This window comes from Panicum hallii, unplaced genomic scaffold (assembly GCF_002211085.1).
Source record: "Panicum hallii strain FIL2 unplaced genomic scaffold, PHallii_v3.1 scaffold_28, whole genome shotgun sequence".
Classification (NCBI taxonomy): Eukaryota; Viridiplantae; Streptophyta; class Magnoliopsida; order Poales; family Poaceae; genus Panicum; species Panicum hallii.
In genome coordinates, this window is record NW_020356171.1 from 122,181 (window position 1) to 194,269 (window position 72,089).

The window sequence follows — 72,089 nt, forward strand, 5'->3', positions numbered from 1 at the left end:
GTGCCCTCATTGAGCACGATGTTGGTAAAGCTAAAAGATGCCATCGAGTTCTCTAGTGGATGCTCGATGAACAACCCCACCTAGCGCGCCAGCTGTCAGTGTTTTACCGCCATGCCCACCGAGGGATACTCCCAAGGTGGTGAGTTTGTAGGTAGGGTGTCGCAGAGATCAGGAACTCGAAGGTGTAAGGAACACAAAGTTTAGACAGGTTTGGGCTGCCGAGAGCATAATACCCTACGTCCTGTGTGGTTTGTATTGCCTTAGGTGTTGATCGGGGTGATCTCCTGTTCGGAGGGGGTTCCTGCCCACCCTTATATAGTTTGGAGGGATAGGGTTATATGAAAATCCTAGTCGGATACGAGCCCAGGAGTCCTACCCGAGTACTTTTCGGGTAGTTTTCTACTGTCTCCAACTAGTTTTACTATTGTATGAGTAGTTCTACTATGCTACAATTAGTTACAACTGGTGTAGGGCGTGGGCCATATCCCACCCCTTATCCTGTAAGATGTAGGCCATGTGCGCAGTCCCGTGGGCTCGGGACTGACAGCATGGCCTTCCTCCTAGCGTTCCACCATGATTGTCGTGTTGATGATGTGAGTAGTCGCGGCGATGTAGAGTAGCAGGCTCTCACCTCGTTGTGGAACTATGAGGATGAGGGGCAACTACAGATGATGCTTGAGGTCTTCCAGCGCCTGCACCGCCTTCTTGGTCCACTGGAACTTGTCCTGTCATTTAGCAACTTGAAAAAGGGTAATCCTTGTTCTCCAAGGTTCGAGATGTATCTGTTCAGGGCTGTCATACAGCCTGTGAGCTTCTGGACATCCTTGATCATCCGTGAAGCCCCCATGTCTGTGTTGGCGGTGATCTTCTTCGAGTTCGCTTCAATTCCTCAGTGACTGACGATGAAACCTAGTAGTTTCCCTTGTGGTACGCCGAAGATGCACTTAGTCGGGTTGAGCTTCCAACAGAACTTGCGCAAGCTGTTGAAGGTTTCTTCAAGGTCAGAGATGAAGTCGTCGTGGGTTCTGGTCTTGATGACCACGTCGTCCATGTAGGCTTCAACATTACGATGTAGCTGGTTAGCAAGCATAATTGGATAGCTCGCTGATAGGTGGCTCCTATGTTCTTTAGCCCAAAGGATATAGTTGTGTAGGCATATGCACTAAACGGGGTGATGAACGCTATCTTGATCTAATCTTCTTCCTTGAGGGAAATCTAATGGTAGCCTGAGTAGCAATCGAGGAAAGAGAGTAGGACACAACCAGCCATGGAGTCAATGACTTGGTCGATGCGTGGGAGCGCGAACGGGTCCTTCGGGCAGTGTCTGTTGAGATTAGTGTAATCCACACACATCCTCCATTCATTATTATTTTTTTCAAGACTAGTACAGGGTTAGCTAGCCACGCTGGGTGGTAAACTTCTTTAATAAAGCCAGCGGCGAGTAGTTTTGCTAACTCCTTCTTGATGGCCTCCCTCTTGTCTGGAGCTAAGCATCGTAGTCCTTGCTTCTTTGGAGTGGCTTTGGGGTTGACTTTTAGGCAGTGCTCAATCAGCTCCTTGGGCATGCCTGGCATATCTGCCGGTTTCTACGCAAATATGTCACGATTGGCCATAAAAAAATTGATGAGCGTGCTTTCCTATTTGTCACTGAAGCCGCCTCCGATCAAAGCTGTCTTGGATGGGTTGCCTTCTCGCAGCTTGATGGTCTTGATGCCAACGTCGCTGGGATTGGGTTTTACCTGGACTGGCTAGGCCTCTGATTGGAGACTTGCATCTCTGTGTCAGCGAGCTTTTGTGCAGCTGCGAAGACTTCTGTAGAAGTTTCTGGTACGCGTGATGTCATGGTGTACTCGATCACCTCTTGGTCACAGTCATATGACTTCTTCAAGTCGCTGGGGAATGTGAGTACCCCTATCTTGCCTGGCATCTTAAGTAGCAAGTAGACGTAATGAGGTATGGCCATGAACTTGGCCAGAGCCGATCTGCCAAGGATGGCGTGGTATGACGACTCGAAGTCGGCCACCTCAAACTTGATGTACTCCGTGAGGTAGTTGTCTTTGGTCCCAAAGGTAACTAGCAGGACCACCGAACCGAGTGGTGTAGCTGCGTTACCTGGGATGATACCGTAGAACGGAGCCTTGCTGGGGGTGAGCATCTTGGTGATGTTCAGCCCCATCTTCTTCAGTGTACTCATGAAGAGCAGGTTGAGGCCGCTCCCGCCTTTGATGAGTACTCTGGTCAACTGTGAGCCTACCACAACAGGATCTAGGACAAGCGGGAATTTCCCCGGCTCGGAGAAGCTGGTCCACTGGTCCTCCCTAGAGAAGGAGATTGGGACCTCGCTGTATCTCAGAGGTTTCTGTATGGCTGGCTCGATAGAGAGGATCTCACATAGAGTTAGCTTCTGCGCACGCTTCGAGGGGAAGCTGCTGAAACAAACCGGGTTCCCAAATCGAGGAATTTGACTCCCTATATCATTGTGATAGTCCCTGGATAAAGTGCTATCACATGCAGAACTCATTCCAGGCATAATATGTTAGTCATACTCCGCTTAAGGTCAATCATGGGTTTAATTATTACATAAATCCATAGGATTTGTAGTACGGAATTTATTACAGGCTTCTCGGCTAGAGCGATTCAAGCAGAATACGTAAAGCTGTAGCTAATCTTCGGGCCTGGAATTTATTACAGGCTTCTGGAACCTCATCCACAGGCAACTCGAGCGTAGCACGGGCTTCAGTCGTACCAACCGTCATCGTTAGGGTCGAACTCCGGATCGGATCCTACATCATACCAGGCTATCCCCAAGGTATGGGATAGGTTCACGTCACCATCCGAATGCAAGCTTTATAGTGGACTATAGTAAGGGTATACAAAGTTCAAGGAATAAAGCTGGGTTTCCTATGGATGCAACAACATATAAATATATAAGTATACATATCTTCTTCCAATCTCGACTCGGGCCCTTCCGGCATTCCGGACTCCCGGTCAACGCACACCTTCCAAACCACCAAGTCGATGCGAGAACTCCCTCTCCTCGCATCTCAACTGCCCCCTGGCAGGAGGTCATTCTAGAGGGAGGTAGAAATCATGAGTAACACTAACTAATAAGGGCAACAAAAGAGTAGGGATGTCCATGACCGAGGACGCGGCTATACGTATAGTTTTTACCCTGCAGGGGTTGTACACCTGGACCCATTAGAATCGACACTAGTCGGAGATCAGCCGACTAATAGACGAAACACCAGTCTACTGAAACACGACTAGGAGCCACGGCACCATCCGGCTTTCTCAGGTCTTGGGCGCATCCTCCCACAAGAGGTCGCCCTGGGACTGTGAAGCCTCCCATATGTCTCGGGGAACGTGAGGTCAGCACCTCCTTCCCTTGCACCGATACTCGATCCTCCTACCGGCTTGGCCTCGCACTTGCTAGCCCCGGGTCGAGCCCACCCTCACAATGGGTAAGTGGTGTGCACGCTTAACAAATTCCCACAAGTCATAGTTACTCTCACCCGGTCCTTAACTACTGAAGTGGGCATCTTCATCATATGCATCCCCACCACGGTGGTCCACAATTGCACCCTTGATGGGTGTCCCCAACACCTCAACCAGATAACCAATAAGTTGTACCCGCCACAGGTACTCCGTAAGGTATGCCAAGATACACACCCCAAGCCCTCGATCCATGATCGAGTTAAGTTAGCCCACTCCTGGCTAAAAGCCCTAAACACCAACTCCTGAGTAGTGTATCTCCACTCATGCCAAGAATATCCATCCATTCCCACACATACACATTCGAGATACAGCAAGGCATTTCATATATTAATCAAAAGTAATAGGGTTGCTAGGAGTACGGGTAAATAAAATAGGCTATGCAGGTTCATCTCGATAGAATTACACAGGTAGCGGTAGCATATCTAGCAAGCAATGCCTAATAGGTATTCAGATCGTAGATGGGTGTGAACCTGGCGTCTCTTTGAAGTCCTCCTGGGCTTCCGGGTAGTCCTGGCCATCGGTCAACTCCTCGTAGTCGGGTCCTATTCATAAATACAAGTAAGAGCAAGGACCAAAGTGCAAAAATGCACAAAACTCTCCAAATAGATCCAAACCACCACAAAACCTAATGTAACGGGTAGTTCATGATTTTAGCGGAATTATGGAACTGGTTTCATAATTTTCGGAGGTCCAGTTGATTTATTATGAATTTTATAAGGAAAAACCTATTTCTAAAATTAATAAAAGAATTTCGGAAAAGAAAACATTCAGCAGTGACACGTGGCAGTACCAGAGCATGCCACCTGGCATGCTGACGTCAGCATGACGTCATTGGTGGGGTCAGTGTCTGCTGACATCAGCAGTGGGCCCTGCTGACGTCAGCGTTGACCGGTCAACGCTGACCGGTCAATGGTCAAGAGGGTTAGTGGGTCCCACGGGTCAGCCTTACCCGAGGCTGATAGGTGGGGCCCTCGTTCAGGCTGGGTAAAAGGAAAAAGAAAAGGACCCGACTCGGCTCAAGGCCCAACCAGGCTCGGCTCGGCTCCATGGGTCAGCTCGGCCTGCGGCTTAGCAGGCCGGCTCGGGTCCTGGGTTGGCTACGCGTGTGGGCCGGCTTGGCCTAACAGGCCGGCCCGCGTTCCGCCTCCCCCCTCTCTCTCTACCAAGCGGGCCCAGGGGGCAGTGCCCCGCGCTTCCCTCAACAGGCGGGGCCCGCTTGTCGGTCTCACTCCGGATCTGGTGTGGCTGCCAGATCCGGTGTGGCAGGCAGTGGTGTGTGTGCGTGTGTCTAGATGTTGTGCATGTGCGTTCGAGGGAATGACCGAAGGGGAATGACCGAGAGGGAATGACCGAGTGCCAGTGTGTGTTGGAGGGAATGACTGAGGGGCTTGGCCGCGACGTGAACGCGACGTCGCGGCCGCGTCGCATGGTCGCCGCGCACGGCAAGGTCGTGGCGGGGTCATGGCGCGGCACAGCGAGGCTGGGGCTCGGCTTGGCATCGCGGCATGGGTCTTGGCCTCCCAGGGCCGCGGCGTTGCCATGCCGTGTGCGGGGCACCGGCATCCTGGGCCCGCGACACGACGCGGCAGCGGAGGGCGACGGTGGCTGCGGGATGAGCTGGGGCACGATGGGTCCCTGCATAAAAAGCGGCACGGCAGCCGGATGGGAGAAAGGGGGTCCTAAGGCCGGCTACAGAGGGATCATCGGCGGCCCGTGGCTCACACCGGCAGCAAGGGACAGGGAGATGGCTCACCGGGGGCTCGCTGGTGGAAGACCTGACGCGGTGGCGAGCAGGTGTAGGTGGGTCAGGGCTGTGCAGGGTGCGCCGCCTCGTCGTAGTCGTCGTACGGGTGCTGGCATGGTGAAGGCGCTCCAGCGGTGACATTCTCCTCCTCCTCGCGCTCCTCTTCTCCTCCACTCCCTCCCTCTTCTCCTCTTCTGGTGCGGCGTCGGTGGAAGGGGAAAAAGTAGGGGTGGCTAGGGTTTGGGGAGCGGCTAGGGCTCTTATACTCGGCGCTAGGGTTTGGTGAGCGGCTACGGCCGAGGGTTCTCGACGTCCGGGCCGGGACGCGTGGCGGCATCGCGACGGTGTGGCGCGTGTGACACTCAGGTAATTAGAATTGACACACACTAGATTTTAGTATGAAGTTGTGTGCAAAATATTGTGAAAGTGTGTTTAAAAATTTAAATGATAAGGGAAAAGGGGTATCTATATAATTATAATTTAATAAAGGTCCTTTTGTGCAAATGAGCAAGAATGGGAGGTAAAGCCATGTTTTGCTTGGGTTGTTTTGAAAAAGTGCAAGAACTTGCTTTTAAACCGTAGATAGAAGTGAAACTACCTCTAGGATTCATTTTGAGTGTGGTAGTTAAAAGAGTTATTTTTGAAATTTAACTTTTGCCCAACTTTTAACTTATTTTCAAACCCTTAACTCTTTTGAAATTGAACCTTAAAGCAAAATTGTAGATCTTTTTGATCTCTACACTTTTGGTTTACCAAGACATTACAGTGAGGTCCCTGCACTTTTGGAAAATCACAGGTCAGTCCTCATCTTCCTCCTCCAGCCCCGGCTCCTCTGTTTCTTCTCTGCGCCATCCCCGCCGCCCTCGCCGGCCGTTCTCCCGAGGCTCTGCTGCCCCAGCGCCGCTCCCTCTCGTGCGACGTGTCGCCTGGCTGCTCCTCCCACCGCCCGCGCCGCCTCTGCTGGCTCCCCCTCGCCCTGCCACGTCGAGCCGCTGGTGCCCAGCGGCCGCCACGCATGCCCAAAGAGCACATCGGCGCCGCCCGTCGACCTGAGCCCGGCCGTGCGTCTGCTCTTTCTCTCCCTCTCTTCTACAGAGTGATGCTCCCCTAAAAAGTCCGACCCGAGCCCTTTCCTTCCCGCTGTTTACCCTTTCTTCTTCCTCGCGACCACTAAGCTGACCACCGAGCGCTCGCTGAAATTCTCCGCGGCCGCTCCACCCCGCCCAAATCCCAGCGCCCAGGAGCTTCCTCTCCTCCCCCGCTAGCCTTCTGACCCGCCCTGGTCGAGCCTCTGACTTCCCGTGGCCGGAATCGATGCGATCCCGCGCCACTGCTCGCCGGAGGAGCCCGCGGTCCACCTCACCGTCGACAACCCCCTTCTGCCCCATCTCCGACCAAATTGGGTACTGGAATCGCACCCCCACACTTCCACGATGCTCATGCATGCCCCCTCCGTCCATGATCGCCGGCCCCTCGCCGGGAACGTGAGCATGCCACCACAGCTACCGCCACCCCTCGCCGCCGGCCATGCTCCACCACTGTTTTTTGTGCACATCACCCACCCTTGTGATTAGCAGGTCCTGTAGGTCATGTAGGGCCTGTTCCTCCCCGTCCGAGACCTCGCCGCCGGTGTGAACATGCCGGATAGCCCGCCCGGCCACCGTCGTGGACTGGCGAGGACCCCTTTGCAATTTACTTTCCTGTTTTAGGGACCTTTAGACAAAAACCCGAGGACCTCTCTGTGAACTCCTTTGTCATTTCTTGTTTGCAAAGCAGCCAACTTGCAAAATTGATAGGAAATTGTAGAAGACTCCACAAATTGTCAAACTAGTTTTGTTGGGAACTAGAAATCAAATTCTACAACTTCTATTAATAGAGTTTGGTTTGAAACCCAATGTTTTCAAAGTTATTTAAAAGTATAGAAAAGAGTTTCTTGGGCATAAATTTTGCATATAAGCTTATTTTCTTGTGATTTTTGGTTTATAGCCTGTTTAGGTCATGAGTAAGCTTGTGTAAAAATTTCATGCTTAGCACTGCTTTGTAGTTTAAGTTCTTTTAAACTTTTGCAAATCAAATTGGAAGTGGTTTAAATTTATTTAAGCATGTTCCTAAGGCTTTTATTTTTAGATCTTTTTACTATAACCTAATTTGTTGATAATTAGTTCATAATTAAATTTTCAAGAATTTATAGTTCTGTTTACTCAAGATTTGAATTTAAACTTGAAATTTGAATTCAAATTCAAATGCTTTAGTTTCTATTTCAGAAAATTTATGAAAAATTCATAATAAGCTTATTTGTTGAAAATAAGCTTATCCACAAAAATTCAAGATCAGAACCTTTATGGTTTTTCAAATAAAAATCAAACTTGTCAAATTACTTCAAAGTAATTCCATTAATATAACCATAAATAGTAGCTTTGGATCCAAACCCCTTGTTTCATGAGTTTATGTTGTTAATTTGTTAGATTGCAACTTTATTGTGAAGCAAAATCCTTAACTGAAGAACCATCTCACTTAAATCATTGCATATCATGTAGAGTCAGCAACACTCGACGACGGAATCTACGAGTTAGTTCAGGAACCCGAGCTTGGATTTTCTGAAGATCCTGCGAGCATCGCCGAGATATTAACTGAAGCCCCGAACCAAAGTTCGAAAGTCTCTGACACCATTGACCCTAGCCCAGCTCAAGAAGGCAAGCCCCGGTGCATAACCCAGTATTTAATTTATGACAATTTTATACTTATATATTATATCTTGCATTAAGTCTAAGAGTTGAAATGAAACTCTAGATGCATGAATCCTAGGAACCTATGTGTTGTGCCTGAGTCCTTATCGCATAGATGCTCTGCTAATAGGACCGGTAGAAGTCAGGTGATTTCCTGTCACTCACGCGATAAAGGAGTTGAATGCTTACTATTCTGCAATCACTATAAGGATGATGGACGGGGTCATGTACAGTATCATGACTCAGAAGGTTACCCCATCTGTGTTGATAAAAGTTGATAAGGTCGCAGTGTGTGGTAGTGGTGGCTAAGCATTTGAAAGTACTAGCCACATGCCGCGAAATATGGTAAAGCGGTAAACCTAGTAACCAATCGGCCCGAGGAGTGGACATACCTCCCATCACTCGTAATTTGGTTTTTCTCATGCACCGACATGCGGGAGTACGTTCCGCGCAGCGGACAGGAGTATGGTCATGTAGTCGCACTACAGGCGTATGTCCTGCACAATTGGTGTGCGTACGGTCCTGCAGTCGCTTGTGGTGGCCCTGTTCCACGAGTCGGAATGAAAGGCAAACGGTTGCTTCGGAACTATTGTTGGATGTTCCAAGCGTGTGAGTTAGGTTTACCCTTGCAAGGTTTGGAAATTCGATTCAGAATCGTCCGTTTCTCGCGGAGATTGAGACTGCTTATTCCTTTTGCCACATAGAGTAAGAACAGTAACCATTATGAAATAATTTGGCTGGATGTTAATCTCTACCTTGTTTGTCTAGAATAGGTGCTTACCTAGAATGGTTAATGAATCTAGAATCTGAAAGCTAAAATATGAAAGTTAGTTCATACTCTTTGTTGCTTTTCAGCTGAAATTAAACCCAGAACCATTTCAAGCTTTCATAAGTCTAGTTATGGGCAAAGTATAACCCAATTCTAGGTAAGCCTTGTTAAGTATTAGTATACTCAGTCTTGCTAGTGAATTTTTGAGGTATAACCCTTGAGAACCCCACGGATAGGTCAGCATGGCCAACTTCTGTTCCATTTGGCTGGTCCGTGGAGTGGGATCCATCCCCGGCTGGCAGTGACCCTCCTGAATGACGCCATACTTCGGGCTGAGTGTGGTGTCAACCTTCGCGACGTGTGTAGTCGCGTGTTAATTTTCTTCCGTTGTGAACCTGGGCAAGCTGTTTAGTTTGTCGTTTTAAACAATATTTGTTTATTACTTTAAGTTTGAACCGGTTTGTAATAATGTTTAATACTTCATGAATTAAAAGTTGATGAGCTGTTGTGTGATTGTAGACTCACCTTCGTGTGAGGTAAACCTGCTTCGATCCTGTTGAACCGTGGCTGCATCGGGCGGAGATCCGACAGACCAATGGGTTGTTCCGTTTGAAGTCCGTTGAGTTAGTATCGGCTGTATAGCGATGACTAGCGCACTTGAACCGGGATAATTCAGGTGGTTCTGCCACAGCTGGTATCAGAGCTGTAGGTTTATGCTTACACATTGCAGTAGCTCTTAAAAATGTTTTCAGGATAAAAATTTGCTTAACAAAAGAGTTTACAAAGTGCATTGGATCCATTAAGGTTGGTGTGTAGATCATAAAGCCCTAGGGACTTATATGGGAATGATTAGGTGGCTATTGGCATATATATATGTATAGGATATAATTCTAACTTGCAGCACTACTTTCGGTCAAAACTTAAATTCATGCATAACCCAACTTTACTACTTGTAATGACACCATCGATGTTGAGGTAAGGAGGTAAGGATCCTTAGCCAACTGAGGGAGCTTGGCCTTCCCGTCGGTGATGCGAACCGAACGCTGTTTCTCAAGCAGTGGCTTACTTGAGATGCTACTAATATATCAACTTAGGTTGAGTATATTGGGAGTATATGGTTCGGCGCAGGGTATGGCGATCGCTGTTCATACCCCCGCATTTTTGCGGTACCCCCGTGAATACGTTGTTTTAACGACGTATGTTAACGTTGTCCGTACGGCGGTAATGGTACGGATGCTGTTTCTATAGTGAGCAGTACTGTTTGGGGACGCTTTCATGTCGTGCTGCCATGAAAGGTTCATGTTATATATATGTGGTCTTTTGTAGGTACACTAACCACGATTAAGAGGTTAAGACGGATAGGACTTATCGAATAGTTATTAGAGAGAGACGTATGTGTTATGCCACCAAAATTAACTGCGTAAGTCCGAAGATATTCGGCAGTTGTTTTGGTTGTGAGGTCGAATAGTACGTGCATGCATAATCCATTAATAAACAAAATGAATGCTTGAATGTGTTGTTCCTTTAAGGACGGGCAAGGTGTTGTTTATCTTTAGTGTGGTTTCAATAGAAATCTTGGGGTAGCCATAGTTGAGTACCTTAAGCATTCATCTGATTTCCAGCCTTTGCTGTTATCAGAATAGATTGTCCCGCTCCATTTACCTTGTGAGTTCTCAGCAGGGTAAATATATCTCACCATTTGCATTCTTGTTGCAGATGGCGGCCCCTTCCAACGTCTTTTGGGATCACGCGAGGCATCTTCACACTAATGCCTTGCACTGGAAGGGTTTTCCCCGTCTTTTATGGGAATCTCTAAGTTTGTTTTTCTACACCGAGCCCCCACAGTACGACGGAGTGGAATATCGGGAAGAAGGTGTTCCTCGATGCTAAGTCAAGATGACTATCCCTCAACATCCTTTCCGCTCCCAGTGGCAGCCCATTGAGGTCGATGTGGTGGGCTATCGTTTAGTTGACACTATTGAGACTGTAGATTTGGAAGCCATCCAGCTCTTTTGTAACCAGCATCCCATGGAAGTTGCAGGGTATCCTATCGGCCTATTCCCTGCAATAGATTCTGGTGATCTTGAGTGGAATTTCAGGATAGGCCATTCTGGCCACTTGTTGGGAGATTCAGCTGAAGAAACGCTCTGTGCTCTTATCCGGTTCATGAATGTTCAGCACCACTATCAGATTCTGCTACGCCGTGGTGTGGGTCAATTGATTGGCATAGCTCAAGGTCACTATCGAAATGCTGATCGACAGGTCACCCAGATAGTGGAGCTTCAAGCCTTGGTCACAGAGAAGGAGGAGATTATCACAGCATGGGAAGAGGCTATTCTTCACCGGGAGGATCAGATCAATGAGAGTGATGCCATAATCACTCAACGCAACACGATCATTGAGTTCCTCCAGGAGCAAATCCACGACCTTATCCTTGAGGTCGATGATGCACATGCTCATATCGACGAACTCCAACAGCAGCTAGTACCTCCTACTGTACTTGTAGCCCCTGAAGGTTGAAAAGAAGACCCGGAGGAAATCGAAGGAGTTTTTTATCTCGATTCTGAGCATGGAGACCCAGAGCCCAATCCTCAGCCAGATCATTCCTCTTCCAGCAACCAGTCCTCCGTACGCAACCTCGATGATTTTTAGTCCATCTAAATCGTCGATCCTTCAGATGTACTTAATGTAGAATACTGTGATATAGGTCGTGAGTAGATTACCTAGACTTAGAGCCACTTGTTGGAGTATATGTGGTGTGTGTACATATAGCTTAACTCATAGCAGTTGAACCACCCTGATGTATGATGTTAAGAACACCCAGTATCTGCGCTGTAATCTAATCCCTGAGTTCTGCCATCTTGTTCAATACCTTTGCATCTGAAATGAGTGGGTCGAATGGCACATGTGAACTACATATCTGTAACACCCTAATGTAATTTTCCCTAATTTTAATGAATTTAGTTGGGCTCAAATGAATTTTCCAGGGTTTTCTTTAATTTTTGTGGCATTTAAAGTAATTAAAAACACAAGAAAATAAAATTTATTATAGGATCAACTTGTTTGTGCATTCATGCTGGAGCATTGTTTTAATTGTGTTGAGTTTATAGGGTTTGAATTCAAATTTATTTGAATTCAAATAGATTTGTTTGAATGGTTTGAGTGTAGAAAAGAAAAAGAAAAGAAGGAGAAAGGAAAAGGGCCAGCAGCCGGCCTGCTCTCTCTCCCTTGGCCTAGCCCAAACCCCCTCTCAGCCCAGCCCTTTCCCCGGCAGCCCATTTCCTTTCCCTCTCCCCCTCCTTCCCGCGTGGGCCGGCTTGGTTCAGCAGCCCGCCCAGCTTCTCCCGAGCGCCCTTTCCCTTTCTTCCTCTGCCACCCGGGCCCCACGTGTCGGCGCCGTATCCCTCCCCGCCGCACGCCGCTTACTCCCTTCTCTCCCTCTGACCCGCTGTCCCCACGCGTCAGTGCCTTCTTCCCCTTTCTTCCTTCCTCCCCGGCGCGCAACGGCCCCCGAAACCACCGGCGAGCTGCTCTCCCTGGGCCCGCACGCCAGGGTAGCCTCGCCGCCCTACAAAAGGGATCTCGTGAGCCCCAGAGCCCTAACCCTAGCCCTGCGTCGCCCCGAGGACCTCCAGCTCCGCCACCCCTTGCTCCGCCGTGTCTCCCTCTCTGCCTCGCCATCGGGCCGCTGCTCCGGAGTGCCACCGACCCCGACAACCCCCGCACTCGCCTCACCTCACCACCTGGAAACTTCCTGAGCCCAGCACTTGAGCCCCGAGCCTCTGCATCACCGGGATTTCGCGAAGAAACCGCCACCGGTGAGCTGTGCCGCCGCCCCAATTACCTCGATGCCGGCCGGTCTTGGGCTGCCCTAACCCTTGTTACCTCCGCAGGGACTTCCTCGACCGATCCGCGCGTCAAAGGGACCTCGAGCCCCTCTGCTGCAGCTTGTCCGCGAGCGCCGCCGTTCTTCCTCCGCCCGGCCATCGTCGACGTGTATCCTGCACGGCAGCTTCGGCCACCACAAGCCCCTGGTGAGCATCACGTTCCCTCCCCGATGCTTAAGCGTTAGTTGTCGTGGCTTTTGGCTGGCCGTAGCATCCGGAACGCGTGCACGCCGGCATTGTCTGCCACCCCGAGCCGCCCTCGCCGTCGTGAGCCCTGGCCGTGCCTTAATCCATCACCACAAGTGCTCAGTTGTGTTTGTCGTACCAATCCCTAGCTCCCGGGCTTGATCTCATTCAAATCCGAGCCCGGACGGCTGAGATCAGCCATCTCTAGCGAGCCGCCGCCACGGAAGTGCGCTCCGGCGAGCCAACGCCGCCGCCGGACCTCCCAATTCCCCGGAACCGTTCGATCCGAAGTGGGCGTCCGTGATTAGATCCAGATCAGGACGGATCCGAGCCATCAGATCTCGATCTGACGGCTGATAGTCAAAGATACCGGTTCAGCCTTGCCATTTTGCTAAAGAGTCCCCGGCTTTTCCTGGAATCAACCCGCGCTCCGGTGTAGTTCAAAGATATTTGCGGATAAGTCCTGTTTTATTCGTTTAGACCCCTAGCCTCTCTGGAAATTCAACCCGCCGTCCAGCCCTAAGGTTTTAGCGTGTTAGACCCTGAGTCTATGCTTTAATTATGTTTAGGTCCCTAGTTTTTTGCCCAGAACCCCCTGGTTTTCCTATTTTCTTACAGAAAAGCCCCTGGGCCTTGTTTTAGCCCTAGATTTCGCGTCTTAGCTTCGGTTTAGGTGATTCTTGCGCTCACGCGATCGTTGTAACGCGTAGAATAGCTTTAGAATAGTTTTGTGTGCTATTTCTATGTAATGTTGTATTGTTTCTTATAGTTTGCTATTGTTGGTGCATGTGTGTATGTCTGGACCATGCTTGATGATCGTGAGTAGACGCGGAGCCTTTGGACCAGTACCAGGAGGCCATGTTCTGAGCAGTTTGAGCTGCAGCAGGAGAGTTTTGAGGAAGGCAAGTATAACATGAACCTCCTATCACTTTTTAATACAATTTCATACTGCATTTTAATTCTGTATGCCTATAAGGACTTTCCTAGCCACTTTATATCCTATATATATATCCTTTGGGTTGCATTTTGGTTAGTTGTGCTAGGTTGCTGCGCTATAACACACTTGGTCCTTTTTAATTAATTTGTTAATGATCTTATGCAACTTAATTCTGAGAGTGGCCCTCTGTGCTGTGTGCTTGAGCGGCTCACGTCTCGATAAAAGATGTTTTGTTAGAAACTTGGTTTAGGGGGCCAGCACGGTGCTTAGTGCTTGGTTGGCCACTCTCCATAAGGACCGGTTCATAGAGCGACAACCTAGGACAACCGCGCAACCACAAGACTAGAATGGGACGGTCTTGACTTACTAATTAGGTCATGTTGGTTCGGAAGTAACTTACCTGCGTGGGCAAGAGGGGTGGTAAGCTTCAATGGTCCCTGCTCCTCCGGCTTGGTCTGTGCTGTGTGTCTTGTACCCCCGGAGGTGGGCCCCATCGTCGCTGATCCAGAATCCTTAGCGGTTACACCTTACCAACGTGATCCTTTGTAACGGTCTCGTAGTGTGCTTGCTAGCCATCACACCTAAGGAAGTGTGACGAACAACTAGCGCAGCTCACGACTTGTGAGTAAAGTTGTGCAACCTCTCGAGAGTGTAAAACTGATATATCAGCTGTGCTCACAGTCATGAGCGGCCCATATCCTCCTTTTGATTAGTGGGGTTATCAACCTTTGATTAGGGAGATTCCCCGGGTGGTTTTGGTTTGGATGGTTTCTCAGTAGTTCTTAATTAATATTGATTAATTTCCTATGCAATATGGGTTTATGGTAATTCATCCACTTGTAGTAAATAGTTTTAATAAAATTCTGCCAAGTCTAAAAGCTAATGCAGTTGAGTCAGCTAGCCTAGAGCCTCATAGTTTATGTTATACTTGTTGAGTTCTAGTTTGTACTCACACTTGCCTCTCTACTCTTCTGTTCTATTTTGGACATCTTCGACTGCTGCTTAGTGCCTGGCAACGTGGAGGACTACGTCAGCGGCTTCGACGACTTCTAGGCGTTTGTCTCCCAGTCGACGTCCCTGTGGCGCCCAGCTCTTCATGTACTTTATTTTAGGCTTCCGCAACTCTTGAACCGATTCTTGATTTGGTTGTAATAAAATAATTCATTTACGATTTATATTAATGTTTTACGTGATATGTGTTATGATATCTTGATGATTCTGTTGTATATATGCGTGACTTGATCCTGGCGCATATATGATTGCTCGATTTATGTTCTTTACAAATCGGGTGTGACAATATCTGCTAGCAGTATATCATCTGAAAATAGGAGTAAGAATATGGTTGATAATGGATATCTCCTTTATTTTAGATGGTTGGAGCTACTCGTGGAACCCCGGAGGGTTTCCGGCCAGACCAGGCTAGCGGTTCTCAGCATCCGCCACCAGCCCCGCCAAATCTAGCAGAAGTCATGGCCTGACAGATAGAACTCCTCAACCAGTTAGTGCAGGCTCAGATGGGCCAATTTCATCACCAATCCCGAGGTCGTGATGAACCCCCATCGGCCAGTTATCAAGATTTCCTCAGCACCCAGCCTCCACTGTTCCATAAAACAGACGAGCCCCTCGATGCTGACGCCTAGCTCCGTACCATAGAGTCTAAGTTCGCATTGCTATCTGCACCATGCTCAGATGAGAACAAGGCTCTCTTCGCAGCCCAACAACTTCGCGACACTGCCCGGATATGGTGGGACCATTACCATGCCATGCAGCTGGCTGGTCATGTTGTCATCTGGGATGAATTCCGGACCACTTTTAGAGCGCACCACATTACCGAAGGACTCATTGAGCGAAAGCTCAATAAATTTATGAATCTGACTCAGGGAACCCGCACCGTCATGCAATATGCACAGGTCTTCAATCACTTGTGCCAGTACGCGGGTTATCATGCTGACACTGATGCCCATAAGCGAGATCGTTTTCATCAAGGCCTGAACACCAAGCTTAAGGAACGACTGAATTTGGTAAGGGCCGACAACTTCAATGAATTGGTCAATATGGCCATTACCCAGGAGAATTGCATCTCAGCCCACCGGGCAGAAAAGAAATGGAAGACACCCACTAGACCCTCAACGGTGAAACCGCCAAAGTACCGGTTGGTCCAGAACACTACTACCCAAGCACCGCCCCGAAATAATCTGCCAGGCAGATGGGTAGCCAGACCACCCCAGCAGGTTCGATTCAATCGACCACCGACACCACAACCTCAGCAGCAGCAACAAGGCCCGCTGCCGAGCTTTCCGCCGTCCAACCAGGGAAACAACAACTATCATTGTTTCAATTGCGTCAGCCCATCCCACTTTATCAAGGATTGCCCTCAACCTAGAAGATCCTTCCAAGGGCAAACTTTCAACCCGAACAGCAAGGGCAAGGGCAAGAAGCAAGTGGTCCAAGTCCGCCAGGGAAGGGTGAACCTCACCACTCTCTCCGAACTCCCCGAGGGGACACCAATAATGACGGGTACTTTCTCTATCAATCACCAACCCGTGATTGTTCTTTTTGACTCGGGTGCCACCCATAGTTTTATCAGTGCAAAATGTGGGACTAAAATAGGCTTGGATATCTATCCTACTAATGGAGCCTATAAGATAACAACTCCTGGCAGAAAAATCTCATCTAATCAAATCTGTAGGAAGGTGCCAATCCAGCTGGGTAGCCATTTGATAAAGACAGACTTACTATTACTAGACCTAAAAGGAATGGATGTTCTTTTAGGTATGAATTGGATGACCTAACACCAAGTGTCATTAGATATTTCTTCCCGTACCGTGGAGATAGATTCACCCGAGCATGAACCTACCATTCTTTATCTTCCACAACGGGAGTGCATCAATTCTTGCACCTAAGCTGCAACAGGATCAAGTTAAAAGATATCCCTATCATTTGTGAGTATCCAGACGTCTTTCCAGATGATTTGCTTGGAATACCCCCGGACCGGGATATTGAATTTGTTATAGAAATCCAACCCGGCACAGCCCCCATATCTAAGAGGCCCTATCGTATGCCACCCAATGAATAGGCCGAGTTAAAGATTCAACTCCAGGACCTCCTTGATAAGGGTTACATTCGTCCAAGTGCTTCACCATAGGGTTGTCCAGCCCTATTCGTGAAGAAGAAAGACAATAGCTTAAGGCTATGTGTAGATTATCATCCCCTCAATACGGTAACCATCAAAAACAAGTATCCTCTGCCCCGCATTGATATTCTATTCGATCAGTTAGCCAAGCCAAGGTATTCTCTAAGATTGATCTTCGTTCCGGCTATCATCAAATCAAAATCAGGTCAAGTGACATCCCAAAAACAGCCTTTTCTACCAGATATGGACTCTACGAATATCTGGTTATGTCATTTGGTCTCACCAATGCTCCAGCATATTTTATGTATCTCATGAACTCTGTCTTTATGCAAGAACTCGATAAATTTGTTGTGGTCTTCATTGATGACATTCTGATCTACTCCAAGAATCTAGAAGATCATGCGAAACATCTCCATGTTGTTCTTCAAAAATTGAGAGACCACCATTTATACGCCAAATTCTCTAAATGTGAGTTTTGGCTAGATACCGTGAAATTTCTGGGCCATAGCATTTCCAGTGATGGTATATCCGTTGACCCCAGTAAAGTACAAGAAGTGATGGATTGGAAACCTCCAACATCAGTCCATCAAATCCGAAGTTTTCTTGGTCTCGCTGGCTATTATCGTCGTTTCATTCCTAACTTCTCAAAAATAGCCAAGCCTATGACTGAAAGATTGAAGAAAGGAGTTAAATTCTCCTGGGATCCGAAATACGAAGATGCATTTCATACTCTCAGAGCACATCTTACCACTGCCCTAGTTTTAGCTCAACCCGATGTCTCAAAACCTTTCGACATCTATTGTGATGCTTCGGGAATCAGACTTGGTTGTGTGCTTATGCAGGACAATCGGGTGATTGCTTATGCATCACGAGCACTCAGGACTTATGAACAGAACTACCCTACCCATGATCTTGAGCTCGCAACTATCATCCATGCACTCAAAATTTGGAGACATCATCTGATGGGTACAAAGTGCCATATCTATACTGATCACAAAAGCCTCAAGTACATCTTTACACAAGCAGATCTAAATATGAGGCAAAGACGCTGGCTAGAGCTTATCAAAGATTATGCCCTAGAGGTACACTATTATCCAGGCTAGGCCAACGTTGTTGCGGATGCACTTAGTCGCAAGGCACATTGCTCTTGCTTATCAATAGAGGCTTTCAATGAGACGCTTTGTTGGGAGATGAGAAAACTCAACCTTGAGATTATTCCTCAAGGCAGCCTAAATCATCTCTCAATTGAAACTACACTTTGGGATAACATTATTCTGGCATAACAGCATAACAAAGGGATCAGAATTATTAAGCAGAAGTTGACACAAGGAGAAGGAAAGTACAAGTGCTTTCGAGTAGATCATGAAGGAGTTTTATGGTTCAACAAACGTATCATTGTACCCAAGGACCATAAGCTTCGTAAACAGATATTGGACGAGGCTCATCTTTCCAAATTCTCTTTGCACCTTGGCAGTACCAAGATGTACCAGGACCTAAAACAGAACTTTTGGTGGACTCGTATGAAGCGAGAAATTGCAAAGTATGTCTCAGAGTGTGACATATGCCAAAGAGTTAAAGCCAGTCATCTCAAAACTGCTGGTATTCTTCAACCTCTACCCATTCCCTCTTGGAAATGGGAGGATATCAGTATGGACTTTATCATTGGCTTACCCAACACCTCTCAAAGACATGACTCCATTTGGTTAATCGTTGATCGATTAACCAAGACTGCCTATTTCCTTCCCGTGCATACTACATATAATGCCAAAAAGTATGCTGAGATCTATCTGGATCAAATCGTTCATCTTCATGGAGTGCCTAAGACGATCATTTTTGATCGTGGAGCATAATTCATCGCTCGATTCTGGGAGCAACTTCAATATGCTCTGGGAACTAAGTTAATCCGAGGCTCCGCATATCACCCTCAGACAGACGGACAAACTGAAAGGGTAAATCAAATTCCGGAAGATATGCTTAGAACCTGCGTACTTCAGTATGACAAGAACTGGGACAAATGCTTGTCGTTGGCAGAACTCTCCTACAACAATAGTTATCAGGCAAGCATTAAGATGGCCCCGTTCGAAGCATTATACGGTCGCCGATGCCGAACTCCTTTGAGTTGGTCACAAACCGGTGAACGTAAGATCTTTGGACCCGACCTGGTCATTGAAGCAGAGGATAAGGTGAAGACTATACAAACTAATCTAAAGGCAGCCCAATGTCGACAGAAGAGCTATGCTGACATCCGAAGAAGACCGATACAGTTCCAAATCGGTGACCTCGTCTATCTTCGAGTATCCCCTACCCGAGGTGTTCAAAGGTTCGGCGTAAAAGGGAAACTTGCTCCTCGTTATGTCGGACCCTTTGAAATTACCGAAATCTGCAGACCCGTAGATTATCGTCTCCAACTTCCTCCTCAACTAGCGGCCATCCATGATGTCTTCCATGTATCTCAGCTTAGGAAATGCATCAAAATTCCTACTGAGATCATAGAGTCTCAAACCATTGACATCAAACCCGATCTATCCTATGTCGAACATCTAATCAAAGTCCTAGACGCCAAAAAAAGAAGTACTAGGAGGGAAACCATCAAAATGTACAAGATTCAGTGGAACCATCACACGGAAGAAGAAGCAACATGGGAAACCGAATCGTATCTTCAGCATAATTTCCCATACTTCCTTCAAGCCAACCTCCAAACTTGATCATCCAATTCCATCTTGTTCCAGAATCTCAGGACGAGATTCTTTTTAGGGGGGAAGGCTGTGACATTCAGGTAATTAGTATTGACGCACACTAGATTTTAGTATGAAGTTGTGTGCAAAATATTGTGAAAGTGTGTTTAAAAATTTAAATGATAAGGGAAAAGGGGTATCTATATAATTATAATTTAATAAAGGTCCTTTTGTGCAAATGAGCAAGAATGGGAGGTAAAGCCATGTTTTGCTTGGGTTGTTTTGAAAAAGTGCAAGAACTTGCTTTTAAACCGTAGATAGAAGTGAAACTACCTCTAGGATCCATTTTGAGTGTGGTAGTTAAAAGAGTTATTTTTGAAATTTAACTTTTGCCCAACTTTTAACTTATTTTCAAACCCTTAACTCTTTTGAAATTGAACCTTAAAGCAAAATTGTAGATCTTGTTGAACTCTACACTTTTTGTTTTGGGCCCATTTTCATTTGAGCTATGGTTTGAAAGTTACCAAGACATTACAGTGAGGTCCCTGCACTTTTGGAAAATCACAGGTCAGTCCTCGTCTTCCTCCTCCAGCCCCGGCTCCTCTGTTTCTTCTCTGCGCCATCCCCGCCGCCCTCGCCGGCCGTTCTCTCGAGGCTCTGCTACCCCAGCACCGCTCCCTCTAGTGCGACGTGTCGCCTGGCTGCTCCTCCCACCGCCCGCACCGCCTCTACTGGCTCCCCCTCGCAGTGCCGCGTCGAGCCGCCGGTGCCCAGCGGCCGCCACGCATGCCCGAGGAGCACATCGGCGCCGCCCGTGGACCTGAGCCCAGCCGTGTGTCTGCTCTTTCTCTCCCTCTCTTCTACAGAGCGATGCTCCCCTATAAAGCCCGACCCGAGCCCTTTCCTTCCCACTGTTTACCCTTTCTTCTTCCTCGCGACCACTAAGCCGACCACCGAGTGCTCGCCGAAATTCTCCGCGGCCGCTCCACCCCGCCCAAATCCCAGCGCCCAGGAGCTTCCTCTCCTCCCCCGCCAGCCTTCCAACCCACCCTGGTCGAGCCTCTGACTTCCCCTGGCCGGAATCGACGCGATCCCGCGCCACTGCTCGCCGGAGGAGCCCGAGGTCAACCTCACCTTCGACAACCCCCTTCCGCCCCATCTCCGACCAAATTGGGTACTGGAATCGCACCCCCATACTTCCACGATGCTCATGCGCGCCCCCTTCGTCCATGATCGCTGGCCCCTCGCTGGGAACGTGAGCACGCCGCCACGGCCGCCGCCACCCCTCGCTGCCAGCCATGCTCCACCACTGTTTCTTGTGCACATCACCCACCCTTGTGATCAGCAGGTCCTGTAGGTCATGTAGGGTCTGTTCCTCCCCATCCAAGACCTCGCCGCCGGCGTGAACATGCCGGATAGCCCGGCCGGCCACCGTCATGGGCTGGCGAGGACCCCTTTGCAATTTACTTTCCTGTTTTAGGGACCTTTAGACAAAAACCCGAGGACCTCTCTGTGAACTCCTTTGTCATTTCTTGTTTGCAAAGTAGCCAACTTGCAAAAGTGGTAGGAAATTGTAGAAGACTCCAAAAATTTTCAAACTAGTTTTGTTGGAAACTAGAAATCAAATTCTACAACTTCTATTAATAGAGATTGGTTTGAAACCCAATGTTTTCAAAGTTATTTAAAAGTTTAAAAAAAGAGTATCTTGGGCATAACTTTTGCATATAAGCTTATTTTCTTGTGATTTTTGGTTTGTAGCCTGTTTAGGTCATGAGTAAGCTTGTGTAAAAATTACAAGCTTAGCACTGCTTTGTAGTTTAAGGTCTTTTAAACTTTTGCAAATCAAATTGGAAGTGGTTTAAATTTATTTAAGCTTGTTTCTGAGGCTTTTCTATTTATATATTTTTACTATAACCTAATTTGTTGATAATTAGTTCATAATTAAATTTTCAAGAATTTATAGTTCTGTTTACTCAGGATTTGAATTTAAACTTGAAATTTGAATTCAAATTCAAATGCTTTAATTTCTGTTTCAGAAAAATTATGAAAAATTCACAATAAGCTTATTTGTTGAAAATAAGCTTATCCACAAAAATTCAAGATCAGAACCTTTATGGTTTTTAAAATAAAAATCAAACTTGTCAAATTACTTCAAAGTAATTCCATTAATATAACCATAAATTAAGTGTAAATAGTAGCTTTGGATCCAAACCCCCTTGTTTCATGAGTTTATGTTAATTTGTTGGATTGCAACTTTATTGTGAAGCAAAATCCTTAACTCAAGAACCATCTCACTTAAATCATTGCATATCATGTAGAGTCAGCAACACTAGACGACGGAATCTACGAGCTGGTTCAGGAACCCGAGCTTGGATTTTTTGAAGATCCTGCGAGCGTCGCCGAGATATTAACTGAAGCCCGAACCAAAGTTTGGAAGTCTATGAAACCACTGACCCTGGCCCAGCTCAAGAAGGCAAGCCCCGGTGCATAACCCAGTATTTAATTTATGACAATTTTATACTTATATATTATATCTTGCATTAAGTCTAGGAGTTGAAATGAAACCCTAGATGCATGAATCCTAGGAACCTATGTATTGTTCCTGAGTCCTTATCGCATAGATGCTCTGCTAATAGGACCGGTAGAAGTCGGGTGATTTCCTGTCACTCGCGCGATAAAGGAGTTGAATGCTTACTATTCTGCAATCACTATAAGGATGATGGACGGGGTCATGTACAGTATCATGACTCGGAAGGTTACCCCGTCTGTGTTGATAAAAGTTGATAAGGTCGCAGTGTGTGGTAGTGGTGGCTAAGCATTTGAAAGTACTAGCCACATGTCGCAAAATATGGTAAAGCAGTAAACCTAGTAACCAATCGGCCCGAGGAGTGGACATACCTCCCACCACTCGTAATTTTGTTTTTCTCACGCACCGACATGCGGGAGTACGTTCCGCGCAGCGGACAGGAGTACGGTCATGTAGTCGCGCTACAGGCGTATGTCCTGCACAATTGGTGTGCGAACGGTCCTACAGTCGCTTGTGGTGGCCCTGTTCCATGAGTCGGAATGAAAGGCAAACGGTTGCTTCGGAACTATCGTTGGATGTTCCAAGCGTGTGAGTTAGGTCTACCCTTGCAAGGTTTGGAAATTCGATTCAGAATCGTCCGTTTCTCGCGGAGATTGAGACTGCTTATTCCTTCTGCCACATAGAGTAAGAACAGTAACCATTATGAAATAATTTGGCTGGATGTTAATCTCTACCTTGTTTGTCTAGAATAGGTGCCTACCTAGAATGGTTAATGAAACTAGAATCTGAAAGCTAAAATATGAAAGTTAGCTCATACTCTTTGTTGCTTTTCAGCTGAAATTAAACCCAGAACCATTTCAAGCTTTCATAAGTCTAGTTATGGGCAAAGTATAACCCAATTCCGGGTAAGCCTTGCTGAGTATTAGTATACTCAGTCTTGCTAGTGAATTTTTCAGGTATAACCCTTGAGAACCCCACGGATAGTTCTGCATGGCCAACTTCTGTTCCGTTTGGCTGGTCCGTGGAGTGGGATCCATCCCCGGCTGGCAGTGACCCTCCTGAATGATGCCATACTTCAGGCTGAGTGTGGTGTCAACCTTCGCGACGTGTGTAGTTGCGTGTTAATTTTCTTCCGCTGTGAACCTGGGCAAGCTGTTTAGCTTGTCATTTTAAACAATATTTGTTTATTACTTTAAGTTTGAACCGGTTTATAATAATGTTTAATACTTCATGAATTAAAAGTTGATGAGCTGTTGTGTGATTGTAAACTCGCCTTCGTGCGAGGTAAACCTGCTTCGATCCTGTTGAACCGTGGTTGCATCGGGCGGAGACCCGACAGACCAATGGGTTGTTCCATTTGAAGTGCGTTGAGTTAGTATCGGCTGTATAGCGATGGCTAGCGCACTTGAACCGGGATAATTCGGGCGGTTCTGCCACAGCGCGGCTCGGTGGTCGACACGGGAGGAGCGGCGGTTTTGCTCCCGTGTCACGGAGCGGGGACAAGCGGGGCGCGGCGCAGCGCAGGCCGGTGACGCGAGCGAGCAGGGGCCATGGCAGAAGGGAAAAGAGAAAAGAGAAAAGGGGGCGCGGCCATTAGGCACCTCTGTCGCGGAGCAAAGTGAGGGAGGGCGAGCGGAGCCAGGGCAGAGCGGAGTGGGATGAGGTGGAGCGCTGCAGGCGAGCGGAGGAAGGGGAAAGCTGACAAGCGAGCCCCGTGTCACACCCGCTTTTTAAGAACAAAACCGAATGCATAACTATATATATGCCAGGACCAAGTTCCATACATATAGTGACCTCATCAGTGAAAAATCAGCAACAATATCACAAAAAGAGAATTAAAAGACTATAAAGATTATTAGAGTTATACAGCTTATCCTAGAAACGAAGACTCCAAACTTCACAGGCAATCGACTGGGGGTTCGCAAGCCTAGAACTCAGCATCATCTTCAAAAGACTTCACATTACTTTCTCCTCTAAGCAGCAATTATAACAAGCGTGAGTACACTTATGGTTGGTACTCAGTAAGTGTTGGGAATCATATGACATGAAGGCCAGAAGCAAGGAAAGGCTGATTGGCTTACTGCGATAAGCAATTTTAGTTGGTCAAGTTTTATTAGCACCTGATTACTAAGGTATAAGTTCATACCAAAACCCACATTAGAAGAGATAGGAGAGATACAGCATAACCATAACTATAAACATGGTCCACGATAACCATAACCATAAACATGGTCCACGATTTAATTCATCTTCAAGTTCAATTAATCATGTGAGGATCCAAGCCGCTCTTAACCGTGAGCACGGCTGATATATCAGTTTTCTCCCAATTTGCCCGAGGTAGCTAGCCTCTTAAACACTTCCGAGGTGAGTGGCAAGGGATTCACTACGAGGCCTTTACAAAGATTCCCTAACTTAAGACAATCCGCTAAGGTTTCTAGCCGCAGTGGTCATAACCCTCCCTAATGAGGAAGACGCCTTCACCAGGAACATATCTACGCCTCAAGAGGACCAGGCTATACCCCATCAACGCACTCCCCTCTTGCCCTTTCGGTAAGATCATCACAAGTTACAGTTTCTAATTAATTAGCCAAGACCAGAGCCATATAGTATTGTGGTTGCACTATTTTCCTGGGTGGTTCTCTATGTTCCGATTAAACATATAATCTTGTGATTAACATCACCAAGAGCATGAACATGGATAAAACAGGTGTAGCATTTTCATTGTTATCATCATAGTTATATATTATTCCCGAACCGGAACCAGTTATAGCAACTAAGCAATAGCTACCCAACATAAAGATTAAACCTAGGTTGACAAGGAATGATCATAAAGACTAGGTATATCCTTAATTAGGATCCATCAAAATTAGGACACATGCATGCATATAAAGAAAAAGTTATATTTATTATGATTATTAGGATAAAAGCATGATCAAGGAAACACTTGCCTTTCTTTTAGAGATTAGCTGCTCAGAGTCTTCAATTCTTGTTCTTGAAACTCTAATTCTTCAAAGCTCTTCGATCACGTTCCTTCTAACGTCACACAAGCATCGGGCCCAAGCATACAAACAAGCAAGCAAACAAGAACGACTAAGAACAAATACACCAAACAAAAAGGAAAGCTTTAAAAGCGCATACTAAAGAATAGGGCTCGTTGCTATGGTCATGAGAAAGAAAGAAACACGGAAAACGGAGCTAGGGTTCAAAAGATACAGCTATTGGAAGATTTATATTATAAAAGAAATAAAAGAACTATAGGATTTTATTTATTTTAATTTAGAAAACTAATGTAAAAGGTATAAAAGAGAAATATCCCTAATTATAATTAACTCATATTATATTTGCATTTATAAAGATGAGGTACAACTTAATCAAAATTTTATATTAATTGTCTATGTACGAATTATCCGAATTAACCAATTAATTAGAAAGAAACCGGTGAGAGCATCTAAACGTCAAACTTTTATGATTCGAGTTGAACTAAACAAAATAAATTACAAACATATTTAAGTTGATATTAATCAAATTAACATTAATTATGAAAACAGGAGTAAAGACTTAATTGGATTTTATTTTGGAAAATTAGATGAGAGGATATTATTCAAGTTAAATTGATATCTAATCTTAAAAACAGGAATTATGGTACAACAACACTACTAAATGATAGCTTAGGATTTTAGAAGAACAACGCAAAAAGAACGGATCGAAACGGATCTAAAACGCGGAAACTATGCATAAAACAGTGCTGCAGGGACTTGTACGTAATTAACTATAGACTTCGGGGGTTAGCAGGAAAGAATTACTAGACTCAAAAAATAGTATTTGCAAAATAGAAAAAGTTTAGGGTTAGATCTGAAAAATTCTATGGTGGGGCTGGATTGAGAAGATGTAATAGATCTAGGGGGTTTTCTACAAAATTTGCAAGACACAGGAAATTACACGATAATTACAGAATCTTCCAGAGACTAAATTTTAAAAAGCTTGAAACAGCACAACCATGGTGGTGGCGGGTACTGTACCTCAAATTCCCGTCGTTCTAGGGCACGAGAGGTCGCAAGGAGTGGGGCAAATGAAAGAGGATGACGAGGGGATTCCATTCCATACCTAACTTACCGCGGAAATGCGCCGTGGTGATCGAATTTCGCGGAGGAAGATGCGACTGCTGTTCTATTTAGAGTCCTGTTCCTGGCGGCTGTCCTGTCCTCTGTTCTGTGCCACGGCGCTGGGCAGGGGGTGGCACAGGGGGTGATGCAGAGGCGGGGGCACGGCGCCCTGGTGGTCGGTGGCACTTCTGGCGATGCGGGCGGGTGCAGGAGGAGGAACGCAAGAGGCAGGAGCGATACGCAGGGGCGCAAGCGCACAGGAGCTCACGGCAGAGGGAGGGGGTGGTGGCGTTCTGGTGGGGGACGAGGTGAGGCGCGACGTGGGGACTTGTGCACTCCGGGGCGGCAGCAGCTGTGCTGGGCACACGGCGGGCAGGAGGACGAAGAGCGATGTACAAGGGGCTAGGGTTACGTGAGGATTTATAGGGCACGCAGGAGGTTTAGCGAGCAGGGAAAATGGTGCGAGGCTGAGGGGCTCGGTCGTGGGCTAAAACAGTTTCATCCATGGGCCGAGAGCTAAACCTGGGCTGGCCGAGCAGATTCGTTTGGTGCGGGCCTGGAACACTGAACCGGGCCGCGGAAAGAAGAAAGTGTCACACCCGGTTTTAAGAACAAAACCGAAAGCATAACTATATGTATGCCAGGATCAAGTTCCATACATATAGTGACTTCATCAGTGAATAATCAGCAACAGTATCACGAAAAGAGAATTAAAAGACTATAAAGATTATCAGAGTTATACAGCTTATCCTGGAAACGAAGACTCCACACTTCACAGGCAATCGACCGGGGGTTCCGCAGGCCTAGAACTCAGCATCATCTTCAAAAGACTTCACATCACTTTCTCCTCTGAGCAGCAATTATAACAAGCGTGAGTACACTTATGGTTGGTACTCAGCAAGTGTTGGGAATTATATGACATGAAGGCTAAAATCAAGGAAAGGCTGACTGGCTTACTGCGATAAGCAATTTTAGTTGGTCAAGTTTTAATAGCACCTGATTACTAAGATATAAATTTATACCAAAAACCCACATTAAAAGAGAGAAGAGATACAGCATAAGCATAACCACAACCATAAACATGGTCCACGATAACCATAACAATAACAATGGTCCTCGATTTAATTCATCTTCAAGTTCAATTATCATGTGAGGGTCCAAGCCGCTCGTAACCGTGAGCACGGCTGATATATCAGTTTTCACTCTGCAGAGGTTGTACACTTTACCCACAATTCGTGTCTCCCGATTTGCCCGAGGTAGCTAGCCTCTTAAACACTTCCGAGGTGAGTGGCAAGGGATTCACTACGAGGCCTTTACAAAGATTCCCTAACTTATGATAATCCGCTAAGGTTTCAAGTCAAAGCGGTCATAACTCTCCCTAATGAGGTAGACGCCTTACCCAGGACCATATCATACCCTCAAGAGGACCGAGCTATACCCCGACGATGCAACCCCTTTTGCCCTTTCGGTAAGATCATCATAAGCTAGAGTTTCTAATTAGTTAGCCAAGACCAGAGCCATATAGTATTGTGGTTGCACTGTTTTCTTGGGTGGTTCTCCATGTTCCGATTAAACATATAATCTTGTGATTAACAACACAAAGAGCATGAACATGGATAAAACATGTGTAACATCATCATTGTTGTCATCATGGTTATATATTATTCCCCAAACCATAACCAGTTGAAGCAACTAAGCAATAGCTACCCAACAATAAAGGTAAAACCCAGGTTGACAAGGAATGACCATAAAGACTAGGCATATCCTTAATTAGGATCCATCAAAATTAGGACACGTGCATGCATATAAAGAAAATGTTGTATTTATTGTGATTATTAGGACAAAAGCATGATCAAGGAAACATTTGCCTTTCTTTTAGAGAATAGCTGCTCAGAGTCTTCAACTCTTGTTCTTGAAACTCTATATCTTCAAAGCTCTTGGATCACGCTCCTTCTAACGTCACACAAGCAACGGGCCCAAAACATACAAGCAAGCAAACAAACAAGAATGACTAAGAACAGATACAACAAACAAAGGAAAGCTTTAAAAGAGCAAACTAAAGGATAAGGCTCGTTGCTACGATCACGAGAAAGAAAGAAACGCGGAAAACGGAGCTAGGGTTGAAAAGATACAGCTATCGGGAGATTTATGTTATAAAAGAAATAAAAGAACTATAGGCTTTTACTTATTTTAATTTAGAAAACTAATGTAAAAGATATTCAAAAGAGAATATCCCTATTTATGATTAACTCATATTATATTTGCATTTATAAAGATGAAATAGAACTTAGTCAAATTTTATATACAATTCTCTATGTATAAATTACACTAATTAAATAATTAATTAGAAAAGAAAACTTGTGAGAACATCTAAACGCATAACTTTATGATTCGAGTTGAACTAAACAAATTAAATTACAAACACATTTGAGTTGATATTAATCAAATTAACATTAATTATGAAAACCGGAGAAAAGACTTAATTGGATTTTATTTCGGAAAACTAGATGAGAGGATATTATTCAAATTAAATTGATATTTATTTTAAAAACAGGAATTACGGCACAACAACGCTACTAAACGATAGCTTAGGGTTTTAGAAGACTAACGCAAAAAGAACGGATCGAAAAGGATATAAAACGCGGAAACTACGCATAAAACAGCACTGCAAGGACCTATACGAAATTAACTATAGACTTTAGGGGTTAGCAGAAAAGAAATACAAGACACAGAAAATAGTGCTTGCAAAACAGGAAAAGATTAGGGTTAGATCTGAAAAATCCCATGGTGGGGCTGGATTGAGAAGATGGAATAGATCTAGGGGGTTTTCTGCAATTTTTACAAGACACAGGAAAGAACAGGAAAATTACATCTTTCTCCAGGGACTGGATTGCAAGATCTCGAGTTCCTCCATGGCTGCTGCACGGGAGCTTGCTGCCGGACAAAATTGGAGCGATTTAGACCATGGGAGAGCACGGGAAGTGGGGGAAAAGAAAGAGGAGAGGGAGGGGGTTCGATTCCATGTCTTACCCGCAGCGGAGATGCATCGAGGCGATCGAATTTCGCGAGAGAAAACAGCAATGTCAGGTCTGTTCTGTTCATCTGTTTCTGGGCGATTCTGTGCGTGCAGCTTGCAGGGGATGACAGCGGGGCTGTAGGGCAGCGTGGTGCAGGGGGGGAAGTGCAGGGCGCGCAGCGCAGCACGGGTACAGGGCGACGCCGGGGGCTAGGCGACGGCGGCGCTGGCAGCAGCAGCAGGGGCGCGAGCAGCAGGGGCCAGGGGTGACGGTGATGGTGATGCAGGGGCCGTGCAGGAGGACGGGGGAAAGGGAACGGCTGCAGCAGCTGCTGCTGGCGGCGCGCAGGGGCAGGAGCGGCCTGGGCAAGGCGACGAGGAGGCCGGCAGGGGTTGGCAGTGTTGCGGCAGGAGATGCACAGAAGGGCGACGACGCTCCTGGTGGCCGGCGGCAGCACCGGTTTCGTGGATGCGCAGGAGGAGGGAGAGCAGGGGCGCGAGGAAAAGCTAGGGCCGGCTACATGGGCAGCAGGGATGCGATGCAGAGGGTAGGGTTACGCGAGAATTTATAGGGCACGCAGGAGCCGACGTAGGGGAGAAAAATTAGGGCCGGCTACTGGAGAAACAGGTGGTGCAAGACATGTTTAAATAAGCCTGCAGATATCATGCTGGACTCCAACTCGAACGAGGGTAAGGACACGGCGGCGCATCGGGCTGGGACTCGTTCTTGAGTCCGGATTGCTCACGGGAGACGGGATTGGACCGACCAGCGGGTCCCACAATTTAGCGAGCAACGAGAGGATAGAAGAGGTAACAGAAAGAGGAAACGAGAAGGGCCAAGTGAGTTCGTTTATGAGCCAAAACATGATCGGGTGAGTGGTGAATACGAAAACGAGCTGACTGAGCTGATTGAACATGAACGAGTTATTCGAGAGCGTGGAAAAGCGAAGGAAAGGATCAGGCCGAGTCGTTGGAGCTGACGGTGATCGAACATCATTGGAAAAACACCGAAGATGAGCCGCGAGGCGTCGTTTTCGAGCATGACTTGATCAGGGAAACGGTTAGAGGAACGGAAGCTCGACGGAACTTCTTAATGATTCGGAGAGGATAAGGTTAAAAGGATATACAACAAAGATACGGCTCGGTCTGACTGCGATGAAAATCAAAATAGAAATATTTTCCCAGAACATATTTTTTAAGTTTAAAATAAATCTAGAAAAGTCCAGATAAATATTTCAAACCAAGGAAAATATATCCGGAAGAATCTCAAAATTTTTCGAGGAAAACTCGGGAGGTAATTTGGGTCACGAGGAATCCAAATAAAATACTTGGAATTCATGAAAAAGAATTTTAGAGCTTTCCAAATAATAAAATAAATGGATCTAGCTCTAGGATAAATAGAATAATTGCCAGAAAAATCTTTAAAATTCTCAAAAAAAATCCTATTGATAGATGAACATATTGTAAAAGACATTCACATCCTAAAATTAAATATTTTAGGGTGTGACAGAAAGACGGGGAGGTGGAACCACATCAGCGCAAACCGACGGGCCGTTTGAGAGCGAGGATCGATTGCGGATAGAACGAGATAGAGAGATGGAGATAGAGAAAAGTCGAGCGGGTTCGGTTATGGACCGAAACAGGATCGGGTGAGGGCTGAACACGAAAACGAGCTGACAGAGCTGGTTGAACGTGAACCATTTATTCGGGAGCGCGAAAAGAGAAGGAAAGGACCAGGCCGAGTCGTTGGGGTTGATGGTGATTGAACATCGCCGGAAAAACACTAAAGACGAGCCACACGGCGTCGTTTTCAAGCACGACCTGATCGGGGAGAACGGTTAGAGGATCGGGAGCTCAATGGGATATCTTAAGGATCCGGAGAGGATAAGGTTAAAAGGATGTACAACAAGAGACGGCTGGGTCCGACTATGATGAGAATCAAAATAGACATATTTTTCATAACATATTTTTAAGCTTAAAATAAATTTAGAAAAGTCCAGATAAATATTTTAACCCAAAAAAATATATCTGGAAGAATCCCAAAAAATTTTCGAGGAAAACTCGGGAGGTAATTTGGGTCACGAGGATTCCAAATAAAATATTTGGGACTCATGAAAAAGAGTTTTAGAGCTTTCCAAGTAAAAAATGGATCTAGCTCTTGGATAAATAGAATAATTGCCAGAAAAAATCTTTAAAATTCTCGGAAAATCCTATTGGTTGATGAACACATCCTAAAAGACATTCACATCCTAAAATTAAACATTTTAGGGTGTGACGCCCCGCTTGTCAGCTGCCCCCGGTGGAAGGTGAAGGGACGCTGCGAGGAGGCCGGCCGGCTGGGCTAGGCCGCGGCCTGCGGGCCGTGTTACACGGGGGAAGAAAGGGAGGAGAGGAGAAGAGCTGGGTTGGGCCATGTGCTCACGGGCCGGTGGGCTATGCTCGTGTTGGGTTTCGGCCCATGGTGGTTAAAGTGATTAGGGTTTGAATTTGAATTTGAATGGCCCATTCAAATTCAAATTCCACTCAATTGAATCAAATAAATTTGGAAGCAATTCAAGTAAAATCCAATCAACAAATCCAAACAAGATAATTTGCAATTAAATCCAAGAGGCTTCAAATAATCACACTAACATCTTAATGGTACTTGGTTTAAATAAAATTACGTTGAATTTGCTACAATTTCGAAATGGAGGGAGCTCATACTACTATTTGCAACTAGCTAAGGCACATACATGAAAAGTTTTTGAAATTTCACAATTTTGAACATTGACAACATTCCGGGAGAAACCCAAGATGTTACAGCTGCCGTCTCCGCCGAAGATGTCGTTGACGATGTTCTTTGGGTCTTGGAAATCTTTGGTCCCCGACTTGTCGGCCTCATCGTCATCCTCATGATCCTTCCGCTAACGTACTCGAAGAGCGAATGCTTGGACTTCGGGTGCATCGGACATTGCCTGTGTAGGACCTTCTCAAACTAAGTTTGATTGTTCCCCAACTTCTTGCCCCGTGGATTGTGCTCAACAGCCGCGACTTCATGATCTGGCTTGCGTTTTTGGGGGTTTCCCAAGTTGTTTTTCTAGCCTTTGTCGGAGTGGTTGTTGTTGTTGCCCTGCTTTTCATTATTGCGCTTGGGGAAGCGCTTGTTCTCCTCATCTTTCTAGTCGGCCCACCATGCCATAATGTCACGGAGTTCCACTGCAGTAGTCGGGGGGTTGCGTCCGAAGTCGTGGTAGGTGTGCTTTGAGAAAAAACCATTCTGGAAGCAGTGGATGACGTCCTCATCGGTGATGTTCGCGATGGTGGCTCGCATCTTGAAGAAGCGCCTGGTGTAGGACCTTAGGATCTCGTTCATCTCCTGCTTAACCAAGGACAAGTCATGACGAGTACCTGCTCGGATCATGGATCACTGGAAGTTGTCAATGAAGGCCCTCTAAAGATCCTCCCAGGAGTCGATGGAGTTCGGCTTGAGGCTCTCGAGCCAATTGAGAGGCACAGATTCCAAGGCTACCAGGAAGTAGAGTGCCTTGGTGGAGTTGGATCCACCTGACACCTCGATGGCGACGGAGTAGCAGCGAATCCACTAGCGTGGGTCTTGCTTACCGTCGTACTTGGGGATGCCGACTGGTTTGAAGTCCTTGGGGTAGGAATGATCAGTGATGTTGGAGGAGAACGTGGGGAAACGGTCACTATCGTTGGCGTTGTGGTATCTGTCAGGTCGGTCCCTTCTCTTTGCTTCAATGACGTGTCGCGCGTCGCGACCATCATTGATCTTCTGCCTCAGATCAGCTGTAGGAGCGGTCTATAGGCTGGCCTCAGGATGGGCATCGCCGTGAGGCCTTGCATTGTGTTGGCTACGAGGTGGTCATGGAGGTTGCTGCAACTCTTGGTCGATGTTGCCATGCACGGACTGCTGGCCTTGGCAATTGCTGGTGGCCACCCTAATTGACCTGGTTGCGCTTGTGGTTGTTGCCCCCTACCCCTTGGGGTATGTCTCCACCTCTGGGGGTGCGACCGACCTATGCAGATTCTGTGACGCTAGAATCTCGAGAGGGTGTTCCATGATGAAGACATCGGGTTTTGCTCATCAAGTTGCACGAACGTGCGCTTAGTCAGGTACTGCAGCCTTTGCACCTAGGGTTTGGTGGTAGTTGTTGAACTAGGAGTGCTGCCTCTGCAATAGCGCTAATCAGGGTGCGGTACTGCCGATCTTCAGCCGTTCCGAAGGCGCTGTTGAGGTTCCTGCGGTACAGCAAGTTGCGTGTGCAGTTTTCCGCATTCCACCTGCACTTGGCGCACTTGGCATTCTTCAACTGTCGAATCCTCTTGTGCTCTTCGTTCTCATTCTGGGGAGCATCCGTTGTGTGCTCGTTGCCGGATACGTCCGCGAGTAGTTCAGCATCATACTCTAGACCTGGCTCATCATCCTCCGTGTTGCGGAGGGAAGCCATGTAGACTTGGCAATCTGGTGAGGTCTCAGCCGTATGGCTGTACTCAACTAGCTCTATGCTACACTCTTCCTCTTCAGTGATGTGAGAAAGGGGCTTGCCTTCCTTTAAAGGCAGTTCCTACATGAAGGCCACAAGGCAGGAGTCATATTCGAGTAGCTTAGAGGGCTCCATGCCCTTCTAGTACACGAACTGGCCTTGCAACATAGTAGTTATCATCAGACCCAGATGACTACCCAAAAAGGATTCGGGGTCATCGTCTGAATCCGAGTAGTTGTCCAAGATAGGGGGCCCCCGCCAAGCGGTGGCTCCCTTGTCCTATATCTTGAGCAGATGACTTAAGTCCTCCTCTAAGTCGAAGAGGGACTCAAACCGCATAACCTTCTGGTAGACCAAGGCAGCATTGCGTAACCCGAACAAGAATCGGGTACGATCCTCCTTACATCGGGTTGATTCCAATCCAGGAAGTCCTGGTGCAGCACGAGTTGAAGTCGCATCGAGAATGGACATCTTCTCAATCTCCCTGGCGAGATCGAGGAGCAGCATCTCATCGAGGTTGGCAATGAACTCGTCGAGATCACTACATCGGGTTGCTGTAGAGGCCTCCGGCTTGCTAGTGTCGGCCAGGTGGATGTTGAAGACACCTGAGCCAACGGCGACGTAGATCCAAGAGCCGAAGACGAATGTTGTGCCATCGTTGAGCACGGCGGTGATGAAGTCAAAAGATGCCATCGAGTTCTCCAGTGGATGCTCAATGAACACCCCTACCTGACGCTGAAAGGATCGATGGACCAAGAGGGGGGGTGAATTGGGCCTTTTTCTATTTCTAAAACAAGATAAAACAACCTTAACCTATGCAAGAACTACAAAGGCACCAATTCACCAACCGGATAACTAATCAACCGACACAAGCTAGTTAAGATGAAAAGAGATAAAGCCTAGCAAGGTAGATCTAACTAGTGATTCCTAAATCAAGCACATGAATGAATTGCATGAAAGATAATGCTTGAAAAAGTAAAGTGGACAAGGGACAACCGGATTTTTCCCGTGGTATCGATGTGTTGGCACACACCCCTAATCCACGTTGTGACACTCACAAAGAGTATTGTCACCTCCCAAGTCACCAAGACGAGGGCGCTCACTAAGAGTCTCCGTTCACCATCCCGGTGTGGTGGAGATCAAGCCACGTACAAATCTCTTCTCCGGGCTTCCACAATCCTTGGCAAGCTCCGCGAGAATCACCTCGATCACCAAGATCGCCTAGGTGATGCCAATCACCAAGAGTAACAAGCTAAGGCCTTCACTTGAGCAAGAACCAATCACCAAGAATGGATGCACACAAGCTTCTCTCTACTCAAGTCCTTAATCTTGCTTCTTGAATGATTGAATGAACAAGTGTATGAAATGTTGAAGCTCAAGGTGGCTCTTGACTATAGTATGTGTGTTTGGATGTTGCCTGGTGTCAAGAGTGGTAGAATGACCCATTGGAGGGGTATATATGGGCAGCTCACACGAATAGAGCCGTTGGAGAAAAAGCTGCCAGAAAACTGTGTAGCGCCGGTTAATCCGACGTCCCTCCAATAGTCATCGTCGGTTTAACCGGTGAATGTAAACTGCCTCTTCTGAAAACTAGCCGTTACAGCTTGGGCAGATTAACCGTCGTTGCATCGGTTTAACCGGTGAGTGTAATCATCCATTGATCAACAGAAATACCAAGTCACTGGACAACTGCACCGACGTCCAATTTCAAATAGCGTCGGTTTAACCGGTGAGTGTAGTTGTCCACTGATCAACTGAAAACCGAGTCTCTGGACAACTGCACCGACGTCCCTTTTCAAATATCATCGGTTGAACCGGTGAATTGACTTGTCAAACTCTGCTGACCTTGTTTAACCGACGTATAGAAAACCTGATGCGTCGGTTAATCCGTTGATAAGGATTTTTCTAATTTTGCCTTTTCTGACTTGAGTCTTGAATGAAATCCAAATATTCTTGAGATATAAGTTGAGATCCACTTATTTGAGCTTCTAGAAACCTGAGTGACCATTGTGTGCATCCATTTTCAAATGACCATGTCCATGCTCAAGTTACTAAGCCTAAACCCCTCTTAATAGTGCGATCACTACAAAACTATAAAACCTATACTAACCTAAGTGTCCTTCTCAACCTTATGACACTTAGGACTAGAAAGATCCTTAGTCTTGACACATTATAGAGTTGAATGCCGAGATCGCCTTTTTGAATAATGAAAATTAGGGGCCTCTTTTGACATATAACCAAATGAGCAATAATGATCTATAGAGCTGCACAAACTCATTAGTCACAATAATGGTTGTCATTAATCACCGAAACATACCTTAAGGGCCTAGATGCTTACAATCTCCCCCTTTTTGGTGATTGATGACAACACAGACATAAATAACGAGAGAGCGAGAAAGATATGGCAAGAATAAACATAGGCAAACTCGAAAGAAAGGAACCAAAGAGCTCAAAGGCTCAAACGAAATCCATAGATATGTCTCAAAAGCTCAGCATGCTCAAATGACAAATGTACATATCCATGAACTCAAACCAAATACCAAAGAGCTCAAAGGCTCAAACGAAATCCATAGATATGTCTCAAAAGCTCAGCATGCTCAAATGACAAATGTACATATCCATGAACTCAAACCAAATATAAGACAATGTATAATACAATAAGAAACAACAAAGTCCTGATCGAGCTCTCTCTAGTGCTACCCTCCCCCTGACTCTCACTCCCTCTCCCCCTTTGGCATCCAAGCCCAAAAAGGGTAGCTACTGATCCGGGTGACGAGGTACGGCGAGGAAGCGATCCGGGTCATCGTCGTCGTCGTCGTCAGACGGTGGATCCTCAGTGACTGACGGTAGCTGCTGATCTGAAGGGCCTGCTGGTGCTGAGCTGACCGGAGGTGTAGCTGTCGTCGAGGCTGTCGTCGAGGCCCTGGTGCTAGCACTGCCTGGGAGAGGGTTCGTGGAAGTAGTAGCCGGCTCAGCAGAAGATGTGTCAACATCTGAAGTAGTGAGTGCTGATGCTGCCGGCTGTGACGACTGCTGAAGTAAGGACACCTCTCCGCCTCCCCCTGAAGGTAATGGCTGTGGTACGACGGGGAGGCCAACGGACTGCACTGCTGAAGGTGACTCCTGGAAGAGTGAGGTCGCAGGCAGTGGAGAGAAGAGAGGACGACTCGCAGACCCAAGTAATGCTGACAGTGAGAACATGATCTCTGGGGTCGCGGAAGAAGCTGGAGCAGTAGTGGCCGGAGCTGGTGTGACTGCAAGTGGAGGTGCTCCGGTGCCTTGAAGGCCTGACAGTCCTGGCTGCTGAGGGGCGAGTCCGGTGTGAGAATATAGCTGTGAAATCATCCCGAACATCGCCATCATGCCCTGCTGCATCTGCTGAAACTGAGCGTCCGTCCTCTGAGAGACTCTGTCAATAAGGCCGACGAAACGCTCCTCTGTAGCAGCTCGCTCTCGGGCGGCCTCCCTCTGAATCTGTGCAAGCTGGGCCTCATGGGCTCTCCTGGCCTCCTCCTGAGCACGGCGATCCTCTCTCTGCTGTGTGACCAGCTGCTGTAGAAGTGCGGTGAGCTCAGACGGCTGAGACACCTGAGACTCTGAAACTGTAGTAGCAGCAGCTGACACTGGAGCTGGCTCTCCGGAACCTCCTGCCTCGTGATCATGACTCGCTGGAGCAGGTGCAGGGAAGTACTCCTCATCCTCGGAGGAGTCTGACTCAAGGTCTGACCAATGTATCTCATCATCTCCTCCGGGAAGCTGTGCCTCAGCGGCGAGCAGTGCCTCATCCTCCTGGGCCACTCGGGCCTGTACCTCTGGTGACAATCGTGCCATGGCAGCTCTATCAGCCTGCCTGCCTCTCCTCCGGTCCGAAGGTGCTGTCGGTCTGTAGACAGGGAACCAGGGGACCTCGTCCTGCCGGTATACAGCACTGACTGGTGACTCAGCTGGCACAATCATAGAGCAGATAAAACTGATCTAGTGAGCATATGGGAACTGACGCACGACTCCCATCCCATCAGTGATGACATCCTCAATTTCTGCCAGAATAAAATCAACAATATCGAACGGCTCGTGAGTGAGGATGTGAAGTAGTAGCAGCTGCTGCAGACCAGTGAACCCCTCTGGGTAGCCACTCCTCGGGAGCAAAGTCCTCCGGAGTGCCATGTGAACCGCGTAGGCCTCTGGGGTCAGCAAGCTCGGTACTCTGGCGTAGGAAGCCGGGAAGGGCTGGCGGAAGCACTGTGAGATAGCCTCGTGAGAAGGTGCTATTCCGCCAATCATGGCTCTGCGCGGTGGATCTGCATCACCATATACCATCTCGTGCAGGGAGACGTCAACCAAGTCAACTCCTAGAATCCCTGCGAGTGTCGCTCTGGACAAACCAAACACTTGCCCTCCGAACATGAAGTGAACAGCTCTGCGCTCTGGGGCTATCCAAGCAGTGGCATAGAAAACTCTGACCCAGTCCTCAATGTGTCTGTTCCTCTCAATCGAGAGCAACCTGGGCAGACCCCTGAAGTGATCGAAGTGCTCCCGGACATCGGCTCCCCCTGCAGCTGTCCTCAGTGAAACCCAGTCAAGAACCCTGTGCGGAAATATCCTGTGGCCCCGCCTCTGGTAGGTCTCGTAGAAACTGGCCTGAAGAAGTGTCCAGAATCTGCGATCGACCCGGCTGTCTCGTGTCACGGGAAACCACTCCTCCTCCTGTACACTCCACCTGAGCCTCTTGACCTTTGCCGCATTGGCCTTGGTCAAGTTCTGGAGCAGCACACCTGGCTCCAGACGCACGACAGTGTCCATGCGGAACACTGCGCGCTCGGCCGCTAGGGCCTCGGCTCGACGAGCTGCTGCTGCTGCTGCTGTGGACCTGCGAGGCTCCTGTGGCTGGTGACCTCCTCGCGTCCTCGGTCCAGTGCGACGCTCGGTCGCAGGTGAAGTCTGCTCTGCGGGGGACGTCTGCCGGGTGCGGCCAGAACGTCGTAGAGCTGGTGACTGAGTGTCCTGCCCCTGAGACTGCTCGGACTGCGCTGTCTCTGTATCTGAAGCTGTCTCCGACTCTGCCGCTGAATGTGACTGACCAGACTCAGACTCTGCTGCTGCTGCTGTCACGGCCCTGGTGGCCCTGGCACCTCGGACTCTGCCCATACCTCTGCCTCTGCCTCTACCCCTGGCTGGCGTGTCCCTGATCGCGAACGGACGAGCACGGCCGGATGCCTGCTCCTCGGCGGCCTTAGCCACCATCTCGGCCCTCTCGGCCTCTCTCGCTGCGCGAGTCCGCTTGCGAGCGGGCTCCTCGACCACTATCTCCTTACCCTTCCTCTTGTCACGACCCATCACGATCACAATAGAAACACAAGACGCGGCGCTGCGAACTAGGGCTAGCGAAAGGGAGCGCGGCGTGAATGTGGTGCAATGACACGTGGGTGGCGGCACGGTGGAGCTGCAGGGCGTGCGAAGCAAGAATCACAGGTGCGGACACGGTGACGCGGTGGCACGGCGTGGAAGGCGGCAGTGGTGGTGACACAGTGCGTGGGCGGCGCTCGGGCGCAGGCGTGAGAGCGGTGGTGCGCGTGCGCGCGGGCGGCGGTGTGACGGCGCGGAGGCAGTGCTGGTGGTGCACGGGCGCGGCTGGGCGCGCGGTGGAAGGTGGCGGCGGCGCGAGGGCGGCGGTGTGACGGCGGCGCGAGGGAATGCACGGGCGGCGGCGCAACGAGCAGCGGCGAGCGGAGTGGTGGCTGACGGCGGCGGATGGCGGCGTACGGACGGCGAGCGGGCGGCGGAGGTGTGTAGAAGACGGCGAACGCGGCAGTGGTGAGGGTGAAGGCGGAGCGACGGCTGGAAAACGAGAGTGAGCAGAGGGTCGTGAGCGAGCAAGAGAGAAATATGACATGTGGACCCCGCAGTTTTTCTTATCGCCGGTTGATCCGACGCTTAGGTTTTGAACACCGGTTGATTGCGTCGGTGTATTTTACTAGAAACCCTGCCAAATCTGTATCTGTACGCCGGTTGAACCGATGATCTGAAAAATGAACTCGTCGGTTGAACGATGCAAATAACAGTTGATTTTCAGGTCAAAATTGTGTTCTGTTCATCGGTTGATCCGATGCTGCAAATTTTGTATACGCCGGTTGAACGCCTGAAATGACTGAGCTGTGGCTGACACTTAGTAACGCCGGTTAAACTGATGGGTATAGATCCATTGGACGTCGGTTTAACCGGTGAACCCAAAAACCCTTTCTCAGCTCACTTTTCTATGCTAAGTCCAATGAACTTATAAGATTCAACTAAACTCAAGTTAATGGACTTGCATAGGCGACCTTACCCCTCAAAATAGGATAGCTTAATAACTTAAATAGTTTTTCTTTTCAAAGTCAAGTATAAGTCGCAAGAGAGACAAAGCGCCAAATTAAAATGTATGAGCCATGTCATAGGAATATTGAAGGAGGAAGGCTTCAAACTCACCATGACATTGCTCACTAGGCAATAACGCACCTAACACTTTACTCTTTTCACTTCTCATGAATTAAGATCTTGCACGTAAAACAAGTCTCATTTTCATCAAGTGACCTCCTTTGTGACCTTTACGCATGCAATGATAATGCAAATTACAAACACATGCGAAAGAAAGGTAAACATGAGATGCACAACTATATGACAAGAAATGCATAGCGAGATTTTAAGATCTACTTGTCAAGTTTGATCCCACGGAAAGCTTCATCATGATAAGCCTTTCTACAAGCCTAGAGGAAAACAAGTGGACCACCACCTCTAGCTAAACCCTTGCTCATCACTATCTTACCATGGTTAGACAAGTGTCCTATATGTATGCATTTTTCTATATGACATGGCAACTTACATGACGTTTGCCGCATCTAACACATTTAGCTCATTTCTTAGCCTAACAAAGGTACTCTCGTCTAAAGGTTTTGTGAAAATATCCGCCAATTGCTCCTCGGATCTCACACCTTGAAGGGAAATGTCCCCCTTGGCTTCGTGATCACGCAAGAAGTGATGGCGAATATCAATGTGCTTTGTGCGAGAGTGTTGAACCGGATTCTTGGCAATTTTTACGGCACTTTCATTGTCACAAAGGAGTGGTATTCTTCCTAGTTTCACACCAAAGTCCAAAAGGGTTTGCTTCATATATAGAATTTGGGCACAACATGCACCGGCAGCTATATATTCCGCTTCCGCGGTGGACAAAGCCACGGAATTTTGCTTCTTACTCGACCAAGAAACTAGAGAACGCCCAAGCAAGTGGCAACCCCCGGAGGTACTCTTGCGATCGACACGGCTTCCGGCAAAATCCGAATCCGAGTATCCCAAGAGATCTAAGCTAGCGCCTTTGGGGTACCACAAGCCTATGCTAGGAGTGTGCTTGAGATACCGAAGGATCCTATTCACAGCCGAGAGATGTGATTCCTTGGGGTTAGCTTGAAAACGAGCACACAAGCACACGCTAAACATTATATCGGGCCTAGATGCGGTAAGGTAAAGCAAGGATCCTATCATAGAACGATAGAGAGATTGATCAACAGGTTTACCGTCCACATCCAAGTCGAGATGCCCATTTGTAGCCATAGGAGTCTTAATTGGCTTACATTCATCCATCTTGAACTTTTTCAGGATATCTCTAGTATATTTTTCTTGATAGATGAATGTCCCTTCCTTCATTTGTTTGACTTGAAAACCAAGGAAGAAAGTCAATTCACCAATCATGGACATCTCGAATTCCCTAGCCATCATGGTAGCAAACTCATGGCTTAGTAAATCATTAGTTGAGCCAAAGATAATATCGTCAACATAAATTTGACAAATGAAAAGATCCCCGTTGACGTCTTTTGTGAACAAAGTGGTGTCCACCCTCCCGATCTTGAAACCTTGCATGATTAGGAAGTCACGAAGCCTCTCATACCAAGCCCTTGGTGCTTGTTTGAGTCCATAGAGTGCCTTGTGCAACCTATAAACATGGTTAGGATTCCTCGGATCTACAAACCCGGGAGGTTGCTCAACATAAACAAGTTCGTTAATAAAGCCATTTAAGAAAGCACTTTTCACATCCATTTGATATAACTTGATATTATGATGTGAAGAGTAAGCAAGAAGAATGCGGATAGCTTCAAGTCTTGCGACCGGAGCAAAAGTTTCACCAAAATCCAAACCTTCGACTTGAGAAAACCCTTTTGCCACAAGTCTTGCTTTGTTGCGTACAACCACCCCATGTTCATCTTGCTTGTTTCGAAAGACCCACTTTGTGCCGATGATGTTCTTGTTTTTCGGAGGAGCTTCGAGGACCCATACTTCATTGCGGGTGAAATTGTTCAACTCTTCTTGCATGGCCATCACCCAATCCGAGTCCTCAAGTGCTTCCTCTATGCTAGTGGGTTCAATACAAGAAACAAACGAGTGATGTTCGCAAAATGAAGCATACTTAGAGCGAGTTCTTACTCCTTTGGAAGGACTACCAATGATTTGACCAATTGGATGATCCTTGGAGATGCGACCGTGCTTCACTAGTGGTATTTGCGTGGATGCTTGTTTGGGTGGATCATAAGTGACTTGTGCTTGTGGTGGAACATTTTGCTCTTCTTGTTCTTGGACTTGGGGTGTTGGCGTTGACACATTTTCTTGGGGTAGTGGATCAACTTTATCTTGATCTTCATTTGCTTGGGGTGCCGTGGAGGTGTTTGGTAAAGATGAGGAAGTTCCTCCCCCTTGATCATTGTCTTCATGCACCTCTTCCGGCTTGATATCCCCAATGGACATCTTCTTTAAGGCTTCTTCAATCTCTTCATCCCCTACATTTTCATAGCCAACAACCTCCTCTTGGGAGCCATTAGATTCATCAAACTCCACATCACATGTTTCTTCAACTAACCCGGAGGTTTGATTGAATACTCTATATGCTTTGGAGTTTGATGCATAACCAAGAAAGAAACCTTCATCACATCTACTTTCAAACTTACCGAGCCTTTTCTTCTTATAAATGAAGCATTTGCAACCAAAGACTCGAAAGTATGATATATTTGGTTTCCTCCCGGTGATGAGCTCATATGGAGTTTTCTTGAGGAGTCGGTGAGGATACACACGGTTGGATGCATGACACGCCGTATTGATTGCTTCCGCCCAAAACTTCTCGGACGTGCCATAATCATCCAACATTGCTCTTGCTAGGGTGATGAGTGTCTTGTTCTTTCTTTCCACCACTCCATTTTGTTGGGGCGTGTAGGTGGCGGAAAACTCATGTTTGACTCCTTCTTCATCGCACCATTCTTCAATCTTCATATTTTTGAACTCGGTGCCGTTGTCACTCCGGATCTTCACGATTGGGGAATTGTATTCCCTTTGAGCTTTTCTTGCAAATGACTTGAAGATTTCCGGAGTTTCACCCTTATCGCCTAGAAACATGACCCAAGTGTAACGTGAAAAATCATCAACGATTACTAGGCAATAGAGGTTACCACCAATGCTCTTGTATGAAGTTGGACCAAAGAGATCCATGTGTAGTAGCTCGAGCGGCTAGGAGGTAGACAACATCGTCTTGATAGGATGATGAGTTGCAACTTGCTTCCCGGCTTGACATGCTTTGCATAGCTTGTTCTTGTCAAAAGTGACGTCCTTTATGCCGGTGATCATCCCTCTCTTGTGGGCTTTCTTGAGGTTGCTCATGCCAATATGAGCAATTCTTCTATGCCAAAGCCACCCAAGAGACGACTTGGTGAAGAGGCAAGTCATGGTGCTTGTTTGCTTTGAAGAGAAATCCACCAAATAGATATTGCCATGCCTAAACCCCGTGAATACCAATGACTTGTCTTTTTCATGAGTCACTACAACACCATTCTTGTCAAAAGCACACGTTAGTCCAAGATCACACAATTGTGCAATAGAAATGAGGTTAAAACTAAGTGCTTCTACAAACAAAACATTTGAAATGGATAAATCTTTTGAAATTGCAATTCTACCCAAACCTAAGACTTTCCCCTTTGAGTTATCACCATAGGTGACATGTTCATGATCGCCGGGGTCTTCAAGTGAGGTGAACATGCTATCATTGCCGGTCATATGTTGAGAGCAACCGCTATCAAGTACCCAATGTTTTCCACCGGCTTTGTAGTTCACCTACACACATGAGAATTTATCTTTGAGTTTTCGGAACCCAAACAAGCTTTGGGCCTTGCACATGTGTGACAAGAGCTTTTGGGACCCAAAGTTGCTTGGGGAGCTTCTTCTTCGACTCCTTAGCAATTTTGCCAATGAACTTGGCCTTCACCTTGCCCTTCACTTTACTCAAGAGAAAATGATTATTTTGAAACATTGATGAGTAATTCTTGGGTAATTTAGGAAGAGGACGTGATGGTAAAGTGCACTCCCTAGTGTGGTGCCCGGTGACTTGGCAATGTTGGCAATATGACCCAACTTCCTTGATGAAGCTTGTCTTGATCTCCGGAGAAGGAATTGTAGCCATGTTTGGCTCCGGAAATGAACCAAGACCTCTCTTACCATAGTCACGGGCATTGTTAAAGAGAATCTCCTTGTGGATGTATTCTCCCCTTGAGAGTTTCTCCACACTACTCTTGAGGCTTGCCACTTGATCCATCAATTCCTTTTCCCTAGAAGAGGCAAGCTTGGGCACAACATTAGTGGCATATGCATCAATGAGTAGGTCATCACATGAAGTAGAAGCATTGACCTTTTCATTAACAACTTTCTCAAGACTTGGGTCAATTACTTCATAAGCAAATTCAAGTTCTTGATACTTGTGAGCCAACTCCCTATGCTCTTGTTTGAGCTTTTTGTGGCTCTCTTCAACTTGCTTAGCAAGTACAAGTGACTCATTGTGCCTTTTGAGCAAGTCATTGTACTTACTAAGTAAGTCGGAGTGGGCAAGCTCTAACTTGGCATGAGTGCTCTCAAGAGTTTTGACTTTGCCCTTTTCCCTCTTGATGACGGATGTATACTCATTGATGAGGTTAGTAAATTCATTAGGATCAAGCTCTTCATCACTATCATCTTCACTATCTACCTCACATACCTTGGTGTTACCTTTTGCCATGAGGCACATAGGAGGCGGAGGTAGAGAAGGTTCTTCATTGGTGAGGGCGATGGTGACAATGTCTTCTTCATCACTTGAGTCTTCGCTTGATGAGACATCGGTCACCCACTCTTGTTTCTCCACCAAGAAACTTTTCTTGGTGTGCCCTTTCTTCTTTGGGAAGAGCTTAGTCTTCTTGTCATGGGTCTTCTTCTTCCCAAATCTCTTGTTTTTGTTCTTCCTCTCCTCTTCTTCATCATCGCTTGAATCATGGCGATGCTTACTCTTGTTGTCCTTGCTTCTTTTGTCCGGCTTGGGGCAATTTGGACGGATGTGTCCTTTTTCGCCACAATTGTAGCAAATTTTGTTCTTGACATCCATTGGCCGGAACATTCCCTTCTTGGAGTCAAAGTTGAAACCCTTCTTATTGATCTTCTCATTCAAGCGTGTGAACTTTCTCATCATGAGAGCAAGTTCTCCATCATCTTCAATATCGGATGAGCTCTCATGATGATCATCTTCTTCATTGCTTGAGCTTGAGTCTTGTTTGACCATCTTGAGCTTGCGGGATTTGTTTGTCTTGGTCTTTAGAGCAATTGACTTGCTTGATGTTGGCTCTTCGGTCATACCAAGAATGCTCATTTCATGAGCGCGAATTTCGCCCACAAGTTCTCCAACTTCCATTGCGGCGAGATCCTCCTTTTGAAGCATAGCATTGATAATGTTATACTTGGGCTTCGGGAGTAGCATGAGGATCTTGCGGTTGATGGATGCACTGTCAATTTTGGATATTTCAAGTGCATTAATGTCCTTGACAATGACATTCAAGCGAGAATACATATCATTGCAATTTTCATGAGCTAACATTTTGAAGGAATCATACTTAGCTCTAAACAAGTGATATTTTTGCTCACGAACTTTGGTGGAACCTTCATGTATCTCAATGAGCTCCTTCCAAATATCACTTGCTAGGTCCATGCCATTAACTCTAGCAAAGACCTCCTCACTAATAGCTTCGAAAATTGCATTTCTAGCTCTAGCATTCCATTTTAATTGGTCGGGGGTGGGATCTCCGGTGAATCCGACTTTAGTTGCCAACCATACTTCGGGGGCAATCGCATCAAGGTATGCGGCCATGCGAACTTTCCAATAGGCAAAGTTCTTGCCCTCGAAGTGAGGCGGCGAACCACCCATCTTGGCCATAGCTCTAGGCGGTGAAGCCTAATGATCCAAATGAGCAACGAGGCTCTGATACCAATTGAAAGGATCGATGGACCAAGAGGGGGGGTGAATTGGGCCTTTTTCAATTTCTAAAACAAGATAAAACAACCTTAACCTATGCAAGAACTACAAAGGCACCAATTCACCAACCGGATAACTAATCAACCGACACAAGCTAGTTAAGATGAAAAGAGATAAAGCCTAGCAAGGTAGATCTAACTAGTGATTCCTAAATCAAGCACATGAATGAATTGCATGAAAGATAATGCTTGAAAAAGTAAAGTGGACAAGGGACAACCGGATTTTTCCCGTGGTATCGATGTGTTGGCACACACCCCTAATCCACGTTGTGACACTCACAAAGAGTATTGTCACCTCCCAAGTCACCAAGACGAGGGCGCTCACTAAGAGTCTCCGTTCACCATCCCGGTGTGGTGGAGATCAAGCCACGTACAAATCTCTTCTCCGGGCTTCCACAATCCTTGGCAAGCTCCGCGAGAATCACCTCGATCACCAAGATCGCCTAGGTGATGCCAATCACCAAGAGTAACAAGCTAAGGCCTTCACTTGAGCAAGAACCAATCACCAAGAATGGATGCACACAAGCTTCTCTCTACTCAAGTCCTTAATCTTGCTTCTTGAATGATTGAATGAACAAGTGTATGAAATGTTGAAGCTCAAGGTGGCTCTTGACTATAGTATGTGTGTTTGGATGTTGCCTGGTGTCAAGAGTGGTAGAATGACCCATTGGAGGGGTATATATGGGCAGCTCACACGAATAGAGCCGTTGGAGAAAAAGCTGCCAGAAAACTGTGTAGCGCCGGTTAATCCGACGTCCCTCCAATAGTCATCGTCGGTTTAACCGGTGAATGTAAACTGCCTCTTCTGAAAACTAGCCGTTACAGCTTGGGCAGATTAACCGTCGTTGCATCGGTTTAACCGGTGAGTGTAATCATCCATTGATCAACAGAAATACCAAGTCACTGGACAACTGCACCGACGTCCAATTTCAAATAGCGTCGGTTTAACCGGTGAGTGTAGTTGTCCACTGATCAACTGAAAACCGAGTCTCTGGACAACTGCACCGACGTCCCTTTTCAAATATCATCGGTTGAACCGGTGAATTGACTTGTCAAACTCTGCTGACCTTGTTTAACCGACGTATAGAAAACCTGATGCGTCGGTTAATCCGGTGATAAGGATTTTTCTGATTTTGCCTTTTCTGACTTGAGTCTTGAATGAAATCCAAATATTCTTGAGATATAAGTTGAGATCCACTTATTTGAGCTTCTAGAAACCTGAGTGACCATTGTGTGCATCCATTTTCAAATGACCATGTCCATGCTCAAGTTACTAAGCCTAAACCCCTCTTAATAGTGCGATCACTACAAAACTATAAAACCTATACTAACCTAAGTGTCCTTCTCAACCTTATGACACTTAGGACTAGAAAGATCCTTAGTCTTGACACATTATAGAGTTGAATGCCGAGATCGCCTTTTTGAATAATGAAAATTAGGGGCCTCTTTTGACATATAACCAAATGAGCAATAATGATCTATAGAGCTGCACAAACTCATTAGTCACAATAATGGTTGTCATTAATCACCGAAACATACCTTAAGGGCCTAGATGCTTACAGACGCACCACTATCGGTGTTTAACCTCCAAACCCACCGAGGGATATCCCCGAGATGGTAGATTGTAGGTGGGTTGTCGCCGAGATCAGGAACTTGAAGGTGCAAGGAACAGAAGATTTAGATAGGTTCGGGACACCGAGAGCGTAATACCCTACATCCTGTGTGGTGGTTTGTATTGCTTTAGGTGTTAATGTATTTTGAGGGGGTCCCTACCTGCCCTTATATAGTCTTGGGGACAGGGTTACATGGAAATCCTAGCCAGATACAAGCTTAGGAGTCCTACCCGAGTACTACTCGGGTAGTTTCCTTCTGTTCCGACTAGTCCTACTAAGGTACAAGTAGTTACAACTGATGTAGGGTGTGGGGCATGTTCCATCCCTTATCCTAGAATATGTACGCTATGTGCGCAGTCCTGTGGCCCCGGGTCTGACACTATGGCACCAAGCGACACAAAAATCCAAGCGTGGGGAGGTAAAGTCTATAAGTATCAAATGCTATGTTCCGTTCATTCAAAAGCTTTTTCTTATTAGATGAAATGACAATCCCTATGCCTTGACGCTTTGCTTGTTCCCTCTAGAAAAAAATATAAAATCTACTTCCTTCTACCTATAATAAAGAGTAACCCGAGCTGGACGACTCATTAAGGTAAGTTGCTACTTCGGTCGATGTATTCTTTACACCGACCGAATTCACCATCTCACATTCTTTGCAAGTCAATGCACATATATAAGAAAAAGAATGGCGTGACTAGGAGCCAAATCGGCCGATTCACCCTCTCCACCAATGTGGAAATGGGTCATGTACCACAATGAAGCCGCTCATGGGACCTCGTGTACCATAGAACGGCTGAATTTTTTTGCTCTTAAGGCGACACATCTCGTGTCGGTGTTGGCGGTTGTTAACCCAAAATTTCTGACATCCATCAAGTTAATGAAATGATTATGTGAATGGAAACACCTTAGTTATAGGGCTTATTGTCACATGTTCCACAAGTTTTATTGAGTATCTGGTGCAGGGGTGCAACAGAACAAAAATGGGCATGAACCAAGGAAACTCTGGTTTGGCCGAACAAAAGTGGTTTGGCTGAACCCAAGTTGAGCCCAAATCAGCCCAGATTTGCACACATGCAAGGAAACACAATAAGAACACATCCTAGATGTTGGTTTAATGGCTGCATGGAAACACCCATGGATCTATGGGCCCACAACAGAATGAAAACGAACCAAACTTACCTAACACCAACCTGAGGAATACATCACAAACCACCCAAGGAATACGTCGGTGGAACGAAGGGTGCAAAGGCCCTGGGTGTGGTTCGGCCGAAGTTCATATGCTTCGGCCCAACCACACTTGTCTCCCACGTAAGCTCAACCACCTCGGACAGGAAGTTACCAACCTTAGGAGGCAATCCCCATTGTGCAGCACTCAAGTCGGTGGAACAAGTGGTTCAGCCAAAGCACACGTGTTCGAGCGAACCAGGCCTGCAGGGAACCAACCTCAGCTTTCTTCTACAAGTACCCCCAAGCTCCCTAAGCACTATAAATAGGTGTATTAGCGCCAGAGATAATGACACAAGTGAAGAGAAGCTCCAAGGCGAAGCCCTGGAAGAGTAGAAATAGAAAATAGGGAGAGAGGTGAGGTGAGAGTGCTGGGGAGGTGCCGGAGTGTCGGCACCTCTTCCACCTTGTACCTCAGTGGATGTGGCTCAACTTTGAGCAACATTCGGGTCTTGTCTGGTAACTCTGGTCTTTCTAATTAATTGAGCATTAGTAATTACTTTCATTGTCTATGGGTTCCTCATTCATTGTTTAGTAAGTTTATCTTACTAGCTTTGGGTGCTTTGCTCTAACATGGAGTAAACTAGTAATCAACTTGTGTAGGCGTGGTGTCTAGACTTTAGATTACCTTGGTTTGCACCCAACCCCACCGATAGTAGCGGTAGCTGGCAGGTGGTGACAGCCCTGTCCGGCCTACGTATTCCACCATGTGAGAGCGGTTGGTGCTGTAGGACTTAGAAGTAGACCGCACAAGCTCCCCTTCTCATCCCTTTCTAAAGCTTGTCCCGTCCGGGCGCCCGAAATAGACAGTGTAGGTAATATCTGATTCCCTCAATTGCTTAGTTAAATTTCGTTTATCCGGCAAGTTCCCTCTCTACCCTCTATCCTCTACTCTCTTCCTTCGTCGCCCACCTTACCCCCAGATGAATTAGTTAGGATTAGTGCACTTCGCGTTCTCCTACAGCCTTCTCCTACAAGTACCCCCAAGCTCCCTAAGCACTATAAATAGGTGTGTTAGTGCTAGAGATAACGACACAAATGAAGAGAAGCTCCAAGGCGAAGCCCTGCAAGAATAGAAATAGAAAATAGGGAGAGAGGTGAGGTGAGAGTGCTAGGGAGGCGCCGGAGTGTCGGCACCTCTTCCACCTTGTACCTTGGCGGATGTGGCTCAACTTCGAGCAACATCTGGGTCTTGTCTGGTAACTCTGGTCTTTCTAATTAATTGAGAATTAGTAATTACTTTCATTGTCTACGGGTTCCTCATTTATTGTTTAGTAAGTTTATCTTACTAGCTTTGGGTGCTTTGCTCTAACATGGAGTAAAGTAGTAATCGACTTGTGTAGGCGTGGTGTCTAGACTTTAGATTACTTTGGTTTGCACCTAACCCCACCGATAGTAGCGGTAGCCGGCAGGTGGTGACAGCCCTGTCCGGCCTACGTATTCCACCATGTGAGAGCGGTTGGTGTTGTAGGACTTAGGAGTAGACTGCACAAGCTCCCCTTCTCATCCCTTTCTGGAGCTTGTCCCTTCGGGTGCCCTAAGTAGATAGTGTAGGTAATTTCTAATTCCCTCAATCGCTTAGTTAAATTTAGTTTATCCGGCAAGTTCCCTCTCTACCCTCTATCCTCTACTCTCTTCCTTCATCGCCCACCTTACCCCCACATGAATTAGTTAGGATTGGTGCACTTCGCGTTCCCCGAGGAAATCAATACTCTGGAATACTCCTGGGTGAAAGCTACATCGGTATTCTTACGCTTGCGAAAATTGTCTCGGCATGCTTCGCCTCCGCGAGTAGGCCACCCCTCTGACGTCGCTCAAGGGAGACACTCCCTCGAACGGGCTACACTCCCTCAAACAGGCCGCTTGCTAACCTCGACACTAAGGCGCTTGCGCACCACATCAAGCTCATGCCCGATGCCAACCCCCCAGTGAGTGACGTGGACTTGGTCCTATTCTCGATGCGCAACATCTTCCACCAGCTCTCTGGGGGACCCCGTTGTCCCCACCGCACTCACCGCTCGGTTAGTCCATGTTTGGCCATGCAAACGCCTCGAGTGTTTATGCTAGGGAGCTCCAGAGGGCCCTACCGCAGCCCCCACCCACGACTGAGTTCGTGGGCATGACGGCGCATGGTCCAACCTCATTCCACGATCTCTTCTCCGATGACCCGACCTCCTGAGCGAAGGGTCAAGCGTCGGCGACTTGTCACCCCTAGGCTGTTCTGCGCTGCGGGAATGTGCCATGGCAGGGGTTCAAGGGCAACAACCAGTCCTGGTGGAGACCGAGGAGATACACACCTCGCTAGACCCGCACAAGCAGGCCTGGCTAACTCCCAAGCGCATGGCGTGGACTAGTGGTGGCGGCACCAGCCGTCGCTCACCTCGGTGCACCTCCGGCGCAACTCCAAGCCGAATACTCGTAACATTGTGGGCGATGCGCAGGCACGCGCCCGTCAAGTCCAGCTGTCCATGATCGAAGATGCCAACGGAACCCCGCAGTTTGCACGAGCCGGGCAGAACATCACTGTTGATGCGATGCTCCTGTGCAACCTGCCCGAGCCTACGGACCCTCAACAGCAGGAGCTCCACTGCAACATCCTAACATTGGTGGAGTGTGCCGCCATACAGCAGACGGAAAGCTTCGTGTCACGCCACCGGCACATGGCCTCCTATCCTGTTGGGGAGGATAGACTCGCAGCAGCCAAACCCCTCAGTCCACCAGCAGCGAGGGTGTCCACCCAAGGCAGGTCGCGATGCCTCGTAGTGCCCCCGGGTGCATGATCGGCTTGAGCCCAACTATGACGCGCGCAGCATCATCCACTCACAGCAATTTGACCGCCAAGGCGCCGATGTCGATTGGGCCACCGTGGATGCGGCTGATGCCCACCAGCCCGAGGGGGAGCATGAGGAGGTGCCCCCAGGTGTGGCAGCCGACCGCACAATCAGGACGGTGACCGGAGCCCTAGTCTGGATGGCCCGGGCCTACAGGCCTTCGATCATCATGTCCAAAAAGCGTCATTCCTACTGTGCTTCCGACCGCCCACTAACATCGCCAAGTACGCCGGGGAGACGAACCCCGTTGTATGGTTGGAAGACTTCCGACTGGCCTGTCAGGGCAGAGGAGCGGATGATGATTACTTCATCATCCAGTACCTCCTTATCTATGTCGGGGAGTATGTTCGAGCGTGGCTCAAATTCTTACCGCCCAACAGCATCCGAAGGTAGGCAGAGCTCAAACAGTTCTTTCTTGGGAATTTCTAGGGGACGTACATGCGCCTTGGAAACTCCTGGGACCTCAAGAGCTGCAAATAGGAACCTGGTGAGTCCGTGTGGGACTACATTCGCCAGTTCTCTAAACAATGCAATTCCCTCCCTAACGTCATCAACACAGACATCATCAGCGCGTTCCTCTCTGGGACAACTTGCAAGTCCAATGGACTTTATCAGCGAGGTAATCACCGAGACCAAGACCAGCTACACGCAGGTGTAGAAGCTCTTGTACATCGTGCTCATGGCAACTAAGAAGCTGCAGCACTATTTCACGAACCACGAGGTTTTCCCACTCGGGCAGGCCGTCCACAGCCGCGACACTACATGATGGATCTCCAAATGGGCGCTCAAGCTCATGGGCTATGACATCATGTATGTCCCCCCGCACCGCCATCAAGTCACAGGCCTTGTCCAACTTCGTCGCCGAGTGGACGGAGGTCCAAATCCCCACTCCAGACGTCGCCCATGAATACTGGACCCTTTACTTCGACGAGTCCGTTATGGGACCCGGCGCGATGGCCGACGTGGTGCTAATGTTGCCTGAGGGGAACAAGCTCCTCTACATGATCTGCCTCCACTTTCCAGCCTCAAACAACATCGCCTTATCAATGGCCACAACATCCCCATTGATCTCGGAGCAACCCGGCTCTACGCCTATGGCGACTCCAAACTGGTGGTGGACCAATTCATGATGGAGTCCAACTGCGAGAGCTCCCTCATGATTGCGTACTGCCAAAAGGTGCGCAAGCTAGAGGACAAGTTTCATGGAATTGAATTGCATCATGTCTCATGGAAGGACAACAACGACGCCAATGCGCTCGCCAAGATGGCAGCCCAGCGGGATCCCGCTTCCAACAGGGTCTTCGTCAACGACTTCCACGAACCCTTGATTCGTGTCAAGCCGGATCCGCCTCAAGGATCATCTGACTTGGTACCCGGGGACCTGGTCTGGTACCTTCTGACCAGACATCCCCTGACCAAGGGCTCGGGGGGCCCAATTGCCTCGTGGTGGAGGCCACAACCTCAGCGGACGCCACGCCGATGACCAACTCTGACTAGAGGGGGCCCCTGCTAGCCTACCTTCTTGATGAGGCCCTCCTGGCTGACCGAACCGAGGCACGAAGGATTGCCCGATGTGCCAAGATGTATCTCACCATCGACAGTGAGGTTTACAAGCACAGCCCATCGGCGGTGGAAATGCTGATGAAATACATCCTGAACCTTCAGGGCAAGGAACTCCTCCTGGAGATCCATGTTGGCATCTGTGGACACCACGCAGTCCTGCGGTCGCTAGTCGGCAATGATGAGGACATCACTCCTTCGGATGCACACAACACTCCGCTGAACATTCAAGGTCCAATCACTAGAGCTCATGTGAGACAATTGAATTTACAGGTAAGCTCGTTCCTAAGCACTTCCTTTTATGATCTTGAGAATAGATTACTACCTAATGATAATATTTTGATTAGAATCGATGAAGAGGACCAGGGGATGCGTGGAAGGAGCTTGGAGTTAGACAAGGCTAGTAAGGGACGTCCAAGACACTTGGAGGCCCAATACAACTCAACTTCGAGTCCACCTCGGAGTCCAAGAGCAGTCTGCCTTAGATTGGATGCCCAGGCCACATAAAGAGTCCGATTTTGACGTTCCACATACGGTTGGAAAGATATTTTCATCCAGCTTCCAATGGCACCGGGTCCACAACAAAATGATGCCTTAGTCAACAGGAATCATTGAATCAAGTGGACGTCCAGAATCTGTCTCGGTGCTGCGTCGCGTCTTTTGGGCTGTTGGTCCGTGTATCGTATTGGAGCCCATTAGGGGTGCGTCCAGGAGTCTTGCACACCCCTAAACACTTTATATTCAGTAGAGTCACACAAGTTAGGGTTTGGATTTTGCTTAGATTATTCTGTCAAGAACAGTTTTGCCGTTGGTCGGTTTGTGAGACCCCAACTTCGTGAGTTAATCATATATCTGCAATTTCGGTTGCATTCTTTCTTGTTCTTGCTTGTGTTCTTCGATTCACAGGCAAGGATTAGCCTTCTTAGCGAGGTCAGCCATGCAACACCGGTTTATAACCTGAGGAGACGTGGTGCTGCAATTGTGGGGTTCAAAATATGTTGTTCAGAAGCCAGATCGAATTGTGTCGCGAATCCACCAAATCGAGAGTTAATAGAACCTTTCGGAAGATCGGGAACTCTAGTTCACATTAGTTGGTATCAAAGCTTCTAGTTCACCATCAGGTTAATCCTTAACCTAGTTCGTGTGTTTTCACTTTCTTCCTAGAGTCCACAGAAATGCCAAAAAAATTTTAGTCGTTAGGTTTTCCATGTCCTAGACCTTGTTTATCCTTTGCATAATTCTATTTCAGAGTCCGTAGTTGAGTTTGTGTCCTAGTTCATGTTTTTGTTGCTTGTTTACTTCGTATCTAAGTTCAGTCATGTGATCCCCATGCACTACCACCATATTCATCCATCAAATCCAGTTTCGACCTCAACAAAAACCTAATACAAAGGATCCTCCTTAAAATAGGCATAACTTTTCACTCAGAACTCCGATTGAGGCATTTTTTTTTCAAATTTTTCTTTCAGAATTTTCCACATACGGTTCCCCCGCAAGCGGGTTTGGCGATTTCAGAATTTTCAAAAAAAATTCAGAAGATTGTCTATTTTTGCTTAGAAGTTCGAGCAACCGTTTTAAAGAAAGCTCGTGATTTTCTACATATCACATCTTACGTCAGATTGAACTGATACTTTGTGGTGTTTCTATTCTCGTGCTCCTAGTTGAGAAAAAAATATCAGAAAAATAAAAGACAAAAGAAAAAAATTGATTTCTACTAGTGCTAAAAGACAAAACAGGAGACACATAGAGAGGCTGATATCATGTGCGCTGCTGGTTACTTGCTGATATCGTGTCATTACTGATCTTCATTGTTTCTTTCTTGCTCCTTACTTGTTGACACTACTGTTATAAGGATACGATGTTATAAGGATACGAGTAGACCAGCAACTAAGGGCAAGCAATTCGAATATTTATTCAGCATTGCTATCTGTTATTGAATTGTGTTCCACTCAAATTCTTGGCCTTCCTAAAGCTCCACATACTACTTCTGGATAACACAGGTTTTTGACCCTTGCAATCGTGGGCTACATCTCCTAGGTATCCTTTGTCTTGCTGGTAAGAACCTTGTAAGAGTTTGGTAAGGGTGTTTCCTTTTGGCTGTGTTGATTGAGAGGCACCACTACCCCTGCATAGTAGATTATTAGGGATAATCTTTACCGTGTGTTGCTGTTCTTGTATCTACAATGCCAGGTGATGATGGAAATAATACTCCTAAGGACTTCAACGAGTGTGTCAGCCAAGAGCAACTACAGTCTGCTGTGGACAATGCTAAAAAAGATATGAAGGAGACGGTCATCAAGGCCGTCACTGATGCGTTCATTGAACTGAAGCTCAGCGACATCATTGACAGGTTGGACAGGAGGGTATCCATACTAGCCGACAGGTTTGCTGCGCTGGAAACTCGTCAACCGACCTACGAAGACACCAGTGTGGCGGAACCGCCCGCATTAATCCGGCTCAAGTGCGCTAACAGTCACCACCAGGGTAATCAGGGCTAACTCGCACTTCAAATGGAGTAACTAGACAGTTTGTCAGGTAAAATCCCAATGCAACCACTGAGACTTCAATCGAAACATTACATACATTAAACCCACACGAAGGTGAGTCTAGATATTACAATATTCTACAAATATTACATCACAGCGTTTGACATGAGTTTTTAATTACAAAACGAGTTTGAATTGAGAAAGTACTTCAGAGTTTAAGTATGAAAGCTTTGTTCAGAGTTCATAAGCAGCGGAAATTGTCTATTGTCGATTCGGATGCCACGATGAAACCCGTACGTAGCATCACTCGGTAGATTCATTGTTGGCCGGGGACAGATCCCATTCCACGGATCAACCAGGTGGCAAAGTACAAGGCCAAGTCAAACCCGCTATCATATCTTCAAAGGGCACACCTGAAAACAATGCCACGAGCAAGGCTGAGTATACTAATACTCAGCAAGACTTACCCGACTAGTGGAATATACTTAGCCGACTCCTAGACATGCAAGGCTTTTGGCTTGAGGCGTTTGTTTTGCTGAAAAGCAACTAAGAGTGAGTCCTTGCTGTCAAGTTTTAGCTTCAAAACTTCAACTTCAATTAACCATTCTAAGTGAGCAACTATCCAACATCACACATGGTGGAAAGAATTAATTTTGCATCCAACCATATTCATTATCATCATTGCTCCACTTCTTACTCTATGTGGTAAAAGTATTAAGCAGTCTCAATGGCCACGAGAAATGGATGATTCGAATCGAATTTCTTAACCTTGCAAGGGAAACCTAACACACACGCCTGGAGCATCGAAGGGTCACCCAAAGCAACCTTTTGCCTTTCTTTCCGGGTAGTGGATCAGGGTCACCCCCCGTGACTATAGAGCCCAGCTCTACACCCAGTGCCTGCCAAATAAATACAGGGGGTGAAAGTAAAGTCCACTTGCCGGGCCGATCGGTTACTCAGCTTACCGATTACCATATTCTCGGCATGTGGTTAGTACATTCAAACGCCTAACCACCACTACCACACACTGCGACCTTAGCCATTTTTTCTATATAGATGGGGCCTCAACATGAACATGAATATGGTAACACCGCCCCGCCCGTCAACCTTATGATTCCAACATAAAGTAAATAAGCAACTCCTATTTCTCGTGAGTGACAGGCAATCACTCAACTTTTACCAAACTATTAGCATGGCAACTATCGTACCTTTCAACTAGTATTCATAGCATGGGTACCTAGGATCATGCATCTAAGGTTTCATCCAAATCCTAAAACTTAATGCATAAATATAGAATATAACAACATTGAATAACTTTGAAATACGGATTATGCTCCGGGGGGCTTGCCTTTCTGGGCAAAGTTAGCCTTGGGCTCTTCCAAACATTGGTTCGGGTCTTCGGTAGCTTCAATTAGAATAGCTTCAGCTTCTTGCTGCTCCTTTATGGACTCGGGCACTAGCTCGTACGTTCTGTCAGCGAGAGTAGTCGAATCTATATGAAATGCACATGTATGATTTATTATCATGATAAAGTTGCAATCCAACAAAACTCAATTTTTATTGTGAAGCACATATTTTACAAATCCTTGGGCAATCATCTATAGAGAACAATTTAAGGTAATTAACTTCATTAAATAAGTGGGGTTTTTATTATTTCAAAAGTGCTATTTTTTGAGATCAAACATGGATTATTCATAACTGCTGTTTAAGATAGTTTTTAGGGTTGATATTTTTATGCAGAGTGCTCTACTTAGAAACAAACTTACTGTAAAATTTTCAGATATTTTCATTCAGCATATTAATCATGAAAAATATATTAAACAATTACTTCTAGAATCAAGATCATTTTATACTGAACAACTCTTGCAAGGACTAGTGCTCAAAATTTTTCTGAGTGTTCCTAGTTCTGTGTGGAGTCTACTGTAAAATTTTTAGGATTTAATATACAACACACGGAGCATGGAAAATAAGTCAAAATGCATCTACAAAAATAAATATTTAATTCTACATAGAGTTCTATAAAGTTTCTGTATCTCAAATTTTACCAACTTGGTAATCTACTCAGATGGTTCCTCTGGTTAAAATATTAGTATTTCCTAAGGAAGAGAACTATGTACTTTTATTTACTGTCATTTCCTTTAATAAAAATGGCATGAGCATGTTGTACTAGAGACTCTACTTGGTTCTATACTTTTTCCATGGCATATATGGACCAAAACAAAGCTACTGTAAAGATTTGAGCACTAACTTAGCCATTAAGCATCAGAAGCAAATAAATTTAGACAAATAAACCTAGAACAAGAATGTGCTATAGCTCTGAAAATTTTATGTAAGACCCTACTCCTAGTACAGATGTTACCATCCAAAAATCATGAGCAGTTCATCACTGTAACTCTTAGAACAATTAAGTGCCATTTAAACTTGATTTAATCCTAGAGCTAAAAATATACAAAAACAGTTCAAGGTTCTTTTACAAAGTTGTAGATCTTATTTCAAGGATCCCAGAACATTTTAGTTTGCATTTTTATAATGTTTGTATGAATTGTTATGCATTTTCTAAGTTCACTATGTTGGATCTAGGATCTAGTTTCAGTTTCTACGTTCAGGTCCCTAAAACTTGCACTGAAGACCCTGAAATCAGAAAATAAAAAGCAACTGTGTCCTTCGACGGAATTGGGGGCGGGGATAGTGCCTTGCTGGCCAAAGTCCTGGCCATCTCGGGCCACGGCGGCGAGGGGGGAGGTGGGGGAAATGGAGAGGGGGTAGGGCGCACCGATTTGTGGTGTTGGTGGGGCTCGGGGACGGCCGGAGCACGGTCCTCCATATTCCATAATAGGCGGCGGCGTTGGCACTGTTCCGGTAGGGCAGGGGTGGCGTGGCCAGGCTTGGAAGCTCCAGTGGGAGGTGGGGAAGCTCGATGGAAGGTCAATTTGAGTGGAGGGAGGTCAGGGGTGGGAGCTCCACGATGAACTCGAGCTTGCTGGCGGCAATGGCGGGCTGTTCAGGCGTGCGTGCAGGAAGGGGCCCGGCTGCCCCTTTCATAGGCTGGGCGAAGGGAGGAGAAATGAGCTGGGCAGCTCGCGCTGCCTTAAGGGCAAAGGGAAGGGCCGGTCGAGCGGAGGGGGCGTGCGGCAGCGGCTCAGTCGGCCGGCGGTCCTCGTGGCACGCGATTGGGGGCAGGCAGTCTGCCGCGTGTCCAGTGTGAACTGGGGAGGGGTGGATTCAAGGATCGTGATGAGGACATCTCTCCTTTGCATACAACGCAAGGACAGATCACTAGAGCACGTGCGCGACAGTTGGATCTCCAGGTACATTCTAACCTTGTCAATTGTTTTTCAGAACTTACACTTGGTTCCATGCATGTGTTATTGATTAGGAACAATGGAGAGGATCAGCAAGGACTTGGAGAAGGCCAAGGACTCAAGGAGGAGGAGCTAGGACGTCCACACCAAGGAGGAGTCCACGTCCAACTCGACTTCGACTCCACTTCGGATTCCAGAACCTCACTTCACCAAAACTGATGCCCTGGACACATACGGAGTCAGATTTGGATGTTCTATATATGGTTGGAACCAGAATTTCATAGAGCTGCCCGATCCCACCTCAAAATTCCTTTTGAGTCGATGGGAATCGTCGACACAAGTGGGTGTCCAGAATCTGACAGGGTGCTGTGTCACCGTCTTTGGGCCGTTGCCCCGTGTACCGTGTTGAAGCCCGTTAGGGTTGCGTCCAGGGGACTTGCACGCCCCTAACTCCCTTTTATTTAGTAGCCATCACCACCTTAGGGTTTGGGTTTTGCTTAGATTCATTCTGTCATCAAACAGTGTCGCCGTTCATCGGTTTGTGAGACCTCATCTCATAATCAAGTCTGTTTGATTGCATCTCCTGTTCTTGCTTGTGTTCTTGATTGTGCTTGCAGGGATAAGCCTTCGTGGCGAGGTCATTCATGTGACATGGGTGATAACCAACGGAGCAGTGGTGTAGTGATTGCGGGGTTCTGTTCGTTCGGAGCCTTGGATCATCAACGTCGAGTTCTCCACCAATCAAGTTTACCGTACCTCTCAGAAGATCAGGACTCAACCTCCTATCAAGTGGTATCAGTTATCAGGCTGCCCTTGAGGTATTATCGTGTGCCCTTTAGATTTGTTTTGTTTCCATCCTATAGTCCACAAAAAGCCAAAAAAAATTGTTACTCGTTCCGACCTACAACCCTTGCTCGGCCTTTTGTACAATTTAGTTTCGGAGTCCGTAGTTCTGAGTTCGTGTCCTAGGCTAAGTTTGGCTGTTGGTTTAGATTTGTTTTAGTTCAGTTTTTTTATTCCATCCACTGCCATCCACACAAAAAAAATCAATATACTGAAACTTTTCCATCCACCACCGATCCATCTATTCGTATCCAAATCAGTTTCCACTGCCACAAACCCTAATTCGAAGAGTCCTCCTTAAATCGGGCATAACTTTTCGCTCGGAACTCCGATTGAGGTGAATTTTTTTTTTGGAAAGCCCTTGAAAAGTTCCAGCAATTAAAAAAATTAAAAAAAATTAGGAAGGCACTTGATTCGGGCTATGAAGTTCCAGCACCAGTTTTCCCAAACGCTCCTGAAATTGTACGGATCATATCTTTCATCGGTTTGAGCTGATATTTTGGTGCTGTTCACTCTCTTGTACCCCTGATTGAGCAAAAATATCAAAAAACAAAAGCAAAAAAACAAAAATTTGATTCCTACTAGTGCTAAAAGACAAAACAGGAGGAATTTGCTGTTTCCTATGTGCATTGTTGGATACCTGCTGGTACTGTCTTTGTGGCTCATCATCTTTGATCCTTATTCCTTGCTTGCTGCCACAACTGTTCTAATACATTTTTAGGCCAGCAACTAGGTCAGGTTCTTTGGACACTTATTCAGCATTGCTATCTCTTACTAACTTGTGTGCCACATACATATACTGCACGTGAACCTTCCCAAGCTCCACCTTCTCCCGAGCAGAACAGGTACCCGGTGCAATCACACCCACTCTCTTTGTGTTGTCATACTGGTCACCGTTTGCCACTTGCTGTGCTGGTAGGACACTGGTAAGAGCGGGGTAAGACGCATCTTTACTACTTGTTTTTCCACTTCCACTTCAGAGAGTGTAGTCATAGGGTTCACAACCTTTTGCCTTCCGTTTCTATTTTGTTCTAACTATGACAGGAAAGGCGCCGATGGACGAGACCTCTCCTTCTACACTTTCGGACGATACTAAGTGCGTGTCACATAGGGAACTAAAAGACATGATGCAGGCGATGATTGACGCTTTCAACAAGTACCAGACCACTACAACAGCCACCTTTCAGAGGATTCATACAAGTGTTGATGGTCTTGCCGCACGGCTGGACACGGTGGAGGCTCGTTTTCCACACCATGATCCACCCCCCATCGTCCATACTGCCGGCGGCCTTGCCCACAATGACACAGAGGATGAGTTCGATGATGACGAGGTTGATGCACAGCAGCGCTGTTGCCTTCTGCGTAATCGTCAAGGTATGGGAGGTAATGGTAGACGTCGTCCTCATGCTCCTGAGCAAGATAATGATCCTTATGCTAAGATTAAGTTTTCTATTCCACCATTTTATGGATCTTATGATGCTGAGACCTACTTGGATTGGGAGATGATGGTAGAACAGAAATTTAGTTCCCATCTAGTTCCTGAGCGTCATAGAGTTAGACAAGCCACTAGTGAGTTTAAAGATTTCGCTATCATTTGGTGGAATGAACTTGTCACTGCACGTAATGCCCCATAGACATGGACTGTGTTAAAAGAAGAGATGTGCGCTAGGTTTGTTCCTCCATCATATAGATGTGATCTTCATAAGAAATTATAACGCTTTGATCAGGGTAACATGTCTGTCCAAGAGTACTACCAAGAGTTGCATAAGGGTATGCTTCGTTGTGGGGTAGTAGAGGATCAGGAAGACCAGATTGTTAGGTTTTATAGGGGCTTGTGGCGTGAGATCCAGGACATAGTTGATTATAAGAAATATCATTCTATACAATGTTTGTTTCAACTTGCTATGTTGGTAGAAAAAGAATTGCGGGGTCACCAACAGCGGCGGAACAACACCTTCACACCACGGCAGTTTCCGGCGCCAGCCAAAGCGGCGCCCTCTGCAGCCACACCTCCCTCCACCGGTGTTGTACGTGGCACCGCTCCTCCAACTTCAAAGGGATAAGATAGCAGCAAGTCCCAGACGCCTCCTGGTGTTGCAGCAAAGGCTCACACTTCCACTGGTCGCACATCCAACATCAAGTGCCACCACTGCCAGGGATTTGGCCATATGCAGCGAGATTGCCCTAGCAAACGGACCATCATTGCTACTGCCGACGGTGGGTATGCTAGTGCTTCTGATATTGAAGATGAACATATTATTGCAGCTAACATTTCAGGTTCCGATGATGGTGCTGAGGAGGTTCTTGGTACATCTGCGACCAACAACTATAGGACCTTAATTGTGCACCAAGTTTTGAGCGCCACGGTGGGAGAGGACGACCAACGCCAACGTCACAACCTTTTCAACATGTTTCTTATCGTCAAGGACTACCATGTGCATACAATCATTGATGGAGGTAGCTGCAACAATGAGGTGGTCAAGAAGCTTGGCTTGACCACGCGGGAGCATCCACATCCTTATCACATTCAATGGTTCAACAACAACGGTAAGGTAAAGGTAACAAAAACAGCAAGGATACATTTTTCAATTGGGTCTTACCATGACTTTGCTGATTTTGATGTGGTGCCTATGGATGCTTGCTCTCTTTTGTTGGGACGTCCTTGGGAGTTTGATACTGATGCTATTCACTATGGTAGATCTAATAAGTATACTCTCATGCATAAGGGCAAGAAAATTGTGTTGCTGCCAATGACTCCCACTGAAATTGTGCAATTTGAGACTGAGAAAAAGAATAATGCTAAACAAAAGGGTGTTTTCAATTCAGAAAAGCAGCAGCCTATTAAGTTAAACAATCTTGTTTTGTTGGCAACTAAATCCAATCTTGATGAGTTATCTGCCTCTACTAGACCTTGCTATGCTTTAGTGTGCAAACATGCTTTATATTCCATTGAGGTCGCATCCATTGCTTTTCCACCTGCTGTTGCTAACCTTTTGCAGGAGTATATGGATGTCTTTCCGTCAGAGCTACCCCCCGGATTACCACCTGTGCGAGGCATTGAGCACAAGATTGATTTGATTCCAGGGGCGAGCTTCCCAAACCGTGCCGCCTACAGGACCAACCCCGACGAGACTAAGGAAATTCAGGGGCAAGTCCAGGCCCTTCTGGACCGCGGGTACATTCGTGAGAGCCTTAGTCCTTGTTCTGTTCCTGTTCTTTTGGTTCCTAAGAAAGATGACACTTGGCGCATGTGTGTTGATTGTCGAGCCATCAATAACATTACCATTCGATATCTCTATCCTATTCCTCGTTTGGATGACATGCTTGATGAGCTGAGTGGTTCTGTTGTTTTCTCCAAGATTGATTTACGTAGTGGATATCATCAGATTCGTATGGCTTTAGGAGATGAATGGAAAACTGCTTTTAAAACCAAGTTCGGTCTTTATGAATGGTTAGTCATGCCTTTTGGTTTAACTAATGCGCCCAACACTTTCATGAGATTGATGAATGAGGTTTTACGTGCTTTCATTGGCAAATTTGTGGTGGTTTATTTTGAGGATATCCTTGTTTACAGCAAGTCATATGAGGCACATCTTGAACATTTGCGTGCTGTTTTTAATGTCTTGCGCATTGCACGTTTATTTGGTAACCTTGAGAAGTGCACCTTTTGCACCGATCGTGTGTCTTTTCTTGGTTATGTTGTTACATCGCAGGGTATTGAGGTGGATGAGGCAAAGATTGTTGACATCACAAGCTAGCCACTTTCGACTACGGTCACGCAGGTTCGAAGTTTTCTTGGTCTTGCAAGTTTTTACTGGTGTTTCGTGCGGGATTTCAGCACCATTGCAGCACCTCTCCACGGGTTGACAAAGCATGGAGTGCCGTTTCAATGGGGACCAGCACAACAACAAGCTTTTGAGGCTCTCAAATCGAAGCTCACACAAGCACCATTGCTCCAACTTCATGATTTTGAGAAGACCTTCGAGCTTGAGTGTGATGCAAGCGGGATTGGCATTGGAGGAGTGCTCATACAAAGAGGTAAACCTGTTGCTTTCTTTAGTGAAAAATTGCATGGTCCTTCACTGAATTATTCTACATATGACAAAGAACTTTATACTTTAGTGTGAGTTTTACAAACTTGGCAACATTATCTGTGGTCTAAAGAATTTGTCATACATTCGGATCATGAATCTTTGAAGTACCTTAAAGGGCAAGCTAATTTGAACAAACGTCATGCTAAATGGATTGAGTTCATAGAGTTATTTCCTTACATCATTAAACATAAGAAAGGGAAAGACAATGTGATTGCCAATGCTTTATCTAGACGTTATACCATGCTGTCCCAACTTTCTCATAAAATCTTTGGCTTAGAGACCATAAAGGGATTATATGCTACTGATTTGGACTTCAAAGATGCTTTTGCAAATTATAGAGAGGGAAGAACATGGCAAAAATTTCTGCTGCGTGAAGGCCTTCTCTACCGTGCTAACAATCTGTGTGTTCCAGCTAGCTCCCTTCATCTTTTGCTGTTGTAGGAGGCGCATGGCGGTGGTTTGATGGGACATTTTGGTGCTAAAAAGATGGAGGATGTGCTGGCCGCTCACTTCATTTGGCCACGGATGCGGCGTGATGTGGAGTGCTACATCTCGCGTTGCTCCACATGCAACAAAGCTAAGTCTCGACTTAATCCACATGGTCTTTATATTCCTCTGCCTGTTCCTCGTGCACCTTGGGAGGATATTTCTATGGACTTTGTTTTAGGATTGCCTAGAACAAGACCAACAATGCTTCACATGTTACTGATTTGTTCTTTAATGAGGTTGTGCGTTTGCATGGTGTACCAAATACTATTATTTCTGATAGAGATGCTAAGTTTTTGAGCCATTTTTGGAGAACTTTATGGTATAAATTGGGAACAAAGTTGCTGTTTTCTACTACTTGTCATCCACAAACTGATGGGCAAACAGAGATAGTTAATCGTACCTTGTCTACTATGTTGCACGCTTTTTTGAAAGATAATTTGCGGTTGTGGGAGGAGTGTTTGCCACATATTGAGTTTGCCAATAACAGATCTATTCACTCCACAACCAAGTTAAGTCCGTTTATGGTAGTATATGGTTTCAATCCTCATGCTCCAATTGATTTGCTACCATTACCACCTTGTGAAATTGTGAACTTAGATGCTACACAACGCTCTGAATTTATTCTTAAGTTGCATGAAACTACTAAGTTGCAAATTGAAAAAATGAATGAAAAGTATCGAATTGCTGCCAGTAAAGGAAGGAAGGAGGTAAAATTGGAACCCGGTGATTTGGTGTGGGTTCATTTGTGAAAAGATAGGTTTCCGGATTTGCGAAAGTCCAAGCTCATGCCACGTGACGCTGGACCTTTCAAGGTTGTTGAGAAGATAAATGATAATGCATATAAACTTGAGTTGCCCCCCGAGTTTGGGGTTAGTCCCATATTTAACATTTCAGAATTGAAGCCATACTTGGGTGAGGAAGATGAGCTTGAGTCGAGGATGACTCCAATTCAAGAGGGGGAGGATGATGAGGACATCTCTCCTTTGCATACAACGCAAGGACCGATCACTAGAGCACGTGCGCGACAGTTGGATCTCCAGGTACGTTCTAACCTTGTCAATTGTTTTTCAGAACTTACGCTTGGTTCCATGCATGTGTTGTTGATTAGAAACAATGGAGAGGACCAGCAAGGACTTGGATAAGGCCAAGGACTCAAGGAGGAGGAGCTAGGACGTCCACACCAAGGAGGAGTCCACTTCGGATTGCAGAACCTTACTTCACCAAAACTGACGCCCTGGCCACATACGAAGTCGGATTTGGACGTTCTATATATGGTTGGAACCAGAATTTCATAGAGCTGCCTGGTCCCACCTCAAAATTCCTTCTGAGTCGACAGGAATCATCGACACAAGTGGGCGTCCAGAATGTGACAGGGTGCTGTGTCACCGTCTTTTAGGCCGTTGGCCCGTGTACCGTGTTGAAGCCCGTTAGGGTTGCGTCCAGGGGACTTGCACACCCCTAACTCCCTTTTATTTAGTAGCCATCACCACCTTAGGGTTTGGGTTTTGCTTAGATTCATTGTCATCAAACAGTGTCGCCGTTCATCGGTTTGTGAGACCCCATCTCGTAATCAAGTTTGTTTGATTGCATCTCCTATTCTTGCTTGTGTTCTTGATTGCGCTTGCAGGGATAAGCCTTCATGGCGAGGTTATTTGTATGACACGGGTGATAACCAACAGAGAAGTGGTGTAGTGATTGTGGGGTTCTGTTCGTTCGGAGCCTTGGATCATCAACGTTGAGTTCTCCACCAATCAAGTTTATCGTACCTCTCGGAAGATCGGGACTCAACCTCCTATCAGATCGAGCGGTCAAGCTAGGTGCGGCCAAGTGGCACCACGGTCATGCAACAGGGAGGCAGGGGGCCGAGGAGGAGAGAGACTTTATACAGGAATAGAAAGAATTTTAGGGGCTGCAGTGTAAAACTAAAAATTTTAACCTCCTCCCAAGCCTCAGCTCAAAAACTTGTGAATGCAAAAAGTTTTCAAAATTTAAAATTCTACAATTTTCATGTTGGGCAAAATTTCATTTCAGCTCTGGTTTGAAAGATAATTTTAATTTCCGGAAACCACTTATTTATTAAACATCTTGTGACAGTTCATGTATATGTAATCTAGACATATATTTTGTTAGTGTGAAATATGTGTTTGTTTGTATAAAGCTTATGTGTGTTTATGTGAAGTTTTTGAAAATTTAAAAGTGCGAGTAAAAAGGGTATTTTTGTAATTACAGAAAAACCTAGGGTTGTTTTTGCAAAATGTATTTGGGTAAGGGTAATTTCAAAATAAATGAAAGGTAGTTTTGTAAATATGTTTTCCTTATTTTATCCCTTGTAAAAATATATAGTATTTATCCAAAAATTTCATTGGAAATGTGTGTGTTGAAGTGTGTAAAAATTTTGGGTAAAGTGGTGAAAATAAGGGTGTTTATGTAATTTTATAAAAGTACAAGTCCTTTTATGCAAATGTTTGATTTACAAAAGTAACTTTCAAATTTACTTAGGACTGAAGTGTAAAAGTGCAAGTCATCATGACATGTCTATCCACTCATTATGACGAGTCTATCCCGTCATTATGACGTGTCATAAATAATTGCATTTAGGTCCTGAATTTTATAAAATTACGCTCTTTAGGACAAAAGTAATTCAAATCCAACTTTTGCTCAAAATTTCATGTGCAAAGATGCGAGTTTTGAGTTTCTGAACTTGAGCCCTAAAGCAATGTTGTAGAGCTTGAAAAACTCTCCAACTTTCATTTTGGGCATTTCTTCATTTGGGCTTTGGGTTGACGGGAAATTTTGTTTTACAACCAGGCCCTTGCAGTTTTCAGAAATTATGCATAGGTCCTTGGAGAATCCCAGTTGTCTTTCTTCTCTGCTATCTCTCTTTCCCTTATCCTCTTCTGGCATTTCTTTCCTCTTCCACCGGCGGCTGCATCCAAATGCTCTTTTTCCTCTCTCTCCCCTTGCTTTTTTCCCCTCCCTCTCTCTCACCTCTGCCTGGCCCGAGCAAGCAGGCGTGCGCACGGCTGGAGGCACAGCGCGGGGCGAGCGGTGCGGCTCCTGGCGCGGGCAAGCTGGAGGCGCGGCTCGGGGCCGGCGCGGGCTGGCGGCGGGCGTGAAAACTTATTACCTGGATGTCACAGCCTTCCCCCCTAAAAAGAATCTCGTCCCGAGATTCGGAGACAGAAGATAATGGAATGATCAGATTTGGGGACTAGTTGAAAGGAAAGTTGGGAAATTCTGTTGAAGATAAGATTCCGTTTCCCACGTTGCTTCCTCTTCAGTGTGATGATCCCATAGGATCTTATACATTTTAATTGTCTTCCTTCTAGTGACTCTTTCCTTGGTATCCAAGATTTTGATAGGTTGTTCAACATAGGATAGATCGGGTTCGATCTCGATGGCTGGGATTTCAATGATCTCCGAGGGTACCTTGATACACTTTTTAAGCTGAGAGACATGGAAGATATCGTGAATAGCACCCATTTGAGGTGGAAGGAGAAGTTTGTAAGCCACTGGGCCACAAATTTCAAGAATTTTGAAAGGTCTGATATAACGGGGTGCTAGTTTTCCCTTTATTCCAAAACGCTGAACGCCCTTGGTGGGAGATACTCGGAGATATACAAAATCTCCTAATTGGAACTGTAAGGGTTTCCTTCTCCGATCCGCATAACTCTTTTGTCTAGATTGAGCTGTTTTAAGATTGGCTTGAATAATTCTGACCCTATCCTCGGCTTCCATAACCAAATCTTGTCCAAAAATCTTGCGCTCACCAGTCTCAGACCAACTCAAAGGGGTTCGACATCTGCGTCCATATAAAGCTTCAAAAGGTGACATTTGAAGACTGGACTGGTAACTGTTGTTGTAAGAGAATTCAGCCAAGGCAAGATATTTGTCCCAACTTGTCCCATAGTGAATGATACAAGCTCGGAGCATATCTTCGAGAATTTGATTGACCCGTTCAGTTTGTCCATCTGTTTGAGGATGATATGCAGAGCTTCGAATCAGTTTGGTGCCGAGAGCGGATTGTAAATGCTCCCAGAAGCGTGCAACAAATGGTGCCCCACGATCAGAGATGATGGTCTTAGGAATACCATGCAGTCGAACAATTTGATCAAGATAGACTTCAGCATACTTTTTAGCGGAATAAGTAGTATGCACGGGAATAAGTAGTATGCGGTGCGGCTCCTGGCGCGGGCAAGCTGGAGGCGCGGCTCGGGGCCGGCGCGGGCTGGCGGCGGGCGGCGCGCTGGGCGAGCAGGCGCGGCTGGGGCGGCCGGCTCGGCGCGGTGGTGGGCCGCGGCAGCGGCCAGGTGTGCGGGCGTCGCGGGCTGTGGCGGCGAGCGTCTGCAGGCGATGCGGAGCGGCGCCAGCGCGAGCGGGAGCCGGAGCAGCAGCGCGCGGAGCGCAGAGCTGGGCCCAGACGCAGGCGACGGCGGGCGGAGGCAGGCCGGCGCTGAGGCAGCGGGTCAGCAGGCTGGGGCAGCGGCTGGTGCGGGCCGTGGCTGACGCTGTGGAGCGGCTCGGGTGCAGGGCGCTGGCGGGCACTGGCCGTGAGAGCGCGCGCGGTGCGACATGGCTCGGGTGGCGCGCAGAGCGGCAGTGGTGCGGGCAAATGATGCGCAGGCGGGCCGGTGAGCGGAGCGTGAGGATGCAGACTGCGCTGGCGTGCGGCCTAGAGTATGCACAGGCGGCCGGGCGAGCTAACGCAGGCAGGACGGCTCGCGAACGCGGAGGGCGCTGGAGACGCGGTTGGCGGCGCGCGCGTGAATGGCTCGGCCAGAGCAGGAGCAGCATGCGCACGGCCGGAGGTGCGCGCGAACAGGAGCGCGCAGGCGCGGGTGTGGACGCTGCTCGCGCGGGAGGCGTGACGCTGACGCGTGAGTGGCACGTGAGCCAAGTGGCGCTAGAGCGGTTCGCGGGCGGTGCCGGAGCGAACCTGAACGACGCCGAACGGGTGACGTGAGCGTGCGCGCGATGACGCGCGAAAGCTGGCGGTATGTGCAAGTGTTGGGCGGCCGGAACAGATCGGGCCCATGAGCGCGAGTAGGCGATGCTGGAGTGCGACGTGCCGAGCAACGGCACGCGCAGGAGGAGTTGTGGTGGAGAGCTGTTTCGCGAGATGCAAGAACGCGATGGCCGTATCGAGGACGCAGCTCAGGTGTTCGACGAAATGCCGATACGCGTGGTGCTGGAGAACGCGAGAGCCCTGCTGTTGGGCGAGGCATCAAGGGTGCAAGACGCCGTCGGGCGGATGTTGCAACGGTATGCAGAGCAACGATGTGCAGATGCAGCGCGACAAGGCTGAGGCGACGCGGGTTCAGCAAATGAGGAGGAAGAAGAGCAGCAGCACGAGGTGGTTGAGGCGGAAACAGCGGCGCGGTTTTGACAGCAGCTGATCCGCAAACAGCATGGCGTCCAGGGTTTCCTCCCAGGGTTTGACCACGTCAAGTGCTCAGCGTGGGGCGGCGGAGGCCACAGTTAGTGATGCGGCTACGAGTTTGGCGAGGCGAGTCGGAAGGAGGAGTTGTGGAGCGAAGGCGGCAGTTAGGCGTGACGAGCTCGGAGGAGCCTCGATGCAATCACACACGGCAACCCTTCCCGGCAAACTTCTTCGTCATCCTTGGAGTCTCGTCATCGTCGAGCTTTTCTCTTCGCCGATCCTATCACCATGGGAATTACTTTCCGCCCATTCTTCTCCACAACCAAGGTTTGCCCTGACCTACTGAATCTTCTTAATGCCGACGATTCCTTTGCCGGAATATCATCGTTATCTTCCTGTTATCTGTTTTCCCGGACCAGGGACTTGATTGCTATATTTTAAAAAGTTCTAGGGTGTTCTTTGTAAATTTTCCAAAGCTTTCTGTATTTCAAAACGATGTACTTCTACATTTCATAGATTTTCGTAGGAAGTTCATAAAAATGTAAAACCAGTTTTGTTGAAACCCTAAGTTAAACTCTACAAGTTTTATGTTGTGATCTTGAGTTGAAGTCTTTGATGTGTGGTTTAGGTCAAATGTTAGGGAATGAATGTTTTATTGTGCTTTATATTGTATGCTTCATAGAATATATGTCTTAGATAGAAATGTGTGATATTTAGTTAGTCCTTTCATATGAGTGCTCATATCTCTGCCCTCAAGACATTGTCCTCGTCTTGATTATCGTTTCCTTAAGGTTCTCTTCGTATAAAAATCTATGTTAGTCCGTGTCTATCTACTGCTTAGCCACTACATCTCTGCAGCTATGCTTTAACGTCGGCTTTTAGCTCAGCTGCTAAACATCCGTTTCCTTTGAATCTATGATGTTTCATTGTAACGGCTGTCCGCCGATACATTTCTTTCGGTATGTTTCTACCCTCGGCTGGTTAGCTGATACGGTCATTACCTTTCTAGTATCGGCTACTGCCGATACAGTTCTTTTGTTCTGTTCTACATCGGCTGTACATAGTCGATGTATCGGAGATGCACACACAATCTTAGGACTTTTTCTATCGGCTGATCTAAGCTAATCCTAGTTGTCTTCCATATCGATCAAATGTGGTCGATCCATCCTTAGTTTTCCATCCTTATCCACACACTTCTATCAGTCGATCTATCGACTGAGAGGTCGGCCTTATACTTATCGGTCATATACCCTTAACCACACTCCCATCGGCTGTGCGTCACTCAATAATTGTGCTGACGTAATCGAGTCGATACAACCACACCTAGTTACCCAGCATAATCCTTAAGCACATCTCAAATAGAACACAACTATTTTAGGAATCATCCTTCTACCAAAATAATCGATGCTTTCATCGATCACCTAGGAAATCGATACACCTTTCCATCAGCTAAACCCTGTTGTTTCCAATCGGCTTTATTGTAATCTTCAACGAGTAGCCGATTCTAGTTGGTTGTCCCCCTAAAGCTCTGTCTAGGTTTAGTTCAAATCTTTTTGGTTGTTATGTGAATAATGTGTTAAATGAGTGTTAGATTGCAACTTTATTGTGAAGTAAGATAGTTTTGTGTGCACATTTGAATGTGATGTCGCATTGCATGTAGATACGACTACTTCGGCAACGGTATCTACAAGATCTCCCTAAAGTCTACGGAGGATGTTCCTGAAGATCAAGTAAATGTTGCCAATGGAATTAACTGAAGTACCGAACCAAAGTTCGGAAGATATTAACATTTCTGACTTCAGACCCACCAGTAAAGGCAAGCCCCGGACATAACCTACTATTTTATTACACTGCAATCTATATCTATTTACGTATTCTATGCACTAAGTTCTTAGGAATTGCTTGAAACCCTAGTTGCATTCTCCTAGGAACCAATGTAATGGATACTAGCACTTGAGTCCGACTAGCTGCTATGCTAATAGGACCGGTAGAAGTCGGGTGATTTCCTGTCACTCGCGCGATATAGGAATTGTAATGCTTACATTCCTGTTATCACTATAAGGATGACGGACGGGAGTTTTGTGAGGTATCATGATTGAGGTGATACCCCGTCTGTGTTGTTAAAATTACTGATAAGGTCGCAGCGTGTGGTGATCGGGGTTAAGCGTTTGAAAGTACTAACCACATGCCGCGAAATATGGTAAGCGGTAAGCCTAGTAGCCAATCGGCCCGAGTAGTGGACATACCTCCCA

At 46.8% G+C, this 72,089-nt stretch overlaps 1 long non-coding RNA gene across 1 annotated transcript; it reads right to left on the reverse strand.

Annotated features, from left to right (window-relative positions):
• Positions 1-28,093: 28,093 nt before the first annotated feature.
• On the reverse strand, positions 28,094-29,720 carry LOC112878585. The gene is made up of 3 exons (XR_003225802.1): positions 29,213-29,720; positions 29,053-29,116; positions 28,094-28,135 (listed from the first exon to the last, which is right to left on the reverse strand). It is a non-coding gene; the product is annotated as an uncharacterized LOC112878585 (long non-coding RNA).
• Between the last annotated feature and the right edge of the window lie 42,369 nt (positions 29,721-72,089).